General features: G+C 45.0%; 1 gene segment (V, D, J or C); it reads right to left on the bottom strand.

Moving 5' to 3' along the window:
- Window positions 1-5,856: 5,856 nt before the first annotated feature.
- Window positions 5,857-30,963, bottom strand: LOC136322479 (probable non-functional immunoglobulin lambda variable 5-48). The segment is given in 2 exon segments: window positions 5,857-6,203; window positions 30,892-30,963. Coding segments are annotated over 2 exon segments (393 nt in total).
- Window positions 30,964-64,827: the final 33,864 nt, after the last annotated feature.

The raw sequence follows: 64,827 nt of genomic DNA, 5'->3' as shown, positions 1-64,827 counted from the left end.
CAGGAGATGCAGAGAGGGAGGACGGCTGAGTCAGCACAAGCTGGACAGGGAACCTGTAAATACACACACTGTCAGCATTGAATCAGAGTCCAGGGTGAATTTTTACATTAGTTTGAGCATACAGAGAACAAAGCTGGGAAATGAGGCCTGATCCCCAAGAGCTGCCCCCACCTGCGCAGTGGGAGAGAAGCACGAGGAGGAGAGGGGTCCAGGCCATGGTGCTCACAGCCCTGAGCCCAGAGTGGGGCTGGGCTGCCCCAAGCCTCCTTTTCTTCTCCCCCCTCTGCCAGAGGAGGGGCTGCCCATGCAAATGTGTGTCCCTCAGTTACTGCCCAGCCCCTCCCTGAGCCCTGGGGCTGAGCTCAGCTCACACCCCACACTGAGGAGGATGAATGTTGGCTTTATTGCTTTGGGAAGTCTTGGGAGGAAGCACCTACCCAGGGAAAAAGAAAAAAAAAGGTCCCTGTGCACACTACTTCACCAGGACAGAGCTCACAGGGCTGCTGAGTCTCCATCAGTGATCACAGGGCCAGACTTGAGGTCCATGGTTATTTATTACTATTATTATTGTATTTCTTAACTTCTTTTGTGAATGTTCCTCACTGAGCAGTTGTGTCAAGACCACAGGGCAACCCAGCAGTGTCCCCTCTTGGTCAAACATGTAAGAATGGAAAATTTATAAGAATTAAGAGATAACCTCTATTAAAATAGATAAAATGCATGCTTCCCTTGAAACATGCTATTGGGCAAACCAATGTGTTACAAGTGTGTTAGGTTTGCTCGCTTGCACTTTGCCTAAATATTGCCTGAGCACGGGGCAGCGCCATGTGTGTACAGTCTATGTGAGACTGGTGCTTGCCCTCAGGGCGGCAGATTGCAGGTTGTGGATTGCCTGCCTGCTTGGGAGGGGCCATTGTTTGCTACTGTTTGCCAGAGAAGGGGTTTGTTCCCTCAGCCTGTTTTGCTGAAGAGTCTGGAGAGAGAGAGAGAGAGAGAGAGAGAGAGAGAGAGAGAGAGAGAAACAGTTCTTTCCTGCTGCTTATTTGTCCACCTTTGTGAGACTTTAATAAACCGAATGGCCCACCATACTCTGGCTCTACTGTTCCTTTACCGTCTGTCCAAATCCAATGTGAACCTTCATGACCAGCGTCACTGGCCTTACACATACAAAATTGGCTCCAGTAAAAATATAGTAATTAACAAAACAATTTCTGTGGAAAAATTAAAAATGTAATGAAACTACTTCACTGATTGCCATAAGATACACACATTTTCACAGGAAACCTCGACCAAACCTTCAAAGATTAGGGGGTTCCAATTATATTCTTCATATTTTCCAGAATACTCAAAAGTATATAGCAGTCATAGTTTTTGGTTATAGCATTGATAAATACACATTACTCATGAATTAAACATAAAGGGAAATTACAGTCCATTAACATGAAATATTGCTACAAATGTTTAAAATAAGAGAGCCCAGTAACATATAAATAATTCTATACACTATTAAGAAGTGTGATTTATTCTAATGATACAAATTTTGTTTAATATTAAGAAATATTTTAATATAAAACAATATATTTATAATCAATAAATATGATCATAGTGTCTTGATTGATGCCAGCAAGGTCCTTTTATCAGATTTAATAGCAACTCCTAAAAAGCTATATAAAAATACAAACATATGCATTTATAATATTCTAATAAACACTCACATACCTGCATAACTTAGCACTAAATGCAGCATCTTAGTTAATGAGATGGGGAAGGGACATTCACAAAAATCAGCAACAGGCAAAGGTGACCTTTATCTCCATCATTATTCACAGCATTCTGCAAGTACTCCTGCCCTCCATGCCGGGGTCCTCACAGACCAGAAGGAGAAGGAGGAGATGAACCCGAGGCAGAGGCACCTGGCTCTTGATCAGCATGGGTCCTGGCGGGACAGCTCACCCACTGAGCACACTGATGGTCAAGCTCCCGGGTGGCCCTGAGGGAGCTGCCAGCTGGTCGGAGCAATCTCAGAATTGTCACACACTGTCCACCGACCCTCAGACCCCACCTCACTTGTCCTCTCTGACACACCAGGCCCTCCAGTAGAGGAGCACTGGTGCACTGAACCCCCTTTTCTGAAGCTGCTTGTGATGTCACATAGGGACTCGGGGCCACTGGGATTGTAGACAAAGGGGGTGTGGGGCTAAGGGTGCCCCTCTCCCTGTTAAGGGGTCTCAGAGAGCTTGTCTTGCAGGTGGATCAGCAAAACACACACAGACATTTATTACTCATCCATTTTACCTCCAAAAAAATGAAGACTATATTCTCCACAGTTTTTCACAGTGCAGATGCCCCAGTTTAAATCACTTCTTTTCCCAACACTCTCACCTCCAGTAACTGGAAACCCAAGTGAGACCTGAGGCTGCTGTGTCTGGTCAAGTGCAGTCTCTAAGTCTTTGTTCCTGACATGGGTGGGAAAGCTGTAAATCAGGCCTGGACAATTGAATCCTTGTGGGAAGGGGGCTGAGATGCTAGGTAAGTGTGTGAGTCAGAGCCAATTGCTCATGCGCCTTTCTTGGTCCCACAGGTGCAAGAAAGTCACACTTCAGTGAGGACACTGCCTACCCAAGTGTGCAAGAATCAGCAGAGTACTTCCTTAGCCTGTCTGACCCAGAACCCTGAGCTCTCAGGCACAGTCCAACCGCGCCCCCTGCTGGTCTCAGAACGCACATCCTGCAGCACATTTCATATCACCCAGCTCTCCTGGAAGGGCTCTGCTTTGTGCAGTTGAATCGTTTTAAGGTCACTACCTAGGGCAGTAGAATGAGTAGGTCCCCCCAGTGGAGTTTGGGATTGAGTCATTATTTCTTTGTACTTTCCTAATGATCTCCAGACAGCAAAATGAAATGCAATGTTGCCAAATATTACAGGATTGTCTGACATTTGAGTTTGCTTCTGTCTGGCCCCTGGGTTCATTACTGGTAAGTGAACACCTTAAAACAAGATCCAGGATTAAGATTCTGCAGAGAAACCTGTTGGTTCCAACTTGGTGATTATTCTACTGGGTCAGCCTTGCTGGTGGACTGATTTGGTTCCTGAGGATGTCAGGGCTCCCGTCAGCTCCCTGTCCTCACTGCACACGTCCTGGCTCTTTATCTGTGTCTTTGCCATGAGAACAGGATGTTGTCAGAGAAGACAGGTCCTTCGTTGTTGATTAATTCAGTGTGTTCTCATTTATGCTTGAACTCATCCTAGAAATACATATACACAGGGATGAGCAAAAATAGATTAATAGCTGCAAAACAAATAAATAATATAATAATTAAAAAATAATAAAGAAAAGAGAAATAATAAATAATAATATAAGTATAAACTCAGTGTTACTTTGGCCCATCCTTAAATATATATATCATAAATTTAAGCTATTTTTTGTCTAGTTTGTAATTCTCCTCAACATTACTATGAAAGAATATTTTATCTCTTTTCTTTTTTTTTCTTTTTTTTTTCCTTTGTATATTTCTAAAGTTGGAAACGAGGAGGCAGTCAGACAGACTCCCGCATGTGCCTGACTGGGATCCACCTGGCATGCCCACCAGGGGGCGATGCTTTGCCCATCTGGGGAGTCGCTCTGTTACAACCAGAGCCATTCTAGCGTCTGAGGTAGAGGCCACAGAGCCATCCTCAGTGCCCAGGCCAACTTTGCTCCAATGAAGCCTTGGCTGCGGGAGGGGAAGAGAGAGACAGAGAGGAAAGAGAGGAGGAGGGGTGGAGAAGCAGATGGGCGCTTCTCCTGTGTGCCCTGGTCGGGAATCGAATCCAGGACTCCTGCACACCAGGTAGACGCTTTACCACTGAACCAACCGGCCAGGGCCTCATCTGTTTTCAAAGATCCTCAGGGCCTATTGTTAATAATTCGCATTAGCCCTGTTTCGTTCCTTTTTAGTGTTTGCTACTCCATGCTCATGAGAAGGTTCGGTAATTTTCATGGGGTAAAATCGATAAATTCTAGGTTGAAAAAATAGATATCTGTTCATTATTACACCAAACAAAGAACCACAGAGGGAAAGGTATGACAGGTCATGTGGTCACAGTGGAGGAAGTGAGCAGGTGACAGGTCTGAGAGCCATGTCCTCACAGGGAGGGTCCCCCAGAACCTGGAGATCAAGGGTACTCAGAGGGTGACCTCCAGGAAGCAGAGAAAGCAGCCTCCCTGAGTGGTGAGAGTGCAGGGGACGGGCATCAAGCTCAGGCCGGGAGCAGGGCCATGCAGGGAGGCGGGAGAGGGCCCCCGAGTCTCCCAGGTCACAGATGCCAGACTTGTGCATTTCTTGTCACCTGCCCAGCAGCTCTGAGGGATATTTTGTATCTCAGTACAAAGTGACTCTGTGTGAGTTGTAAGACTAGTAATAAAAGTAAATATTTTATTGACCGTTAAAGACAGACTGAGACAAGACCATGAGGACACTTGTTTAATCATCCAGGTGACAGCAGAAGCTCTCTTATGACCAGGGGATATTGGTCAGAGGCTGATTTAAAGGCGGGTGCACTGGACCCGTGCCCTGGGCCCCAACTTCTGAAGGGCGCTGCAAAACCCCAACTTTACACTGTTTTCTAATGTGAGGGGTCCAATATTTTCATTTGTGCCCGGGGCCTCAACCAACCTTAATCTGCCTCTGGTGATGGTCACAATCAAGGACAGAGGAAAAATGGGTCTTTGAAGAGAAGAGGGCTATGATTACCTCTCTTTCCCTTGGCACAGGTGTTCTCTGAGCATGGGGTTGTATCTATCTAAGTGACAGTGATAGCCTCCTCATTAGGCTAGAGGTCAAAGGTGGTCAACAAGGCCATGTTGATCACAACCAGGAGCCACAGAAGAGGGCTGGACCCCTGACTGTCAGGCATCTTTGTCCTAGGTCACAGGTAGGGGGGTGTGCTAGCTGGGTACTCACTGTTTTTGCTGCTCCATGCTCAGGAGAAGGTGACCTCAGGCACTGGTCTATAAATGGCTTCACAGGGGTAGTGACAGACTCTAGGGAGTCCCTGCTACTGTGGTTCCAAAGCCCACCATCACCCCAGATTATTGGAAAGCTCTGTGGCGTAAGAGGGTGGGACACAGTCAGAGTCTCGGGGCTCAGGAAGCCCCCTCTTGGGAGTCCCTCAGCACTGATTGCTGTTGGCTGTAAGAGTGTCTCATCCATGGACCCACCTGACCCTCTTCCCTGGAGTGGGTTCTGCATTTCCTCAGCAAAGGTGGAGCATTCTCACCCTACTGAGACCCCTAAAAAAGATTTCTCGGCTACAGTTCACAAATTTCTCTCTTGGTAACCCCCTCTCTCCTGATTGAACAGCAGGTGCAGGTGCCCAGCAAAGGATGCACCAGTTCTGTGCTGGAAGTCCTCCCGGGCCAGAGTCGCCACCCAGGACCTCACATCTTGGTGCCTCGTCAGGGTACTCAGAGCTCTTCTGCCGCCTGTGCACAGGTGCTTGGGAGGAGGGAAGGTCACTGCTCTGACTCCTGAGGGGCAGAGCCCAGGCTGTGGAGAATGTTTTCCTACTGGGATGGTCCCCGGGTTCTGAAAAATAAAAAAAAAAGTCATTTTCTTATTCAGAGAGAAGAGCAGCAGTCCCACAAACTCAGGTTTTATAACACATAGATAACAGGCAAAATTTCAGTGACATAATGAATAATCTATTTTTAGTATTGGTATCATTTCCCTTAGACTTCAGAAATATGGAATAAAAACTTGGTATTAGATATTCTAAACCAGAAATTGCTTTCAAATATACTTTGCACGTAGAAGTTTTTTTTTATGCTAATTTGTTCTTAATCAAGGCTGTGGAGGTTGACCTTTATGTCCCACTTCACCATCGGTGTGTGTCACTGTGAGAAGCACCACTGTGCCTGATCTGACAGTAATAGTCCGCCTCGTCCTCAGGCTGCAGCCCAGAGATGAGCAGGAGCCCCACATTGGACGAGGTGTCTTTGGATCCAGAGAAGCGGCTGGGGACCCCGGAGCCCTGATGCTTATCTGAGTCTGAGTAGAACCACAGGAGATACCGGAGAGGGCTCCCTGGCTTCCACTGGTACCAGTGTATGTAGTAGTCACCAACACTGAAGCCACTGCTCAGGGTGCAGGTGAGTCTGGCTGATCCTCCAGGAGACGCAGAGAGGGAGGGTGGCTGAGTCACCACAGGCTGGGACAGGGAACCTGCAAACACAAATGGCACATGGAACAAAAACTAAAGTAAAGTTTCTCAGAGTCTGAACCAAAGTGGCTGATACAGGTTGGATGGCTGCCCTGTGTCTAGGAGGACTGTCCCTACCTGCACAGTGAGAGAGGAACACGAGGAGGAGAGGGGTCCAGGCCATGGTGCTCACAGCCCTGATCCCACAGTGGGGCTGGGCTACCCCAGGCCTCCTTTTCTTCTCCCCCCTCTGCCAGAGGAGGGGCTGCCCATGCAAATGTGTGTCCCTCAGTGACCCCCCCAGCCCCTCCCTGAGCCCTGGGGCTGAGCTCAGCTCACACCCCACACTGAGGAGCATGGAGGGTGACTTCACTCTCTAGGAAGCCCTGGGAGGAAGCACCTGCTGAGACCACACAAAGGTCCCTGCTCAGGGGACTCTGCCAGGACAGAGAGGACACAGCTGCTGAGTCTCCATCAGTGAGCACAGGGCCTATTCTGTGAGCCCCAGATTTGTTCAAGTAAATGGTCCTCAGTGAGCAGCTGTGTAGGAACCACAGGGCTCCCCAACAGTGCCCCCACCTGGTGAATATCTAAAAATGTGAAATTTATAAAAAAATAAAGAGATAACCTCTTTTAAAAATAGATAAAATGCACACTTTCATTGGAAGACACAAATTTGGCTTTGGAAGAAATAAAGAAACAGAGGAATTTTAGTATAAAAGTTAAAATGGAATGAAACTACTCTACTGAACAGCATGAGATACAGACAATTCACAAGGAAATACGACCAATCCTTCAGAGATCAGACAGGTCCCATTTAATTGCTCTATATTTTCCATCATATTTAAAAGTAAGTAGGATGTCATAGTTTTTGTCAAAATATTGATAGAGTTACTTGACATATAAATTATACAAAAACAGAAATTACAGTCCAATAACATTAAATATTGCTACAAATATTTTAAATAAAATATTAACCTATAGCCCAGTATCAGATAAATTCCATTATACACTATTACAAAGTGTGATTTATTTCAATGATGTAAGTTTTGAATTATATTAAGAAATATTTTTATATAACACAATGTATTCATACAGCAATAAATATGATCATACTGTCTCTATTGATGCAGAAAAAGCATTTGAGAAAATTAACACCAACTCTAAAAAGCCATATAAAGAGGGAAAAGTGCATTTATAATGTGGTAATAAACACTCACACACATGCATAACTTTGTACTAAATGCAGCATCTTAGTTAATCAAATGCAGAAATGGCATTTCCACAGATATCAGGAACAGGCTAAGGTCACCTTTATTTCCATTATTATGCAAGTATTAGAAAATAAAATTAAACAAGAGAAATCTATGTTTAGGTCTTAGCTTTGAGGGTAACAACCAAGTAGATATTCTTGAAGATGCAAATGGAAAGTATGACAGTCTGGTGCTGGTGCAGAAGTGACAGCAGGGATCTTCCTGCGACAAGTATTAGTGACAATGGGTGATGGAGACGTAATGGGTGGAACAAGAGGAACGAGAGTTTACCTCGGCCCTCTTCCCAGGGATGAAGAGCATGTTGAGATACCTGAGGCATAGCCCAATCCGATGTCACAATCTGCCATTCACATGGGCTGCATCACATTCATGGGGCTTTTGTCACAGAGCCAGAGGCTCCCATTGCAGATGGGGGAGCTTCTGCCCAAGGGAACTACATGCTACACAGAAGGATGTGAGGATGCGAGTCTGGTGTCACAGGATCTTCTCTGCATGGACCTGGAAGGTTAGAACCTGTCCGAGCCCCAGTGCTCCTTTCCCTAAGTCTGACGAACATGGGAGACAGCTCGAAGCTCTGTGTCCTGAGTCCCACAGGGGAAATCCGACAAAGAGCTGATTCTTATTTTCTGCACAGACTTTCCTAGCAGCTCACATCCTCCTCAGAAATGCATTCTGGGTCCTCATTGTCTATCAGGACAACATGTATCAGATTTGGCCAAAGATCACACAGAGAACAAGTAGATGACAACAATTCAAAATCATCTGCTGAGAGAGCCAGACCCAGGACCTCATAGGGTGATGAGGACTTCACAGGGCCAGGAAAGTCACCCATCACTGAGCACAGAGTGTATCCAACTGCCCTAGAGCCCCTGAGTGGATCACCCGCAGTCTGGCATTGCTCCCCCTACTGGCCACCGGGCACATCCTCCAGCCACTTGATGTCCCTGAGCACACCAGGCAGAGGGGTATTTTCACAGGAGTCTTTTCTACATCTAAGAGAGTGAGGGGAGAAAGGACTTTTCTAAGTCTCCATGGGCACAGGGATGCTTTAACATTTGGCCTTTTATCTCAATGGAAAAATGTAATTTTGTTTTCAAATTCTCAATCTCTCTCCACTATACCACTGCAGCTCCTAACGTGTCTGCTGTGCCAGGCACCCCACGTATGTGTGGTAAAAGGTAACGGGTGACACATGAACACACTAATGGCAGCAGTGCCTGAGCGCAAGTTGGGGATACAGAGGGAGCTGTCCCCAGTAGCCTGAACAGAGCTGAGGTATGTGAGTTGGGATCAGTGGGAGAGTCAGGTGATTCTCCCGGCAAAGTGGGGAGAGCGCTCACTCATGTCAGGGGTCAGGGCCGGTGCCAAGGCCAGAGAAAGGGGGAGGCCATTTGCTGCTGATGCTGGTAAATGGCCAATTGAGACCTGAGACATAGAGCTTCTGACGACGTGTATCTGCCATCTCCACACTGTCTGTTCCTAAACTTTGTGGCCGGGTCCTCACAGATCAGAAGGAGAAAGAGGAGAAGCAGATGAACCAAGGGTACAGGCACATGGCTCTTGATCAGCATGGGTCCTGGTGGGACAGCTCACCCAGTGAGCACACTGATGGCCAAGCTCCCAGGTGGCCCTGAGGGAGCTGCCAGATGATCGGAGCAATCTCAGGATTGTCACACACTGTCCCACTCTGCTCTCAGGTCCTAGCCCCTCCTGTCCTCTCTGAGACACCTGACCCTCCAGTAGAAGAGCACTGGTGTCCTGATCCTCTCTTCTGAAGCCCCATGTGATGTCACAGAGGGACCCAGGCCTGCTGGGATTGTAGACAAAGGGGGTGTGGGGTTAAGGGTGCCCCTCTCACTCCTAAGGGGCCTCAGAGACCTTGTGTTTCAGATTGATCAGCAAAACACACACAGACATTAAGTACTCATCCATTTCACTTCCAAAAATGAAGACTATTTCTCCTCAGTTTTTCACAGTCCAGATGTCCCAGTTTAAATCACTTCTTTTCTCCACTCGCTCATCTCCAGTTGCAGGAAACCCAGGCGAGACTGAAGCTGCTGTGTCTGGTCATGTACAATCTTTTAGTCTATGTTCCTGACATGGGTGGGATCAGCCTCCTCTGTCCACTGGTGTCTGTCTGGGCACACACTGTGCCCTGTCCAAGGAGCTCTGTCCTGTGTGGTCATGACTGGGCAGTGCAGGTGCCACTAGGAACAGCTAGATGGGGACAGAGAAGGGAACAGTCTTAAATAAACAGACACGTGGAAGGACATCAGATCACCACGTGCTGGTGACAGAGGTGACAACAGTCACAGTACAATCATTGCCAGCTCAGAGGGGGTTTATGGGTCTCGCTTCCTCCTGAGCACAGAGCACTGTGCGCATTGAGTCTCATCATCTGCTGGAATGTTGTCATGACCCCATTCTCAGGCCTCCCCCTCGCTCATTTTCTGAGTAGTCAGTGCAACTATCAGTTATGATTATAAATGAGACTGGCTTCTAATCTTCAATCCTGATACTGTCCCTGTTGGGTTGGGATCCTTTGATTTGTTAGAAGGAGAGAATGAGTTTAGGATGCATTTTAGTAAATACTTTCCAAAACATGTAAACAAAGACTTTGACACTGTGGATGGCAGAACCAGAAGCATTTGACCCAGCTCCCGAAGCTGGTTAGACGGAGGCAGACATCCTGGGTGATGAGCACCAGTGCCACATGATGGCGCTAAGGAGTGCAAACGACACTCCTTCCATTTCATCTCTTTCCTGTAAAGGAGACTCTGTTCAGGGAGAAACAAGGTAAGAGGAAATATCAACCATGCTCATGAACCCCCAGAATTCTGTTTGCTGAGGCTTAATGGTTGGCGTTAAAAAAATCCCTACTTCAAGGTCTGCTGTCCTGTGCACACATAGCACTGTAGGCCCTGTTCTGCAAAAAAATATATATACTTTTGTTATGTTGTTTTCTCTCTATTTTGAGCTGTAAATCAGGCCTGGACAATTGAAATCATGTGGGGAGGGGGCTGAGATATGAGGTAAGTCTGAGTCAGAACCGACAGCTCATGTGCCTATCTTGGGCCCACAGGTGCAGGAAGTCACACCTCAGTGAGGACACTGCCTGCCCAAGTGGGCAAGAGCCAGTAGAGAACATTCCTAGCCTGCCTGGCCCACAACCCTGAGCTCCCAGGCGCAGTCCACCGACGCCCCCTGCTGGTTACAGAACGCACATCCTGCAGCCCATTTCATACCACCCAGTTCTCCTGGAAGAGCTCTGGTTTTGTAGTTGAATCTTTCCAATGTCACTCACTACCCAGGGCAGTAGAATGAGCAGATCCCCTCTGTGATGTTGGGGTTGAGCCATTAATTTTTCAAGGTCATGAATGATGTCTATGCCACTCCATAAAATGCTGTTACCAGAGTTACCTGATAATTTTGTTTACTTCGTGACCCCTTCGCTCGTTACTAGTGCGTGTTTTTTGTTTTTGTTTTTGTTTTTTTTTTTTGCTCATGGACATTTTTTATTATGTATTTTAGAGAGAGAAGAATGATGAGAGTAAGTGACAGAAACATCAATCTGTTCCTGTATGTGCCCTGACCAGGGATTAAGCACACACCCTTGCATATCTGGACAATGTTCTAACTAACCCAGCTATCCAACCATGACCACACTGAGTCAAGGCTTAGTCTGAAAGTTATCCATTAATCTCAATAGTTCACTCCTGGCAATAATTTCACTTGGATGATCCTTACAGGTTGTAATATATAGTTATTATTGCTCTTGTTTGTTGTTGTTGTCGTGATGATTTCCTTTGGTTCCCAGGACCCATGGGTGTGTCCTGATTTTTCTTATGTGTCCTTTGCCATGAGAACATAGCACCATAAGGGAACAAATATCTTGTGTTCTTGATGCTTCTGCAGGTTCTCATTCCCTTTAAATGTCATACTGACAAGACTTCCTTTCTTCTAACTCTTGAGGAATTTAAAATAGTTTGTCCATTTGTGCAATTTTTCAGTAGAAAAATTAGTTTAAATATTATTATGCTAGGAACTGTACCCATTTTAGAGATTCTGTCTCCATTGTGAGATTTATTTATTTTCTGTTTGTTCTCCAATCTTCATTACCAGGCTCAAGTTCATTTGTTAAGAGCTCTATGGATTTAATGGGGATTGGATTAATAAGGTCCAGGTCCATATCAAGTAATATTTATTTTATATCCTCCCAATAGGAGAACCCACAGGGAAAGAAGAATGGACCATAGGGTTAAAGTAGAGGACGTGAGCAGGAGACAGGCCTCAGAGCCACGCCCTTTCTGGAGTGGAGCTCCCAGGGCCTGGAGGTCAGAAGCTCCTCAGAGTGTCATCTCTGAAGAAAATAAACCCCAGCTTCCCTCAGGTGTCAGGGTTCAAAGAATGAGCATCAAATCATAGGCCAGGAGCACGGGCAGGCATGGAGTTGGTAGACTCCACCTGGACAAGAGTGGCTTATTTAAGGAAATACCTAGGTGTGCAATATCTGTACTGTATGTACACATAAGAGTAGGTTTAGCTTTGTAAGAAACTGATAAAGTGTCTCCCACAGTGACGGTGGCATTTGATTTACTGGAGCATAAATGAGAGTTCCTGCTGCCCTGTGTCCTGGGAGCATCTGATGTGGTCAGTGTACTGACTTCAGGAGGGAAGGATGGATGAGGGAAGAAGAGCCTCAGGGGGGCCAGTGATGATGGAAAGAGACTTGACTTTGGATGGTGAACACACAGGATACTGTACAGATGCTGTGTCATAGAAATGGGCACTTGAAATCTGTGTACTTTTGCTCACCAATGTCAACCAATAAATTCACTAAAAATTATTTTTAAAAAAAGAAAAGAAAAGAAACATTCTCAGAGGCCTTTTGTGGGAAACGGAGCATGTATAGCAACTTAGACCCTCCCTATAGATCCCCACTCTCCTCTCCCCGTTATAGAGCTGTTTGTCCAATGCTAACCACGGTCAAGCCATTACTTCCTCCATTTCCAAATGTCACCTGAACTCATATTCATTTAACACCTTTCTTTAAATAAACCCTCTTTATTTAACTATATTTGTGTTAAAAAAAAAAAAAAAAGATGCTCTGTATCACCATGGTAAACAGGAAACCAGAAATAGAACGCAAACTTATAATCTAAACACAATGCAGATAAAGCAGTGCTGGTCCATTCTACCCAACATGGCTGCCTGGAAGAGCCCATGAACTGAGGTTAGGAGCCATTACTGAGGGAGATCAGCAGGTATGAGAGAGGCGTTAGAGACCCACTACCCCAGAAGGGGACTTTCTCCTTCCTGTAACCAGACTTTTGTGAGATCACTGGAAAAGACACTTGTGTCCTCGGCCATGTATGCAAAGGTGTACACAGCCCCTCTCTCTGTTTCCTTTCCCGTCACATGTTACTCAAAAACTAAGTACTAAAATGCTGCAACACTCCAAAAGATATATTTCTGGCTGCTCTGATGAATAAAAAAAGGTATAATTTTGATTCATTCACACTGCACAGCCACTGTTGCATGGACTGTTGTCATTTTGTTTGTTTGACAGTCTGAGGGAAAAGAGGTCAATACTCCTGACTCAATAGTCAGTGCATATTTGAGATGTTCTTGCAGCACACTGTTTGAAAGTCACTGGCTCAGGAAAATAATATTGTTGCCATTATTCATTTAAAGTGTACTTAACGTGACTCTCCCATGTGCCAGACACTGCTTAAGGTACTCAGGACAATGCAGTGAGCAAACTTTTCAAAAACCTCTTAATTTTATGAAACTTACTAACAACATTGGTCGGTTCACATTATTCTGCTGACCCCTGGGTGTCGTGGAAACGGGGGTAGTCACGGATCCAGGCTGGTCCTAACGGGTCAGGTTTCTGTTTCCTGAAGTGAGGGACATACACTTTGACGGTCTTAGAAATTATTTCCCGTGATGCATGTCCATACACTAAATTATAGAATAAGTTGGTATTCTCAGATGACCACAGGAGAAAGTCTCAATAAAGTGCTAGGATGCCTTCAGTACCTATGGGTGAAGCTTGGTGGTTACAACAGGGACTCCAGGCTGCCCTGATCCACATCCAAGCTGGGCACCTCATGTTAGTCAGCTTGGGCTTCCATAACAAGGAAAGACTACTAGAGGCTTAATCAACACAAATGATTTTCTCACAATTACAGGTCTTCCCCACCACACATTTTTGAAATTTTAATTATGTCCTAGAACGTCCTCATGCAATCTTCATCATGTGGCTGTCAGAGTGCGTGTGGGCCGTGAGGACGGTGAAGACGGTGCTGTGTAAGAAGGGGCCGCAGTCAGGCTCCCTCCAGGCTGTGCTTCCCAGTGGAGGGGCCTCAGCTGAGACCTCAGAAGATGCACAGTGGTCGGGGGTTCTCCTGGAGCGGTGACGAAGGGACAGACACAGCCAGAAGGCAGACTTTACAACAGTCCCTGAGAAGAAGTGTGAGGTGTGACTTTGCAAGCCCATCCCAGCTCGTGTCCAGAGGACATCTCTGTCTCTGGTCCTCCCATGGGAAGGTGGCCTCATGTTACTCATTCCATTGTCTCTGAGAGTAATTATATTTCTAAACAAAAATGTTCTGCTGTGTAGAGGTGAGCACTGGCTGAGTGTGTGATCTTAGCAATTATTCAGTTTATACATTTGTAAACTCAGTTATCCATGGGTTCCCACAGAGCCTGTTTTTTTTTATCACAGTAGGAGAACGATATGGCACATGACAGGCTAACATCCCTGATCACGAGGGACAATGCAAGCCACCCGCAGTGAGATATCATTCCACCCAGACAAAAGGAGTTGTGATCAAAATGAAAAGTAATATCTATTGTTCATGCAGGCATGGTGGAAATGGAATCTTTATACATTGTTGGTAGAAATTTATTCCGTGCGGTCATATTGAAAAATACCTTATAGTTCCTCAAAAAATATAATATGCATTTACCATAATGACACATAAATCCCAATCCTATATTTTGATCCAACAATTGAAAACCTCAATTTGCAAAATTAAATACAAAACATAAAACTTGCACACAAATGTCCCAAGAAAATGCATGCATGTTTCAAGCAGCACTATGCACACTGACAAAAGATGACAATGGACCCAATGTCGTGTGACGTGGTGTGGCATAGTGAATGAAACATCGGCCTAGGAGTCTGAGGACTCACGGTCGAAACTCAAAGGTTGCTGGCCTGAGCGCAGGATCATAAACATAACCCCATGGTCATTGTCTTGAGCCCAAAGGTCCCTGGACTGAATCCCAAGGTTGCTATCTTGAGCACAGATCACTGGCTTGACAAAGGGGTCACTGACTCAGCTAGAACCCCCTGTTCAAGGCAAGTATGAGAAGCAATCAATGAACAACTAAAGTGCTGCAACTATGTGTTGAAACTTCTCATCTCGTTCCCTTCCTGTCTGTCTGTCTGTCTGTCTAACCCAAACCCAAACCAAAACAAACAAACAAACAGAAAACAACCCAATGTCAGTGAGTGGATGGGCAAATGGATGGATGGGCAAACTGAACTGTGTTCATACAATGCAGTGTTACATGGCCATAGAAATGAATGACTCACCATATCACGACATTGATGGATCTCAAAAACAAGATACAAACCAATTAAGTAAAATAGAATAGTCATAAAATCGCCCCAACCTTTTGCATCTAACCTAATGAAATGTCCTCATGGGAAAATCTATACAGAGGAGAAGAGGATCAGCAGTCACAAAGGACTGAGCTGAGTGAATCAGGAATGATTTGCAAATGGGTGGAAATTTTTTTGAGGGACGATGAAATGTTCTAAAATTATACTTTGGCGATAGTGCAAAATGCAGTAACTATATTCATAACAATTATATATGCTCTAACAAATAACTTTAATATATGCATCTTGTAGTTTCACAAACCTGTTAAAAAGAGCAAGTGAGCGTCACTGCCCCTTTAAAGTTCATCTGTACTTGTAAAGTGGGCCTCTGACACTCTCCACCTGCTACAGTCACCCTCTCTGTTGTTTGTCTCAGTCTCAGGAGAGATCATGAGGAACAGGGGCAGGTTTTGGTCTGAGATTCATATGTGTCTGAATCACTGTGGTACCACCAGTGGTAGCATCGTATGCTGAGCAGTAATAGTCGGCCTCGTCCTCAGGCTGGAGGCTGGTGATGGTCAGGAAGGCCGTGTTGCCAGATTTGGAGCCAGAGAACCGATCTGGGATCCCCGAAGGTCTAGAGCTTCCGATCATCACAGTTTTGGGGGCAGCACCAGGGAGCTGTTGGTACCAGGCTGCACCATATCTTCCGACATTGTTGCTGCTCCCATCACAGGAGAGAGTGACCTTCTGTCCCACAGACCCTGACACTGAGGCTTCCTGCCTCAGCCCAGACTGCGCCCAGGACCCTGCAACAGAGTTGTAGAGACACAGAGATGTGAGACAGGTTATTTCTCACAGCTTGTTCTCATTAAATAAGAAAAAAAATGTGTCCCCCATCATCACTCCCACCCCACCCTCAGTCTGTCACCTGAGCAGTGAGCGAGGAGGGCGAGGAGGAGAGGGGTCCAGGCCATGGTGTAGATGCCCACACTCTGCTTCTGAGCCCCACATGTGAGAGAACTGCACACAGTCTCTCTTATCTTGTCCCCTCAGGGGAGGGCAGGGAGGAACCCTCATGCAAATTGTTACCTCTCTTGGGTGTTTCCAGGCTATAATTTGCTGAAAGCTGAGGGTGGGGGAGCATCTTCTGGGCACTGGGAGGTCACAGCTGCTGGTCCCAGTGAGCACAGAGCAGAGAACAAAGGTTAGGGCCCCAGGGCTTGTTCTCCAACGGAACCCCCTCAGCCCTCCCTCTGGGACAAGCCCACAGCGCCCCCTGCTGTCTGAGAGTGCAGACTCACTTGTACCTGGGAAGGAGAGACAGGAGCTGCTCAGAGAGAGACTGAGACTCTGGTCTTCAGCGCCTCCTTACACATCACCCACCCCCAGGCTAGGGACTTCTCATTCCTCAGGGGCTCCTTACTGTGCTGCAGGTGAGCCCACACCTCACTCCTTACTTCAAATACATTCACTCAGCATAAAGTCATCCTGTGCTCCCCTAGTGTTTAGATCATTATCCTTAGAGGGGCCATTAGGTAACTAATAACCCAGAAGCAATGTGACCTGCACCCAGTGAGAGAAGGGAGAAGATATTGACACCCCTATACACCCTCTCTGTGCAGGGGGATGGAGAATGAGAGACCAGACCCTACTGGTCACATTTCAATTCCCTCCTAGAAGACAGGTGTCCATAACCCTCTTCATTTGTTGTCTTTATCTTTAAACTTAAGTAAGCAGGATCTATTAATACAAATGCCCAGTAAATTCTCCCAGAACAGATCTGTATTATTTAGAGAGAACTGCTTCTCTGTGGCCCCTCTGCCCTGAGGAAGCTGATCAAGGATACCCGCCCAGATGCAACTGGAACCCACAGCCTTAGAGTGGACACCAGGGGAACGGGTCTCCACACAGGTCAGGGTGGGCTGCACGGTGCTGCTGTGTCTAGGAGTGTGGACAGGCGGGAGTGGCAAGGACAGCGACAAGGGAAATGACACAGAGTTCCAGAATTCCTGCCTCAGCCCACTAACTACTCACAGTCAACTACTTTTACTATTCCACACATCCTCCTGTGGGATCTGCTATGGTGGATATCATTCTAATTGCTTTATGAATATTAATACTTACTTTTCCTAGAGACCTAATTCACACATGTAGTCTCAATGGCGTTCATGAACTATAATCAATTATGCACACCTTTCTAGCCAAACTCTTGCATTTCAACTGCAGACTTCTATACTCATTGTTGTTAGAACTTCATGTGTTCATCTGAATGATTTACAAATGAAATCAAATCAGTGTCTATAGCACTGAATCTGACTAAAACCCACTGGATGTCATGACATTTACAATCAGGTTTCCTGGCTCTGGAACCCAAACCGTGGAGAGTGCTGACACTTAGTAGTCAGAAAAAAGTATTTTTGAATGAAAATATGAATAACTCATTAAATATATTTTTTAAATGACCATTCAAGCCTGACCTGTGGTGACGAAGTAGGATAAAGCGTCGACCTGGAACACTGAGGTCACCGGTTTGAACCCTGGGCTTGCCTGGACAAGGCGCATATGGGAGTTGATGCTTTCTGATCCTCCCCCTTTCTTTTCTCTCTGTCTCTCTCCTTCTTTCCCCTCTCTCTCTTCTTGAAACTTGAATAAATAAAGTCTTAAAAAATTGTGGTAAAATATAAAATGCCCATTCACCCTCTCTAACACACGAGAGATGTGGGATGAAGACACGGTTACAGGGTTGCTGTCATTGGTGCTGTAACCACACTCCTTGATCCCAGTCATAGACATGGACTCATGCTAAAGACATCCACCTTCCTCACCTAAATATCCAACAACCCCTCATTCTGCTTATTCTACAACAAAAATAAATCTTGACTTTTCTGTGTTCTCCTCATCGTCACTCTATCCTGAGCTTGGACACTGCCTTCTTGCCCTGGAATATGACACCAGTCCTACACCCTCCTTCCCTGTCAATGTTCTTCATTCCATTTTAATTATAATGCATATCCCAGAATTAGCTGCAAAGTATTCATCAAAACAACAGTGTCGCCTGACCAGGTGGTGCCTAGTGGAAAGAGGGTTGGACTGGGATGCGGAGGACCTGGGTTTGAGACCCCGAGGATGCCACCTTGAGCGTAGGCTCATCTGGTTTCAGCAGAGCTTGCCAGCTTGGGCCCAAGGTCTCAGGCTTGAGCAGGGGGTTACTCGGTCTGCTGGAGGCCTGAGCTCAATGCACTTATGAGAAGGCAATCAATGAACAACTAAGATGCTGCAAGAAAAAACTGATGACTGATACTTCTCATCTCTCTCCATTTCTGTCTGTCCCTATCTTCCTATCTCTCTCTCTCTCTCTGACTCTCTCTCTGTCTCTGTAAAAAAAAAACAAACCCAACAGTGTCTTCTGTAACTCTTTCCCAACCTTATTATCAGATGAATAGGACAACGACAAATTTTATTATTTATTTGAGACCTATATTCCAATGTTAGTGTGTGCTCATATTAGAGGCAATATTTGTCCACAATATGGTGAACTGAAATTTATTGTGTGAAAGCACTAAATGAAGTAAAATATTCACACAGGACTACATTTAGCTTTATTTATTTAAAATGCACAAAATAGCTAAAGATGTAAACATAAAAGGAGAATAATGGCAACTAATTGCTGGGTGGACAGACGATGGTGAATGACTGTTAATTCCTGAGTTGTCTCTCATTCTTCAGAGGGGTCAAATGTAAGATTCCACCCAGTCCCCAGATTCACGAGGGGTGATCATCCTCATCTGGCACCATGTGCAAAAGCCAGCACCCCAATGTCATGTTGTGTCCCCCATCTGGCTTTACTGGGGAAAATTACAGGAAAGGTTTCAGTAAAATCCACGGCTCTTCTACCCTCCCCTGAGCCTCCTGAGAAGCAGACGGGGTGGGACCAGGGGCAGCAGGATGGATGTGGGGTTGTCTTTCCAGACAAGTACCCACACCTGACATTATGTGTCTTTAATAAATAAAGTGGGCTAGAGGACATGGTGAGACCTGGAGAAGGAGACTCAGCGGCGGCTCCGAGGAGATGTGTGGCCATGATGGATCCACGTCCATGGCACTTGGAGACCTGAGGAGTTAGGGTCTGGTGGGGGCACAGATGGCAGTCCAACCCAGCTCAGGCAGGGCACCCTGAGAGAGACTCGGGAGTCACCTGCAGACAGACGGCAGACCCAGTACTAGGGACAGGAAAAGAGGGACAGGGACTCTGTCCTAGATGACCATTTCCAGAATGCCCTCAGCCCTTCACCTGTGCAGAGAGAAAAGTGAGGAGAGAGGACCCTAGAGTGTCTCCAGAGTTGGGACCCTACAACTCCCCACAATTTCATGATCCTCCTTTAAAGATTTGTGGGGTGGATCTCCATCATTTGATGTTCCAAAATTTTAAATGTCCCCAGCTCCCTCGACATCTTGACATAAGTTTCAGATCGAGTTGTGATGGGGAAGAGAGGGAACCCTCACAGAACCTGCATGGGTGTGAGGAAGCTGACACTGGTGTCCCTTGTGCACAAGGAGGTCACACATAGTCACGTCTCATTCGAAAAGACTTTTTTCTCAGCATCCTTTGAGCCACAGACCTACTTTCTTTGAGCCTCAGGAGGAGAATGATGGTCCCCACAGACGGGTCACAATGAGCACATGTACAAGAGAGGTGACATAACCTTTGGAGCTGGACCCTGGGAGATGGACGAGGGGAAAGCTCGACATAGTGACTGACCAGAATCACTCAGACCACCCACAGTGGTGAGTCAGACTTTCACCCTGCTTTGGGCATCGGTAACATAAGACACCTCCTTCCTCACCCATCAGCCCCAAGGGGAGAATCACAGCCCTAAGACCTGGTGATGTCTGTGTGCACATGATCAGGGTAAGAAAATGTTAGAAATAAATGAACATTCTGAAAAAAAGAAGATCTTTTCACACTATGGTGCAAACAGGTTGACTGCACAGGTGACAATAGATTTCACCCTGCATTATCCTTGGTCCCAGGCAGAACAAAGTTAACAACCACAAGCAGGGAGAGCATTGAGTGCTTTTAGTCTCACTTCCTTGTGACTCTGGAGCACTGTGTAACTCTTACTACCATTGTCTCATATAACACAGTAATAGTCCGTCTCATCCTCAGGCTGGAGCCCAGAGATGAGCAGGAGCCCTCACTGGTCAAGGCATCTTTGGATCCAGAGAAGCGGCTGGGCATCCCATAGTCCTGGTGCTTATCTGAGTCTGAGTTGATCATCAGGAGATACTGAGGAGAGCTCCCTGGCTTCTGCTGGTGCCAGTATATCCTGTACCCACCAACATCAAAGCCACTGCTCAGGGTGCAGGTGAGTCTGGCTGATGCTCCAGGAGATGCAGAGAGGGAGGGCGGCTGAGTCAGCACAGGCTGGGACAGGGAACCTGCAAACACAAATGGCACATCGGACAAGGACCAAGGTAATGTACCTTAGGGTCTGAAGGAAAGTGGCTGATCCAAGTTGGACAGCTGCCCTGTGTCTGTGAGGCCTGTTCCCACCTGCGCAGGGAGAGAGGAGCACGAGGAGGAGAGGGGTCCAGGCCATGGTGCTCACAGCCCTGAGCCCACAGTGGTGCTGGGCTGCCCCAGGCCTCCTTTTCTTCTCCCCCCTCTGCCAGAGGAGGGGCTGTCCATGCAAATGTGTGTCCCTCAGTGACCGCCCAGCCCCTCCCTGAGCCCTGGAGCTGAGCTCAGCTCACACCTCAGACTGAGGAGGATGGAGGTTGACCTCACCCCTTGGGAGAGCCCTGGGAGGAAGCACCTGCTGAGACCACACAAAGATCCCTGCTCAGGGGACTCTGCCAGGACAGAGAGGACACAGCTGTTGAGTCTCCATCAGTGAGCACAGGGCCTGTTCTGTGAGGCCCAGATTTTTTCAAGTGAATGGTCCTCGGTGAACAGCTGTGTAGGGGTCACAGGTCTGCCCCACAGTGCCCCCACCTGGCAAAATCTAAAAATGTAAAATTTATAAAAATTAAGAGATAATCTCTATTAAAGATAGATAAAATGGCCTGGCCAGGCAGTGGCGCAGTGGATGGAGCATTGGACTGGGATGCAGAAGGACCCAGGTTCGAGACCCCGAGGTTGCCAGCTTGAGCGCAGGCTCATCTGGTTTGGGCAAAGCTCAGCAGCTTGGACCCAAGGTCGATGGCTCTAGCAGGGAGTTACTCTGTCTGCTGAAGGCCCCCTGTCAGGGCACATATGGGAGGGCAGTCAATGAGCAACTAAGGTGTTGCAACGAAAAACTGATGATTGATGCTTCTCATCTCTCTTCGTTCCTGTCTGTCTGTCCCTATCTATCCCTCTCTCTGACTCTCTCTCTGTCCCTGTAAAAAAAAAAAAAAAAAAAAAAAAAAAAAAAGATAGAAAAAATGTATCTTTTATTGGAAGATAGAAATTTTGCTTTGGATGAAATAAAGTAAAAAAATAAATTTTAGTAGAAAAATTTTAAATGTAATGAAACTACTCTCCTGAACAGCGTAAGATACAATTTGCTGAGAAATTTGACCAACTTTTCAGAGATCAGAGGAGTCCAGATTAATCGTTTCATATTTGCCATCATATTGAAAAGTAGGTAGGATGTCATAGTTTTTGTTACAATATTAATTGAGTCACTTTACTTATAAATTACACAGAAAGAAATTAAGAGTCCAATAACATTGAATATTTCTATGAAATATTTTTAAAAAATATTAACCGTTATCCCAGTATCAGTTAAATAATGTGATACACTATTATGAAGCATCATTTATTACAATAATGCAAGTTTTGAGCCATATTAAGAAATATTTTTATATAACACATCATATTAATGCAGCAATAAATATGATCATAATGTTTCTATTGATGCAGAAAAAGCCTTTGAGCAAATTAACACCGACTCCAAAAAGCCATATGAAGAGGCAAACATATGCATTTATAAAGTGGTAATAAACACTCTCTCACACACAAGCATAACTTTGTGCTAAATGCAGCATCTTAGTTAATCAAATGGGGAAGTGGCACTTCCACAAATATCAGGAGCAGGCTAAGGTGAACTTTATCTCCATTATTATGTAAGTATTAGACAATGAAGTTAAACAAGATAAATCTATATTTAGATCTCAGCTTTGAGGATAACAGCCAGGTGTACATTCTTGAAGATCAAATAGAAGGTATGGTCTTAGCCAGTGTGGTGTTTGTTGGTGCGAAAACGACAGCAGGAACCTCCCTGTGACAAGTATTGGTAAGACTGGGTGACAGAGGTGTAATGAGTGGAACAAGAGGAGCAAGCAGTGACTTCGGCCCTCTTCCCAGGGAGGAAGAGCATGTTGAGAAACCTGAGGCATCGCCCAGGTCCGATGTCACAATCTGCCATTCATACAGGCTACATCACATTCATGGGGCTTCTGTCCCCAAACCAGAATCCCCGCACTGCAGAGGCTCCTGGTGCAGACAGTGGGAAGCTTCTGCCCCAGGGAACAACATGCTGACACAGAAGGATGTGAGTCTGGTGTCACAGGACCTGCTCTGCATGGACCTGGGAGGTCAGACCCTATCCGAGCCCTGGTGCTCCTTTCCCTAAGTCTGATGAGCATGAGGAGACAGCTCGAAGCTCTGTGTTCTGAGTCTCACAGGGGAAATCCGACAAAGAGCTGATTTTTATTTTCTACACAGACTTTCCTAATAGCCCACGTCCTCAGAAATGCATTCTGGGTCCTCATTGTCTATCAGGACAACATGTATCAGATTTGGCCAAAGATCACACAGAGAACAAGTAGATGACAACAATTCAAAATCATCTGCTGAGAGAGCCACACCCCAGACCTCATAGGGTGCTGAGGATTTCACAAGGCCAGGAAAGTCACCCATCAATGAGCACAGAGTGTATCCAACTGCCCTAGAGCCCCTGAGTGGATCACCTGCAGTCTGGCATTGCTCCCCCTACTGGCCACCGGGCACATCCTCCAGCCACTTGATGTCCCTGAGCACACCAGGCAGAGGGGTATTTTCACAGGAGTCTTTTCTACATCTAAGAGTGAGGGGAGAAAGGACCTTTCTAAGTCTCCATGGAAACAGTGATACTTTAACACTTGGACTTTTATCTCAATGGAAAAATAAAATTGTGTTTTCAAATTGTCAATCCCTGTCCATTGTCACACTGTAGCTCCTAACGTGTCTGCTGTGCCAGGCACCTCACATATGTGTGGTAACAGGTAATAGGTGACACATGAACACACATATGCCAACACTGCCTGAGTGCATCTTAGGGGTACAGAGGGAGCTGACCCCAGTAGCCTGAACAGAGCTGAGGTGGGTGAGTTGGGATCAGTGGGAGAGGCAGGTGATTCTCCCGGCAAAGGGGGGAGAGTGCTCACTCATGTCAGCGGTCAGGGCTGGTGCCAAGGCCAGAGAAAGGGGGAGGCCGATTACTGCTGATGCTGATAAATGGCCAATTGAAACCTGAAGGTAGAGCCTCTGATCATGTATCTGCCATCTCCACACTGTCTGTTCCTGCCCTCCATGCCCCGGATCCTCACAGACCAGACAGAGAAGGAGGAGGAGATGAGCCCGGGGAAGATACACCTGGCTATTGATCAGCATGAGTCCTGGCGGGACAGCTCACCCAGTGAGCACACTGATGGCCAAGCTCCTGGATGACCCTGAAGAAGCTGCCAGCTGGTCGGAGCAAGCTCAGGATTGTCACACACTGTCCCACTCTGCCCTCACACTTCAACCCCTCCTGTCCTCTCTGACACACCGGGCCCTCCAGGAGAACAGCACTGGTGTCCTGATCCTCCTTTCTGAAGCCCCTTGTGACATCACAGAGGGACCCAGGGCCACTGGGATTGTAGACAAAGGGGTTGTGGGGCTAAAGGGTGTTTTTCTCTCACTCCTAGGGAGGCTCAAAGACCTTGTGTTTCAGGTTGATCAGCAAAGTACACACAGACATTTATTACATCCTCTATTTCACCTCCAAAAATAAAGACTTTCTTCTCAGTATTTGATAGTCCCAATGCCCCAGTTGAAAACACTTCTTTTCCTTACACTTTTCTCTCCAGTTGCTGGAAACACAGGTGAGATCTGAGGCTGATGAGTCCGGTCAAGTGCGGTCTTTAAGTCTTTGTTCCTGCACGGCCAGGTGCAGGAACCGAGGATAAAACATTTGCTGTAGTGTAGACACTCTGTGCCGGAGGTCTGTAGGCCAAAACAACAGAACTCCAGCACAGGGCGTCTAGTTCTGGGAGTTCCGGTTAGGCCTTTTTTCTCAAAGTGACACACCACCCAAGTTATGCTTGGTTTTATGGCGAATTTTGACACACCAAGCTCAAAAGATTGCCCATCACTGTAATAGACAGTTCACCCTTTTCCCCAGTGAGGACCAGACTAGAGGGTTAATGTCACTGTCACTGCTGGGGTCTATGTGACTCTGGAGATTAATGGATGACAAAATCTTCACATTCCAATACACAAAGCTGTAGTTTCTTCATAATTTTGCCTCCCTGTCCCCATCTCTGAGGCTGAGTTCTGGTGTCAGATTTATATTTTCCAGAATGGTGTTGGCCCGCTCAGCCCTGCTGTGTCAGGGGAGACTGGAGAGGGCTCCCTGACTTCTGCTGACACCAGCATATCCTGTGTCCCTGACACTGACGTCACTGCTCAGGGTGCAAGGGGTGTCCCATTGGGTCAGGGATACAGAGAGGGAGGCCACTGATTTGGCACTGGCTAGCAATAAAAACTGCAAACACAGGCATGGGTATATAATTAATATATACAGTGGTACCTTGAGATACAAATTTAATTCATTCTGTAACCAAGCTCGTAAGTCAGTCAACTCATATATCAAACTGCCAATACTGGCCCCATGCACCAACGCACCAACTAGTGGCAGCTTCCAGAATCATGACTCGTATCTCAGAATTTAGCTCATATCTCGAACAAAAATGCAGACCGAGTCACAGCTCGTATCTTAAAAATTCATATGTTGGTCTGTTTGTATTTCAAGGTACCACCATACATATATAATGTAGAAAATTATATATAGTTAGATGTATTGCTCACAAAAATTAGGGGATATTTCAAAATAAATATAAAGCTATAAAATATCCCCTAATTTTTGTGAGCAGTGTAGATAGATAGGTAGATAGATAGATAGATAGATAGATAGATAGATAGAGGTTACCAGGCAAACAAAAATGCTTGCCTCAAAAAAGCCATCCTTTGGGAGCTCAAAAGAAGCTTCTCAAGAACCACAGTAAATGCCCTGGCCGGTTGGCTCAGCGGTAGAGCGTCGACCTGGCGTGCGGGGGACTCGGGTTTAATTCCGGCCAGGGCACATAGGAGAAGCGCCCATTTGCTTCTCCACCCCCCCTCCTTCCTCTCTGTCTCTCTCTTCCCCTCCCGCAACCAAGGCTCCATTGGAGCAAAGATGGCCCGGGTGCTGGGGATGGCTCCTTGGCCTCTGCCCCAGACGCTAGAGTGGCTCTGGTCGCGGCAGAGCAACGCCCCAGAGGGGCAGAGCATCGCCTCCTGGTGGGCAGAGCATCGCCCCTGGTGGGCGTGCCGGGTGGATCCCGGTCGGGCGTATGCAGGTGTCTGTCTGACTGTCTCTCCCCGTTTCCAGCTTCAGAAAAAACAAACAAACAAACAAAAACCCACAGCAAAGGCCAGAATGTCCCCTCCTATGAACTTCAAACCATCTCGATGACGGCTGCACCATGCAGAGACAGAGCTCCCAGGACAGCGACGTGGGGCAGGGGTGGGCACCCCTACAGCTCTGCTCCATGTGTCCAGCATTTCAGGACAGAGAACACATTCATTCAGTCACTCAAAAAGTAGAGGAATCTATTTGAATTTTCAACTTCCAATTAGACCCAACATATTTTGTCAAAGGACCCTCATATCACAAGGAGGAGACAGGGGCAGACTATGTGCCGGAGGTAAGAAGCCTGTGGCCCAGGTTGGGACAGAAGACATTTTATTAGCTGAGCTGCCGACAAGGCCTGGAGACTCACTCTTGGAACCTGAGTGTCACACCCATCCCGGTAGAGCAGGTGCTCAGGGCATTTCCTGAGGGCTCTTATAAAAAGTCCCCAGGCACACTTGTTATAAAGTAACTTACTTTAATCTAAGGTTTACATAGAGACACTGAGTCAGGATACAGAAGAAATTTTAGGAGGAGATTTATTAATAAGCCACTTACACAGGGTATAGCTAACCTAAATCATGCAGCCTTGATTATAGTCCTCAGGTTGGTTATTTAGACATGATCACATACTGGTTGGGGGGAAAAGGAGGGGAGCATGATACAAAAGTGATTTACTGATAAGCTTACAACATTTATCTATAGGATCTATTAAAAGAAAAAACATTTCTACATATTAAGTCTACAAGATAACTTAATAGTGATAAATGTTTTACATATGGGACACACTAGTAGTAAATATTATTTTACATTTGAACACAGTAGTGATAAATGTCATTTTACATATCAAAGACATTCCCAAATCTTTCAGGGTTTATACTTATCTTTGTTGCCACTACAGTGGGAAATGAAATGTTTTAGCTTAGGATAAAGAAAGAAGCTAAATGAAGTTACCTTTGCTAAAAGTGTTGGGGCTAGCTTATTAGGAAACCTAGTTTACAACTTTTATACATATAAAGAATTTCAAAAGAGATGATTATTAGAAAGCATGTAAAATGTTACAGAATTCAGGTTTTTCAAGCACGGGGAGTGGGTTTTTGATCCTTTGTCTAGAGCAGTGGTTCTCAGAGTGTGCGCCAGGGCACACTGGTGCACCCTAGAAGATTTCCACGTGCACCCTATGGTATTCCAGAGAAATATGTGCCTGTTGGGGACCAAAAAATCAACAGGGTTTTTGGAGTTTAGATTTTTGGGGGACAGAGGTGTGGGGAATTGGCTGTAAACTGACAGTCTGCCCAACCCCCCACCTTACTTGCATGATTAGGTTGCAAAAGGCTGTTAAGCTGTGGTGCTGGGTTGTTTACACTACCCCCCATGTTCCCTAGAAGGACTGGAGGCAAGTTTGTTCTATCCTTTGTTTGGTGTAAAGTTAAAATGATATGTATGGTGGGGGTTTTGGATTGATGATTAAACATAAGGAATTGTCTCTAGAAGCCTTTTGGATTTCTATAAAAGAAGAATATGTGGAAATATTTTTAAAAGCTTTGAACATTTTACTACAATTTTCAACATACTATTTGTGTGAATTAGGGTTTTCTACCCTCAACAAAATTAAGAGTAAAAAGAGAGAAATTCTCCAATGAATTGATGAGGAAATGAGAGTTTGCATATCAAATATACACCCAAACATTGAAGAAATCACTAGAACACATCAGACTCATGTTTCTCATAAACACAAGAATAAAAAAAATTAACACATTAGCGCCGAGACCTGCTGAGTTTACTAAATCTTACTAAGAGTGTATCTATATATAAAAAAGACAACTTTTTTGTAATTTTTTTTTATTTTTAATGCCTCTTTTTTACAAATTCTAAAAAGCATAACTCAAAAAATGTAACATAAAAATGTTTTTTAATGTTAGAATAAATTTAATTTTGTCATATTTATTTTATTTACCAGAAAAGAATGCTTGGACTTTATATTTTTCCTTAATATTTGACTTAATTATTGTAATGTATTTCTCAGAAATTTATATATAGTGCGTCTACGATTATTTGTAGGATTTTAAATGCGCCCGACTTCAGAAGGTCTGAGAACCACTGGTCTAGAGGTATGCGTCACTCTCATGGCTCCAGGAGGGGAGGAAGAGTCATAGGAGTTTTTAATTAAGATATGTAAACATTGTCTCCTAAGGCTCTTAGGGAAGGGGAAGATAATTCTCCCTTCTTTGCTCTGTCTAGCAAGTAGTGGCCTCAGTCCTTCCAGTTAAATTATGATTAACTACTAACTAACTTTTTGCCCCTTTAATCTCTTTCTCTTGGGTTTTTTTTCTCCTCAGAAGGGAGGGGGAAGGGGAGGCCTGGCTCTTCTTTTTGAAATATCAGTATCAACAGTTTTGCAGTTCCTTGACACCCTATCAAACACTCCTCCTGTCTCCAGGGTTCCCGCTGAGGGACAGTCTGCCTCCTGATGATTCTGACCCTGAGGATGTTGGGTTAGCACAGAGTGATTCCTGAGTTCTGGGGGACAGGAGCCTGAGAACTGCAGAGCCCAGGGGGGTGTGCACTCAGAGAGAGGAGGGCGTGTGTGTGTGTGTGTGCGCGCGCGCGCATGTGCACGAGGATGTGTATGTGTGTGAATGAGCAATGGATCTGTGGATCTGACACTATCTTCTGGGAAACAGTCCTGAATTGTGCCCCAGAGTGTGAGAGAGAGACAGGTGTGTATGTCCAATGCACTTCATGGAGCCATTTCCTCAGAGAGCAAGCATGAGGACAAATGGCCTCTTGTCCCTCATTGCCTTTCAGTCCCATGAGGGTAGTTCTTCATGCAAACCCATTCCTGGGGCTCATTCTCTGTAAGACCTTCCAGGTCCTGGAGGCTGCAGCTAAGAAGGCCAGTGTGTTAGAAGCCACTTCTCCTGGACCAGGATGAAATTTAGGCAAGGAGGAGAAATTTGGTGCAGATTAGCTCTGACAACACTCCCACTTAATCAGCAGTCCAGGAACTGCAGAGTCAGGGAAATCTGTCCATGTTCCTCCTTCAAGCCCAGGACGCTCAGCTGTGGGGTCTCAGGACTCAGGAAGCACAGGGCGGGAATGAGCACACAGCCCCCTTCTTCCTGCCCACACACCACAGCAGTGCCAGATAGCCAGTCCTTCCTTTGTTTATGACATCAAATTTGTAATTCTGAAGGATGAATAACAAATACATCAACATTTTCTATGAATAAATACTCAAAGGTTGGATGGACACATCATTTTAAGAAAAAAGCAGGCCCTGGCCATTTGGCTCAGTGGATAGAACATTGACCCTGCATATGGATATCCCAGGGTTGATCCCGATCAGGGCACACAGGAGACACAATTATCTGCTTCTCTTCCCCTCCCTCCCCTGCTTGTCTCTCTTCTCCTCTTGCTCATTTGTTCTAAACATCAGCCTCAGGTTCTGAGTATAGATCCTTAGATTTGAGCATCAGTCCCAGTGAGAGTTTTGAGTGGATTCCATTCAGGGTGAATGTGGAAGTCTATCTCCCCTCCTCTAGAAAAGAAAGAAAGAAAAAGAAAGAAAGAAAGAAGAAAGAAGAAAGAAAGAAAGAAAGAAAGAAAGAAAGAAAGAAAGAAAGAAAGAAAGAAAGAAAGAAAGGAGGGAGGGAGGGAGGGAGGGAGGGAGGGAGGGAGGGAGGGAGGAAGGAAAAGAAAGAAATAAAGAGACTCTGACAGCCTAACCAGGCAGTGACGCAGTGGATAGAGCATCGGACTGGGATGCAGAGGACTCGGGTTCAAGACCCCGAGATTGCCAGCTTGAGTGAGGGCTCATCTGGTTTGAGGAAAAGCCCACCAGCTTGAACCCAGGGTCGCTGGCTCCAGCAAGGGGTTACTTGGTCTGCTGAAAGCCCATGGTCAAGGCACATATGAGAAAGCAATCAATGAACAACTAAGGTGTTGCAACACGCAATGATAAACTAATGATTGATGCTTCTCATCTCTCTCCATTCCTGTCTGTCTGTCCCTGTCTATCCCTCTCTCTGACTCACTCTCTGTCTCTGTAAAAAATAAATAAATAAATAAAAATTAAAAAAAAATTAAAGAGACTCTGACAATCATCCTTCCTGTAGCCAGAGCCGGGGAATGAAGACTCCAGCAAGACCTTGCCAGTTTCTCTGACACTAAGTGGGGATGGAGTGAAGACATGAAGGGCCAGAGGGAGAGACCAGGAGGAGGAGGGTCATGAACAGAAGAGAGACAAAAAGAGACGGAGGGGCTGTCAGTGATGGTCTGTGGATCTGGGTCCAGTTAGACTTAAAGACTGATCCAGAGAGAGGAAACTGTCTGTGACCAGGGTGAGTATTAACACAGCACTATGGACATGTCATTACCAACACAATATTAACGCTTTGTGGCATAAGTTTTGAGGGTGAACATGACTGACGTGGTCGTCATGTGTAGTAGACACAGACACAGTGTTAATTTGTTTACTTACTACTACCCTGTGGGCAATTGGGCTCTATTACCTCACCTGCAATGCCCTGCACTACATAACGAAGTTACTCATTTATGTCCATGAACCAGTGTAACTGTGCAGTCGACCCTCAGTGAGGCATCTCCACAGAAGTTTTATAATAAAAGAGGCTCAGAAACAAGGACTGTGTGCCCAGGGGTTTTTGTCTCACTTCCTCATCATCTGAGACACTGTGGGTAACGCTGCTCCCACTATTATGATATGTAACACAGTAATAGTCTGCCTCGTCCTCAGGCTGGAGCCCAGAGATGAGCAGGAGCCCCACATTGGCCGAGGTGTCTTTGGATCCAGAGAAATGGCTAGGGACCCCTGAGCCCTGGCCCTTCTCTGAGTCTGACTTGTATTGCAGGAGATACCGGAGAGGGCTCCCTGGTTTCTGTTGGTGCCAGGATATCCAGTATCCATCAACATTGAAGCCACTGCTCAGGGTGCAGGTGAGTCTGGCTGATGCTCCCAATGACGCAGAAAGGGAGGTTGGCTGAGTCAGCAAAGGCTGGGACAGGGAACCTGCAAACAAAAATGGCACATAGAGCAAAGACCAAAGTAATTCTAAGGGGCTGAGGCAAAGTGGCTGACACAGATTAAATGGCTGCCTTGTGTCTGGAAGGTTGTCCCTACCTGTACAGTGAGAGAGGAGCACGAGGAGGAGAGGGGTCCAGGCCATGGTGCTCACAGCCCTGAGCCCACAGTGAGGCTGGCCTACCCCAGGCTTCCTTTTCTTCTTCCCCCTCTGCCAGAGGTGGGGCTGTTCATGCAAATGTGTGTCCCTCAGTGACCACGCAGCCCTTCCCTGAGCCTGGTGCTGAGCTCAGCTCACACCCCACACTGAGGAGGAGGGAGTTTGGCGTCACCTCTTGGGAGAGCCTTGGGAAGAAACACCTGCTGAGACCACGCAGAGTTGGGCTCAGGGGACACTACAAGTTTGTAGTGAGAACAGCTTCTTAGTCCCCATCAGGGAGCACAGAGCCCAGCCCTCAGGCCCTAGCTTTATTGAGTAAATAGTTCTTACCAGCTGTGGTGGGAATTCAGGAAAGTCACACAGCGCCTCCTGCTGGTCACGCAACACACATCTTCTCATGGCCAAAGGGCCTGGGTTCCCTGCTTGTTACTGCAGCTCACCAGGTCACTGTATCTATTCACACACCCATGGTTTGATTCCTAAAAAATACACTACCGTATGATTCGGCTATTTCAAATCTGGGTGTTTATCTGCTCCTAAAAAATACTAGCTCAAAAAGATGCATGCACCCCAATGCTCATGGCAGCATTACTTACAAAAGCCAAGATATTGAAACAACCTAATGTTCATCAATAAATGAATACATATATGAATATATATGAATATTCTTCATTTCTAAAAATAGATAGAATTTTTGGACAATAAACTAATTGAAATATGTCTGACAGAGAATGACAAAAACCATATGATCTCACTGATAAGTGGAATAAGCCATCACTCCGGGGTTACATCTTCTGTTCCTTAATTTGTGCAAATGTTTTAAATATTCATTATTAGAAAATGTTATTTCTAAATTATATAACTAGCAAGTTACAAAAACTGAAATAACTGAGTTATCAAAAATCATTTAATAAGCGCATTCTTGACTTTCAAAAATTAAAAATGTACTGTAGTAACAATAGCAATAACAATAATAATAACATATGCACGGTTGAATTAGCATTCGTTATAGAGGCTGAGTCTTTGCATTTCTGCACTGTCACAGTTTCTCTCCCATGACAGATATGAGTTGTGTATGTGTGTGTGTATGTCTGTATGTAGTATTTGTATATGACTGTGTGTTTATGTATGTATTTAAGTTCGTTTGTGAATCCATTTTAAACATAAGTCAACACTGTTACATATTTATGTATAGTGTTTACTTCACAAAACTTAGGTACTGATTATAATTTTGTATTATATATACACACAACTATACATGTATAAACATACATGTATATAAAATTATCTATGTACATCTAAACACTGAGAATGGCCCCAACAGCCCAGCACCTTCTGGCCCAGGACCCTGGAAGCAGGTTGAGCACCCTCACAGCTAATGGAACAGCCCCGCTGTGTGCAGCTGGTGGGAGGAGAAAGCGATGCCCCTCCCCCATACCGGTTCACTTTCCACCACAGGAAACTCCCTGTGCAGGGAGTGAGGAGGGGAGGGGAGGAACCCGGGCCATGACAGAGAGCCCAGAGCTCTGCTTGCTGAGGTCTAATGTTGCCACTGGGAAAATCCCTCCTTAGATGTCTCCTCCTTTGCCCACGGAGCACTGTGGACCGTGTTTCTTCAAGAAGATTTAATTTTGTTGTGTCCTTTTTTATCTATCTTTCCTGCAAATCAGACCAAAGAAATGACTTCATAAAAGGAGAAGATAAAATATGAGGAAAATATTTGAGTCAGAGTTGAGTGTTCATGCGACCCCTGATGCACCAGATGCAAACAAGTCACACTTTATTGAGGACACTGCCTGCTCAAGTGTGCAAGAACCAGCAGAGAGCTTTCCTAGCCTGCCTGGCCCACAACCCTGAGCTCTCAGGTGCAGTCCACCAGCGCCCCCTGCTGGTCTCAGAATGCACATCCTGCAGCCCATTTCACACCACCCAGCTATCCTGGAAGGGAGCTGGTTTTGCAGTTGAATCTTTCCAATGTCACTACCCAGGGCAGGAGAATGAGTAGATCAGCTCTGTGATTTTGGGGTTGAGCCATTAATTTTTTGTTGTCACTGATGACATCCAGACAGCTCCATAAAATGCTATGGTCCAAGATGTTAAAGGATTGCATGATAGTTGAGTTTACTTCTGCATGACCCCTGCACCCATTACTGGAGCATGACCACATTATTTTTCTAGCTCATGGACTTCATTATTTATTTTAGAGAGAGAAGAGAGAAGAATGAAGAAGGAGACAGAGATAGAAACATTGATCTGTTCCTGTTTGTCACCTGACCAGGCTCAAACCCACACCCTTTACATATCGGACAATGCGCTAACTAACCGAGCTATCCAGCCAGGGCCATGACCACACTGAGTCCGGGCTAAGGCTGAAAGTTCCCCATTAATCCCAGTAGTTCATACCTGGTGATAATTCTACTTGCATTACCCTTACACATTGAAAACATGGTTGTTGTTGTTCTTGTTTGTTGTTGTTGTCATGAGGGTTTCCTGTTGGGTCCTCAGCCCCCGTGGACATGCTGTGTCTTTTTTTTATGTCTCTTCATTATGAAAACAGCCACGTCAGAAAATAAACGTCTTGTGTTCTTCATACTTCTGCAGGTTCTCATTCACCCTTGAATGTCATACTGAAAATACTTCCTTTCTTCTGACTCTTGAGGTATTTAAGATAGTTTTTTGTCTATTTATGCAATTTTTTTCCATACAAATATTGATTTAAAATTTTATGAATGGTGGCCTGACCTGTGGTGGCGCAGAGGATAAAGTGTCGACCTGGAATGCTGAGGTCGCCTGTTCAAAACCCCGGGTTTGCCTGGTCAAGGCACATATGGGAGTTGATGCTTCCTACTCCTTCCCCCTTCTCTCTCTCCTCTCTCTCTAAAAATGAATAAATAAAAAAATTTTTAAATTTTATGAATGGAAATCTACCCATCTTAAAGGTTCTGCCTCTATTATGAGATTTATTTATTTTCTATTGTTCAGTGTTCATTATCCTTGATCAAGTTCATTTGTTAAGAGCTCCATGGATTTAATGGGGATTGGACTAATAAGGTCTAGGTCCAAATCAACAAATATTTATTCTCTATTATCTCAACAAGAGAACCCACAGGGAAAGTAGGAAAGGCCATGGGGTTAAACTAGAGGACATGAGCAGGAGACAGGCCTCAGAGCCACGCCCTTTCTGGAGAGGAGCTCCCAGGGCCTGGAGGTCAGGAGTTCCCCAGAGCGTCATCTCAAAATCAAAATAAAATTTCTGTTTCCTAAGGAGTCAGGATGAGCATGAAATCATAGGCCAAGTACAAGGACAGGCATGGGGTTGGTAGAAGGCACCTGGGTCTCCCAGGTCACATATCTTGGATTTCTGTTGTCCTTGTCACACCACTCAGAAACTCTGAGGGATATAGTACAACTGGGTACAAAGTGTTTCTGTTTGAATTGAAAACCAAATAAGAAATGATGATGTTGTCATTGACCCTTAGATACAGGCCAAAGTAACGTCATGGGAGACCCTGGTTTCAAATCCAAAGTGTCAGCAGAGGTCAAAACCTGAGCAAGGTTGGTCACAGTCAGGAACAGAGCAGTGATGGGTCCCAGGGGAAGGAGGGTAGATTTTCACCTCACTTCTGTATGGCGGGAAGTTCTCTGTGGCATCGGGTTGTACTGAGTCTGTGGCAGTGATGGTCAGCCTCCTCATTAGCTGGAGCCTGGGGGTCAGGGAGGCCGTACGCACACACACCAGCCAGAGAAGAGGCAGTACCTGTGAAGGTCAGTCTCCCCTGTCTGTGTCACAAGGTAAGAGATCTGCCTCAGTACCCTTGGAACCATTGCCATGGTAACCATCTATGTATGATCACACCCTGAGTAGGAGAAGGCTACCTCAGGTCTGGGCTCATCAAGACCTTCACAGGGAGAGTGACACAGGTGCACACTGGGGAGTTCCTGCTCCTGATGTCCCATGGCCCAGCTCACACCCTGGACTATTAGAAAACTCCCATGGGCTGTCAGAGGAGAGAGGGCACAGTCAGTACTTGTGGGTTCAGGTCACTCACTCAGGAGAGTCTCCACGACCCTGAGTGCTGTTATCTCATCCATGGACCCACCTCACTTCCTTTTGTGAAGCAAACTCTGCATTGTCCCAGCAATGGTGGAGCATCACCCATCCTCTCAGGTCCCATAGAGAGCTATACTAGACTCAGAATACAAAACCCATCTCCTCTTGACTAACTACCGTCTGCAAGACATCACACCTGAAGGCACAGGTACCTGTGAGAGTGCAAGTTAGCTTTGTGCCTGAATTCTTCCCGAGCCTGCATCCTCACACAGCATCTCGTGTCATGGTGCCTCATGCCTACATGGCAGTTGGCAGTGAATTTCAGACCATGCTACACAGCGTCAGTTAAGCCTCACGGTGCTGACACTGAGGGTGGGAGGTATATGCGGGCCCCTCCCTCACAAACTACACTGGATACAAGAATGCCAGAGAACTCGCTGCTTCCCTCAGGGGGCTGCAAAGGGGTGAATGTGGGTGGGGTCATGCAGGAGCAGGAATCAGACAAACGTGAGAGCTGAGGGGACATGGGCATGACGTGAGGATCCTGTGGGTCTGGGTGAAGATGTAGAGAGATCCACAGGTGATATAAACCAGGAAGACAGAGATAGATCACATGGCCCAGGAGAAGTGGATAGCCAGGAAAAATGTGATTAGAATTCTAAAATGCAGACTCGCAGAAGCAAGAGCTTCACGACCCCAGAAGATGCACTTTGGTTCGTCAGGTCACTGAGCTTTGTGGCTGGTTGAGGCTTTTTGAAAAGAAAAGAGGTAGCAGCCATGTGTTGGGGGGTGAGACGTGAAGAGAGGGTGAAAAGGTGGACAGAGGGACAACAGAGTCCCTTTAGCACAGATCGGATGTCAACTCTAATAGAACATTCAAAATCAAGATGTTTTTCTTTGGAAGTTCTCTATAAGAGAAATCAATAATTTGCTGATATTGGTCAAAAGACAAGATAAATCCAAGGCTTATCATTTTATTACCTTTTGCAACATTAATTACCTTATTTCCAACATACACAATTTGCATCATTGGCCATATCTTAGCATAATAAAAATAGTACGATTTAAAAATATTCCCTAAAAGTATTTAGCATCTTAGTGGTGTCCAAGGTAAAATATGAGTTGAACAAACTTTTTGAAACATGTTCCTGCCCTGTTTGTGTGAGTTATGTATGTTGCTTTTTAAAAATTATTTTGTGACATGTTGACGTTACTTAGTGAGATAGCTAAGTGATTATTATTCATAATCTGTTTATACTGTTGTGACTGTGGAACAAGTAAGACCTCAGTAAATTACTTTTTCGGGTTCCTTGAATATTTACCAAGAGCTACTAAATTTTTCTTTGCTGACCTTGTGTTTCAGAACCTTACAGCCACAGACACATTTTTTTGTGACAACGGGCCAGATGATTCTTTTTGTTCATTAGCTAATTAGTGGAGGAAAATGAGAATATAAGAGGCTAGAACTCGGAAAAATCATTGACCCTAGGCCGGAACACATGACATGACGTGACATGATTGATACACACAGATAATTCCAGAAGGACAGTGACAAGGACAACCAAGCTGGGGAAATCAGGAGAGTTTACCTGTGGCTCTCAGGCTTGGCTAATGTCCTGGAGGGGCACAGTCACAATGGAATCAGAGTCAGGCTGATTCTGATGTCATCTGTGACCAGGCCCCTGTGAGGCGGACATTTTCAGCAATGGCACAAAGGTTACAGAGGGGGAAGTTGCTTTATTTGGGGCTCAGAAGGAGCCCCAATATGGAGTGTGTGAACAGAAGATCGTTTTGGGTGCTTCACTCTGCCTGGGCCTCACCTGACAGTGACAGGTGAAAGAGAGGTGCCCAGGTGTAGTGTGGAGGTAACCACCACTGCAGGTTCTTAAACTTCCTTTAACTTCTTACCACCTCTGTTAAGATGAAGCAATCTCTCTATCTCTCATGAGAATACCTAAATTTCAGTTCAGTGTGTCACAGATCAGAGTGCTGGCCCAGACTGATCAGTGCAGGGATATCTGAATGGCCAGGGAGCTGAGCTGCAGTTCATGAGATGGAAACAGCCTGGCTCATGTCCCCTGTCTGATCCCAGTGTCCACCGTACATGTCCCAAAGTGAACTAAGGATTGAATTGAAAGGCAGAGTGTTGAGCATAGGGGGGACATATTCTCTGAAATTTCTACATTTTCTTTTTTTATATGGACCACAGATCTCACTGAAACATGGCTGGTTGTGACTAACCCCAGTTCTAAATGGACAGACTCTACGTTACCTAAACCAATGTGACAAGTCCTTTCCTTATCTCAAGGTTGTTGACAGGGAGATGGTGTGTGTTGCTGGGTCTGGTTACCTTGAAAACAGGATTCCTGGTCATTGGTCAGGGAGCAACCACCTCTCCTTCCCTGGGGTTCATCGTGGATATGGGATGCCTGTGACTGCAGAGACATTTTGTGTCCATGAAGGAAACCAGCCTGTAGAAAGAATATTTCTGCTTGTTTGTTCCCGCTCATCCTCAGACAACATCATCCCCAACAGTGGGGTAAACTTTCCTGCCATGTCCACTTAGCACCCTGAGTCCCTAGACCAGGGGTTGGAAAACTTTTTGGCTGAGAGAGCCATAAATGTCACATATTTTAAAATGTAATTCCATGAGAGCCGTACAACAACCGTGTACGTTAGGCATTATCCAGTAAAAATTTGATGTTGTCCCGGAGGACAGCTGTGATTGGCTCCAGACACCCGCAACCATGAACATGAGCGGTAGGAATTGAATGAATTGTAATACACGAGAATGTTTTATATTTTTAACATTATTATTTTTTTAATAAATATTTTTTTCTGTGAGCCAGATGCAGCCATCAAAAGAGCCACAGCTGGCTTGTGAGCCATAGGTTCCCGACTCCTGCCCAAGACCTATGTCCAGCATGTGGTAGATGTTGAGTAAATGGGGTGGATGCACATCATCTGCAAAGTGAACTGCCCTGTACTCTGAGCCCCTGGTCTGTCCTCACCCCTTGATGTAAATGTAACTGTGTCCCCTCAATATCATGTGGTAAAGCCCGGCCACAACGTGACTGTCTTTGGAGAGAACACATTGAAGGAGGTAATTAAGGTAAACAAGGCCATATGGAGGGAGTGTCCAAATCAAGTAGGGCTCATTTAATATAAGAAGAGGCAGAGAAATATGCGGTGAGCACACACAGAGAAAGGCCATGTGGGAACTCAGCTATAGTGCAGCCCTCAGCCAAGGAGAGACACCTCAGGAGAAACAAAACCTGCCAACACCTTGATCTTAGACTTCCAGCTTTCAGACCTGTGAGAAAATTTGTTTCCATTGAATAAGCTGCCCAGTCTGTTTCTTATGTTACAGTGGCCCTGCGCTAACATGTCCTCATGGACCCAGGTCATCTCCCCCGGCAACCAGGGATTTCTGCTCAGTTTGAAAATGCCAGACTCTGCATTGCCACCAAGGACAGGCTTGAGGGCAGAATCTGAAACTATAAGGGCACATTCTCGAGACAACATCCCCTTGGTGGCTCTCAAACAACAATTTTTGTCCAAAGCAAAAGGGAAGAAGCTGTCTTGGCAGAATATGGGTCTCTCAGGGAGGCGCCAACGCAGGGAGAAAACAGGATTGTGTCTCACTTCCCCATTAACCTGGAGCACGGTGGGAGCTCTGAGGCTGTTGTCACAGGGCTGTTGTGACAATAAGTCTTGTCCTCAGGCTGAAGCCCAGTGATGGTCAGGGAGCCTGAACTGCCAGACTGGGAGCCAGAGAATCAGCTGAGGACTCCTGAGGGCAAACTGCTATCTTAAAAGAAGGAAGCAGCTGCTGTCAGAGGAGCAGGGACTGCCCAGAGGGACCCGTTGTGGGAGACAGCAGGTTTTTGTCTCACTTCCCCACAGGCCTGCAGCACTGTGGGAGCATCGAGATTATTGTCATAGGACTGGCAGTAATAATTGGCCTCGTCCTCAGCCTGGAGCCCAGCGATGGTCAGCGTGGCTGAGCTGCCAGACTTGGAGCCAGAGAATCTCTCAGGGACCCCTGAGTCATGATTGCTATCACCATAGATGAGGCATTTGGGGGCTGTTCCTGGGAGCTGTTGGAACCACTGCACAGGGTAATGACCCCCGATGTTGGAGCTGCTCCCAGTGCAGGAGATGGTGACTCTCGGTCCCCAGGGACCCAGACACTGAGGGCAGCTGAGTCAGCACAGCCTGGACCCAGAATCCTGGAAGAGCGAGAGACACAGAGATGGTGATTCTGGGTCAGGAGACAAGAGGAAAAAGCAGACTCTATGTGTCTTCCCAAGGTCCCTTCCCGTGTCCCCTTCCTTATCCAGTCACCTGTGAAGTGAGCAATGAGGGTGAGGAGGAGAGGGGACCTGGACATGGTGGGGCTCATCCCTGAGTCCTGTCTCTGTGGCCCCACAGCTGAAGCAGAGCTTCCCCCACATCTCTCCCTGCCCCTCTTCATGCTCTGCCAAGTGGGAGGGGCCACTCATGCAAATTAGACCACACCAAATTTTTTATCCCTCAATAGACTTGGGTCACGTTCCTGTGCCAGAGGATGTTATAGGATGGGTAGGGTGGCGCTCTGTATTGCCCAAGGGGTGACAAGGTCACAGCTATGAGTCCTGAACAGAGAGCCTCAGGCAATGCCAAGTAACAGGTCCCAGTACTGATTCCCCCCAGGGTTTCAGGAACAGTCCTTGTGCGCCCCCTGGTGCCCAGGCCTAGATACAGCATGGTATAAGATGGTGACTAAGGCTGGTCAGAGACAGCACCTGCCTCCCACAACTATGCTGCTGTAGTTGTCTACTTACCTGAAATTGGGCAGAGGTGACATGCCAAGAAATCCCAAAGTCTAACCTAATGTGTTAGAGCAGCTATAAGTTCCCTTGAACAGGATCATTTCCTGAAAGTAAACTTCTCATGATGGGTGTCTCTTGACCTGGTGAGGCTGCTGTGCAGTGATGAGAAGAGTGGCCACTGCTGCACCTTGTCCCCCAGGGATTCAGACAGTGTCCCCGTTCAGGACAGAGCACAGCACAGCAGTGATGAGTCACATTATTCAATATGGACACAGTTCCCTGACCATCAGGGCATCATGTCAGGGTTGGAACCTCTGCTACACTTGCAACTGTTGTGAACTTGATGCCCTCAGCCCTGTCACTGGCTGTGCTGTCCCGCCGTCCTATGTCCTGGGGCTGCTGCAACAAAGTACCACAGGCTGAGTGACTTAGAGCACGGGACATGGATTCTCTCTCAGTTGTGGAGTTGAAGTCTGAGATTAGAGTCCAATAACATTAAATATTGCTATAAACGTTTAAAAGAAAATAAGAGAGCTCAGTAACATAAATAATTCTATACATTATTATGAAGTGTGATTTATTCTAATGTAGAAATTGTTTAGTAGTAAGAAATATTTTAATATAAAACAAGAAACCTCGACCAAACCTTCAGAGATTTGATGGTTCAAAATTGACATCACACAGGGACCCGGGGCCGCTAGGATTCTTCATATTTTTCCTCAATACCCAAAACTATGTAGACTGTAATTTTTTGGTTACAGCATTGATAAACACACTTATTCATAAGTTACTCAAAAAGGAAAATCACAGTCCAATAACATTAAATATTGCTATAAATGTTTAAAATAAAATAAGAAAGCTTAGTATCATATAAATAATTCTATACACTATTATAAAGTGTGTATTATTCTAATGAAACTAATTTTGTTTACTATTAGGAAATATTTTAATATAAAACAATAAATACATTAATACATCAATAAATATGACCATTCAGTCTTGATTGATGCTGGCAAAGCCCTTTCAGGTTTATCACCAACTTCTGAAAAGCCATATAAAAATAGCAACATATGCATTTATAATGTGGTAATAAACACTCACACACGTGCATAACTTAGTATTAAATGCAGCATCTTAGTTACTGAAATGGGGAAGGGACATTTCCACAAAAATCAGCAACAGGGAAAGGTGACCTCTATCTACATTACTATTGACAGCATTCTGCACATATTCCTATCCTCTGTGCGGGGGTCCTCACAGACCAGAAGGAGAGGAAGGAGGAGATGAGCCCGGGCCAGAGGCACCTGGCTCTAGATCACCATGGGTCCTGGCGGGACAGCTCACCCAGTGAGCACACTGATACTTGAAGCTCCCAGGAGACACTAAGTGATGTGCCAGCTAGTTGAAGCAATCTCAGGATTGTCATACACTGTCCCACTCTGCCCTCAGACCCCAACCCCTCCTGTCCTCTCTGACACACCGGACCCTCCAGTAGAGGAGCACTGCTGTCCTGATCCTCTCTTCTGAAGCTGCTTGTGACATCACAGAGGGACCCGGGGCTGCTGGGATTGTAGACAAAGAGGGCATTGGGCTAAGGTTGTAACTCTTGCTACTAAGGGGTATCAGACCTTATCATTCACATTGGCCAGCAATACACACACACTGATGTTTACTACATCATCCATTTCACCTCCAAAAATATAGACTATTTTCCCTTTCTTTTTTTATAGACCAAATGCCCAAATTTATTCTTTTTCTTTAAATTTCTACTTTTATGTAGAGGCAAGAAGGCAGACAGACAAACTCCCAGAGGTGCCCAGACCAGGATCCATCTGGCAAGCCCCCTACTGGTGGCTGATCTGTTGCTCATCAACCAAGCTATTTCAATGCCTGAGGCGAGGCCATGGAGCCATCCTCAGAGCCCAGGGCCAAATTGCTGGAACTGAGCCATGGCTATTGGAGAGAGAGAGAGAGAGAGAGAGAGAGAGAGAGAGAGAGAGGAGGATAGAGAGATAAGGGAGGTTTGGAGGAGCAGATGGTTGCTTCTCCTGTGTGTCCTGACAGGGAATCAAACTGGGTAATTCAACAAGCTGGTTATGCTCTACCACCAGCCAGGGTCCAAATACTCCAATATAAAACACCTGTTTTCCCAATTATGTGCCTGGAAACCCAGGTAAGATCTGAGGCTGCTGTGTCTAGACAACTGTAGTTTTGAAATCTTTCTTCTTGACACTGCATGGTATCACTTCCTCTGTCCACTGGGGTCTGTCTGGGCACACACGGTGCCCTGTCCAACAAGCTCCATCCTGTGTGGACATGACCAGGCAGTGCAAGTGCCATTAGGAATGGCTAGATGGGGACAGAGAAGGAAACAGTCTTGAATAAACGAACTGTGGAAGGACATCAGATCCTTAGATGCAATGACAGAGAAAACAAAAGTCACAGGACAATCAGTGTCAGCTCAGGAGTCTCAGAGGGGGTTTATGTGTCCCACTTCCTCCTGAGCACAGAGCACTGTGCACAATGAGTCTCATCATCTGTGGGAATGTTGTCATGACCCCATCCTCAGGCCTCCCTCTCACTCATATTCTGAGTAGTTTGTGCAACTCTCAGTTATGATTATAAATGAGACTAATTTTCAATCCTGATAATGTCCCTGTTGGGTAAGGATGCTTTGATTTGCCAGAAGGAGAAAATGAGTTTACGATGCATGAGCTCATTTTAGTAAATACATTTCAACACAAGTAAACAAAGACTTCGACACTGTGGATGGCAGAGCCAGCAGCATCTGACCCGGCCTGCGGAAGCGGGTTAGATGGAGGCAGACATCCTGGGTGATGAGCACCGGTGCCAGATGATGGCGCTAAGGAGTGCAAACGCCCGCTCCTTCCATTCCGTCTCTTTCCTGTGAAGGAGACTCTGTTCAGGGAGAAACAAGGTAAGAGGAAATATCAGCCATGCTCATGAATCCCCAGAATTCTGTTTGCTGAGGACTAATGGTTGGCATATAAAATCCCTGCTTCAGGGTCTCCTATCCTGTGCCCGTGGAGCAGTGCAGGTCAAGTTCTTCAAGAAAATATAGTTTTGTTTTGTTGTTTCCTATCTCTTTTAAGCTATCAACCAGGCCTGGACAATTGAATCCATGAGGGGAGGGGGCTGAGATATGAGGTAAGTGTGGGAGTCAGAGCCGACTGCTCATGTGCCTTTCTGGGTCCTCATGTGCAAACAAGTTACACTTCACTGAGGACACTGCCTGCCCAAGTGTGCAAGAGCCAGTGGAGTATTTTCCCACTGGGCCTGGCCCTGAACCCAGAGCTTTTAGTCACAGTTCACAGTGCCCCCTGCTGGTCAAAGAACTCATGTCCTGCAGCCCCTTCCAAACCACCCAGCTCTCAGGAACGACTCTGGTTTGGGCAATTGGATCTTTCTGATGCCACTACCCAGGGCAGTAGAATCAATAGTTCTCATTGTAGTTTAGGGTTGGCACATTTATTTTTCTATGTCACTAAAGATCTGCATAAAACAATAAAATGCAATGTTACCAGATATTACAGGATTGTATGAGATCTGAATTTGCTTCTATCTTGTCCCTGGGTTCATTACTGGTATGCGACCACCCTGTACAAGGTCCAGGATTAAGGTTCTGTGGGAACCCTGTTAGTTCCTCTTTTATCGACCAGCAGGCATCTTGTCACACTATTAAGTAACCAAATTAAGGAGTCTTTATATTAAAGCCAGCAACCACATGGAGACCAATGTCCTTAAATCAAGCAGCTCCAAGCACAGTTTGGCACTAGCTTTTAAAGACAAAATTATATACTGATTGGGGAATGGGGAGGAGGAGAAGCAAGCAGTAAAACAAATCAGTGAAACATGGTCTCTTACACTGTTTATCTGTAAGATGAATTCAGGGAGAAACATCCGGACACATCTGCAACCTTGCGGAACTATCCAAGGCCACAGCCTGGGAAACCAACCTCAAGGCCAGGGGTAGGAAGTTTTTTTAGAAAAAGTACGTTCTGCTGAAAGTCTCTTTGTTTCAGAGAAAGTGAGTTCTGCCAAAAATTACTCATGCTAAGTGTCTTTCTTTTCTATATTTCATTCTCTACTGGTTTTAATTAAATTTTAATCAAATCATTGATTCATTTTTGTTGCTATCTTCTTATATAGGTATATATTGACTTCTGATTACTATTAATTTGATAGAGTTTATTCTTTCTTGAACAAACTTTGTTATAAAATTGATTAAACATGGTCCTAATGTCAGAGAGGATAAAATTAAAGTAAGAGGACCGATTGTAGCAGACAACAGGGTAGTTAGCCATGGTGACATTCTCTGGAATCAATTCTCCAATTTTTCAAATTCTTTTCTTCTTTTTTCTATATCTGTCCTAACTAAATATAGACTTTTTAAATTATACCAGAATTATTAAAATTGAAACAACAAGTTTCTCCTAATGCTGCACATAAGTCACCTTGTTGAAGGAAAAGTAGGTCTAAACCTTTTCTATTTTGTAAAACTCTTTCAGCTAAGGAATTTACTTGTGTTTCTAACTTGGAGATAAATTACTTTAAATTTTCTAAATCATAGTTGATTAGACTATTTAACTTCCATATTTGTATTTCTTCTGCTATTAAGGCCATAGTCCCTATTACAGCTCTTTCTTGCTAATTCTAATCCTACTAGTAAGGGGACAAGAACTGGGACTTGTTTCCAACAGGACAACGTGCTAGATGGTTGCATTAATAGTCTTTCTTTATTTCCTTTATACAAATAAACTTGAAGCACAACATATATTAGAATACAGAATAGAGGCTTTTTCTGTGCCGGGGTCCAGCCCCGGCGGTGATCCAGGGGTCCCACAGGAGGAGACAGCGTCGGCGAAAATGGAGTGAGAGAGCCGAATTCTTTTCTTTCTCTTAATTCTCCAGTTAGCATTTACTGCCAGGCATCTCTACCAAATGCTAGTATAGCTCCCTTTTTATACACGCACACCGAGTTACAATCACATGGTGTTAATTATTACTTTTGTTTCACTATGTTTTCATGTTTCCGGATAACAGTTAATTTACATCTATGAGTCACAAATCAGGTAGCAAATCATTCAAAATACAAAATAACTTGAATAGCGATAACAACATTAGTAAAAACTTTTAGAGTATTAGTTCTAAAAGGCTTGCCTCTAAAGAAATTAACATAACATCAAGAATAGCTTTCACCCAAAGATATGCAGAGTGCACTTGCAAGATAGCCCAGCAGCAACACAAGACATTCCATGGATTTCCCTACATTTTTGAATCTCAAGAGAACATCTCATTGAGAAAGCCTAGCAATTGCCTTTAGTCAAAAGACAATTCTCTTAGTAAAACATTCTTTTCTTGCTGACTACGCTCTCATTCTAGGCCACACAATGGGCCATTCTACTATACCTTACTTAAGATACTAATGTCTAGTCAAATATTACTTATTTATTATATTTAAACACTAGTTAAGTTCTGACTCTATTCTTCTCAGAATATACCATATTTGCAAATCAAAGAAGAAAGGAATGTTTCTCTACTTATCACATGAAAAGGCTAGGGAGGAAAATGTTAAGTGAAGGCCTAAGGGTGCTCTGTGCACAGCCACTGCCTCCTAACCATTCACAAGTCACAATTTATTCTTTTTATCATGATTAAGAAGGAATTCTCCTACAAACTTAACCCTTTATGAGGGATATCATAGCCAGCCTCTTATGTCTATGAGCCCAGTTCAAGGGGCTTGCAGGCTTTTCTGTGGAACTCACACCCTCTGTCTCATTTCCAAAGAAATCACTATGAATCTACAGGGAAAGCACGGTACTATTATCCCTGTGCTACAAATAATAGCACACACCCAGAAAAGGGGGGATATAAGGCCAGATTAATTCAAAAAGTCAGAGGGGGTGTTGACCGAGGGCGCACCACGAAGACTCTAGACCCAAGTGTGTGGGTAAAACAGAAGAAAAAGTTTATTACACTCGCGAGCGGGCTCAAGGCAAGGAGGTGGCTAAGAGCCCCGAACAATCTTCAGCAAGCAAGTTTTAAACATTATCTCAGGTCAGGAATTCAGGAGTAATGAGATAGGGAAGTTGCAAGGGCTCTCAGTGTGATTGCCCCAGGTACTTGCAGAAGAGCAATCACCTATAATTACATCGGGGCGTGGCGGGCCAGTTCTTGTTCGGCAAGCCAAAATTAGCCAAGCAAAGGACAGAAGGAATTTTCTATTTTTACTGTTACACTAGCTCTAAGCAAATTTTTCAGTAGTTTATGGTAGGGAGCGGTCAATTCCTGCTTTCTTTAATTTTAGACATAAGGTCAAGCAGAATTTTTCCACTCACGGTTACAGGGGGAGTATCGTTGTGCCTATCCTTTGTGGTGACTTTGTCACCCCACAGCCATTGGTCTTCACTGCAGTGACTTTGTCACTCCGCAGCCATTGGTCTTCTCTGCTGTGACTTTGTCAATCAGCAGTTTTTGGTCTTCTTCTGCTGTGACCTTGTCAGCCAGCAGTTGTGGGTCTTCTCCTGCTGTGACCTTGTCAGCCAGCAGTTGTGGGTCTTCTCCTGCTGTGACCTTGTCAGCCAGCATTTGTGGGTCGGCTCCCGACATTTCTGTTCTCTAAACATGTTTTTTTTCTTTTTTACAGACCTCCTACAACCTGTACAAACCTTCTGTAATTTACATAAACCCTCTTTACTATTCAGAAATAACTAGCTTTCATAACAACTTACTTTTTCCCTTTTTTCTTTCAAAAGAATTTCTTCTATACCTTATATCTCTCATTATTAAAACTATACAATTCTGTTCTAATTAATCAGAACTCTTCATTTCTAAAAACCTCAAACTTCAGTGACAACCAAGCTAGCAACAAGCAATTCTTTTTCAAAATATACTTCCTTTTGGAGGTGCCCTCCCCTCAAGTAGCCCCTCAGAGACATGACTAATATTTACAGGTCACTTTACAGAGGTAGCTATGAGCACATATATACTTTGCATTTACCTTGAAGCTCCTCTCCCAGTGAAGGGACCTATAACCCCCTTCTGCAAGACCCACAGCAGCATACACATCAAACCTTAAGAAGACTTGCTCTGGCCATCACCTGACCCTAGTCTCCCCCCCTTTCTAAAGTTTAATTATAAGGAGTCCCATGGTGAGGTTTCTCAGAATTCTGTGGCACAGAGACCAGCCAGTTTCCAGTTTGTGGCTGGAGCAGGGCATGTTGTCCTTTTCAGGGTCAATTTACAGGGGTCAGTAGAATCCATTTGCCTGGTCTCTGAGGGGGTGTCTAAGGGAGCTTAGGGAGAAGGGGTGTTTCCCTGCTTAATACAATCTTATACAGGGTGAATCCTGCCTGGTGGGGGGTGCATTGTGTTTTCAAAATAGCAAAGGTCAGAAGATTGACCTAGTTTTCACCCGTCTCTAAAATGAATTTAGTCAGGACTTCTTTCAGAGTTCGGTTCGTTTTTTTGACCTGTCCCAATCTCTGAGGCCTGTGAGTACAATGTAATTTCTACTTAATACTGAGTGCCTTTTCTACTAGCTGTGAGATTTTGGACCCAAATGCAGGCCCATTATTAGACCCAATATCAATAGGCAAGCCAAATCTGGGAATAATTTTATACAGCAATTTCTTAACAACTGTTACTGCGGTCTCAGTTCCAGTAGGGAAAGCTACTACCCATCCTGAAAAGGTGTCAATAAAAACTAATAGGTACCTATATTCCTGTGCTGGTAGCTTTATTTCACTAAAAGCTCTCTCCTAATGTTCTTCTGAGAAAACTCCTATTTCCCTATTTCTTTTTACAACTTGTCTACTCTGCTTAGCATTTACTTATGTACAGACTAAACACTTGGACACTACACTTTCTATAATAGATTCTAAGCCTGGCAAATAGTAACTTTTCTTAAATAATTTTATTAGCTTAGTTTGGCCAATATGAGTAGCTTGATGTAGCTGCCGATAATCTCTCTGTCTAGGGCTTCAGGTAAGAAGGGCCTTTTGTTTGGCAACTCTAACCACCCTTCCTTATTTCTAGACGTTCCTCTACTTTGAGCAAAATCCTGCTCTAGTTGGTTATAAAAAGGTGTCTCTGGTAACAAGGGTTCCAGTAAAGTCACTAAAATTTCTAAAAACCCTATGGGTTTTAGGGCTACTTCTTTGTCTGCTTGATCAGCTACCCAGTTTCCTTTGCCTCTATTGAGTCCCCTTTCTGGAGTGCTGGGCAATGAGTAAGGGCTACAGTCTCTGGTAACCAAATGGCTTCAGCAAGGCTAAAATTTCTTCTTTGTTTTTAATGTCCTTACCAGCAGATGTTAAAAATCCTCTCTCCTTATAGATTGCTGCATGAACATGGGCAAAAGCATACTACTGTCAGTGTAAATATTGACCTTATTTTTCTTTGGCCCAACTTAACGCCTGGGTGAGAGTAATATCTTCTGCCCGCTAAGCCAAAGTCCCATGGGTCAAGACTTGGGCCTATATGGTAATATTAGGAGTCACTACAGCTGCTCCAGCATGTTGAACCCCATCTAGGACAAAATTGCTTTTATCTGTGAATAGCTGATCTTCCACATTAGGAAGGGGAACATCAGTAAGGCCTGGTCCTGCAGTTGAACAAGTCCAGCAGCTCAGAGCACTCACACTAGGGGATGCTTGAATCGTCATCAGGCATCAGGCTTGCTGGGTTGATAGTCTGCATCTGGAGGAACTTAATGCGAGGCTGGTCTATGAGCAGAGCCTGATACTGTGTGATCCTCCTATTACACATTCACCTTTCTGGAGTTCCTCTAAGTAAATTCTCTACTGCATGTGGGTCCATCAGGAACAGTTCTTTCCCCATAGTCTATTTCACAGGTGGCCAGTTCACTGTCCCTCAAGACTGTTGGAGTGCCAGACTATAAAAAAAAACACAAAAACAAACTATGAACAAATCCCTATGCACATTGCATATATCTTATTTTAAAGTAAAAAAACAAAACGGAACAAATACAATATTTAAAATAAAGAACAAGTAAATTTAAATCAACAAACTGACTAGTATTTCAATGGAAACTATGGGCCTGCTTTTGGCTAATGAGATGGTCAATGTCCGGTTCCATATTTGTCACTGCTAGCCGTAACAAGTGATATGATGCGCTTCCGGAGCCGGGAGGCGTGCATCCCGCGTCACCGGAAGTAGTACTGTACGTGAGCGACGCTGCTACATACAGTACTCCAGGAGCACAAGATATGGATGCTGACCACCAATGAAAGAGGTGCTCTTTCCAGAAGTGTGACGGGGGCCGGATAAATGACCACAGGGGGCCGCATGTGGCCCGCAGGCCGTAGTTTGGGGACCCCTGGTCTATTTATTTGCCTCTCTCACTAGTATGGCAGTGGTGGCTATGGCTCTGAGACAGTTCTAAAGCTTCTTGTTCTTTATCTGTCCAAATTAACTCTTGGGTTCCTGCTGTACAGAAGTATAAAGGCTTGGCTATCTCTGCAAATCTAGGGATTCACAACCTGTAGTAGCCAACTGCACTTAGTAATTCTCAAACATGCCTCCTGTTAGAGAGGGTTGGGATCCGAAGGATTGCCTCTATACTACTGGAGGAGAGAGTACACTTCCCACCTCAATGTGGTCGCCTAGATAGGTCACCTTGGAGGTGCAGAGTTGTGCCTTTTTAGCTGACACTCGGTACTCAGAGTCTGCAGTGTTTGTAAAAGACCCTCAGTGGCTGTCCAGCAGCTTACCTCTGTTTCCACAGCTAGGAGCAGTTCATCTACATCCTGTAGCAGCGTGCATTCAGGATGTTCCTGGCAGAAGGCGAGCAGGTCCTGATGTAGTGCCTCATCAAAGAATTCTTGAATTCTTGAAGCCCTGTGGTAATCTGGTCCATGTTAGTCTGGTCCTGAAATGCCTGCCTCTGGGTCATTCTTCTTGAAGGCAAAGATGGGCTGACTTATTGGGGCTAAGGGGGAAAATTGAAAAAATCATCTTTTAAATCTAAGACTGTGTAAAATTTCCAGTCCGGTTCCAACAGGCTTAAGAGTGTGTAGGGGTTAGGCACAGTTGGGTGTATTGTCTCAATCTGCTTATTTACTTCCAGTAAGTCCTGGACTGGATGATAGTCTTTGGTGCCTGGCTTCTGAACAGGTAATAATGGGGTATCCCCTTGGGATTGACAGGAACAAGAATACTAGCTTCTCACAGTCTCTCTTTTTTTTAAAAGATTTTATTTATTCATTTTAGAAGGAAGACAGAGAGAGAGAGAGAAGGGGGGAGGAGCAGGAAGCATCAACTCCCATATGTGCCTTGACCAGGCAAGCCCAGGGTTTTGAACCGGCAACCTCAGTGTTCCAGGTTGGTGCTTTATCCACTGCGCCACCACAGGTCAGGCATAACAGTCTCTTAATATAGGTACTTACTCCCTGAGAGTAGTCCAAGGAAGGTAGTGTGAACCGATTGGGAAGCTCTGGTGTCAGTAAGGAAGTCTACTGGGTAGCCCCCTACTTGTAAAGTTACCTTGGGCTCCTGGGGGCTAACGAGTATGGAGCCCTGGCCCCATTAGTCCTCCAGTAAATTAAGGACTCTTGGGGTCTGCTGTGACTTTCCTTTCATTTTAGGACAGTCTTTCCTCTGATGTCCTTTTTCTTTACAATTAAGCACATTGATTTTTTTCTTAACTAAGGCTTTCCTCCCTTTTTGTTCTCTTTTTTTTTTTATTCTGGTGTTCTAAAACAGCTACAACTACCCTAGTCATCCTTTTAGTCTGTTACTTCTCAAGGGTGCCTCTATTATTATAAATTTTCTGGGCTATTTCTAACAGTTGGGAAATTACCATCGATGCCTGGGAAACCTTCTAATTTTTGTAGCTTCCTCCTAATATCTGGAGCTGACTGGGTACACAGAAGCTAAGTTAACTGCCCTAGCATTTTCTGGTGCCTCGGGGTCTACAGATGTATAGACCCTGTAAGCTTCCTGCAGTTTTTCTCAGAAAGCTGCGGAAGTCTCCTGAGGACCCTGAACAACTTCTGACACCTTAGACAAGTTCATGGGTTTCTTAGCAGCTCCCTGATCCCAGCTAACAGAGATTGGTGAAAAGTGTTCAAAGCTTCCTGTCCTGCTGTGGCATTGTGGTCCTACTTGGGCTGGACAGTAGGGAACACATTCTCAAGGTTTTCCCGATTATGAGAGCTATTTCTCCCTAGCATGACAGCTTCTCTTGCCTCCCATTTGATTCTTTCTTCTCAGTAGTGAACAAGGTGACTAAAATCTGCAGACAATCGTCCCAGGTGAGGTGATGTTTACAGCACTGATTCTAATCATTTTGTTAGGGCCTGAGGCTTCTATTTTGAGTTTTCTAATTCTATAGGTCCCTTGAGGAAAAGGGGACATAAACCATGAAGAGTTGCCTCCCCTGTGGCAACCCATCAGCAGGTGGGGCTTCCCTCAGGGGGAAAATGGGTTTAAAGGCACAGTATTCCCTAAGTGTTCCCCTTGGGTTTGGCTCTAGGTATAAGGCAGTGAGAAAGTGACCTCCTGATTATTCCCTGGAATCAAAGCAGAGGAGATAGAGGGGCTGTAGCAAGGTGGTAGCAGTTGAAATTCCTCTGAGTGGTTTACAACACAAGCAGTTGTTTGGAAATGCAAATGTCCCTGGCTGGCCATGCCACTAAAACCTTTTGTCCCAATCACCTGATGCAGCCCTTGAGCTTAGAAAGAGGGTTTTTTTTATGAGAGCAAACCACTGGTCAATATAGGGGAATTGGTCAGGGACCTGGGAGTCCCAGTACCTGAGGGGCTGGGGGAGCTGCCACGTCAAGCAGCACCACTGAGCCCAAGTGAGCGCTGTGCAGGCTCCACCACCCCAAACACCATGGAGGTGGCATTGCCCTGTCTTCCATTTATACTTTCTCTGCTTCAGCTATAGCCGCCTGGCCGCCTGCTGCAGCTCTTGCTCAGCCTGGTCTCCCCCAATGGGTAGGTGTGCGCGGCCCACAGGGACAATGGCCCATGATAGTATTCTAGACTGCCCGTGCTTTCTCCGGGTCTAGCAATTCTTTACTTGGCCAGTCTGTTCTAAAAGTTGGCCATTTTAATTCACAGAGAGTTTTCAATGTACCTTTAGACAATTTTTACATTATAGTTATCAGAAAATCTAATTTGTAATTCTTAAGCATACACTCAAGAGGAGTTTAACTCTTACTTTGCACTCCCCCTATTGCTACAAACAATATTAGCACAAATGAGCTTCCTAAGATCACGAAAGGAATAAAAAACTGAGGTTTGTGCCATTTTTCTAATATGTCCTCCATTGGGTCATACCCTGGAGAACTGAAGGACAAAGAGCTTTCAGACAAAGGTTGACATACAAGGGAAGGGGATGCCCCGCAAGGAGCCCCAAACTGGAAACTCAGGTGCAGGCACCTAAACTCCTTATTCACACACCCTTCACTCAGGAGTTTTTGGTGTGGAGATAAAATAACAAAACAAAAGCAAAGAATGACATCTCAGCAGGAGCAAAATTAGAGAGCAACCTTTGAAAATAAAGGTCCTCTGGGATATCATGTAAAAATACACGAAAGCAACAAAGCAAGCAGAGGGTAAACATATAAGAGAAAAATTCACACGTGTCCTGGGACCCTTCTACAAAAACAGACTTCAGATTACTCTCTGCTGACGTGTTGGCCCTGGAGAGCCTATTGCATGAGTGTGATCACTTCTGATCCTTGATCACAGTAGTTTTAAACCGGCTAGCCACAGACAAATTACAGGTTGAGCAAATTGCAAATTTGTTCTACTCACCTCCGGAGGCTTTCCTGATGACTCCAAATGGGTGGACAGGCATGCTGATTGTCCAAGGCTGACTGTCGGCCAGACAGAAAAGCCCAGCAGGGCCCTGGAAAGTCTCAGGTGGCGTGTCTCCAGCTGGGTTTCTGTTCCCATAAATCAGGCCGAGGAGGCCAGTGGCCCTGCTTGTGTGTGGCAAAGACAAATGTGTCCAGAGGACAAGATCTCGCTGAGGCCTCCAAAATGTTATATCACAACAGTGAGAAACAGATTTCTTCCCATACAGTTAAGTAACCAAATTAAGGAGTCTTTATTTTTAAGCCAGTGATCTCACAAAGACCTAAATCTTCAAATGTAGTGGCTCCAAACACATTTTGGCACTAGCTTTTAAAGACAAAATTACATACTGATTGGGAATGGGGAGGAGAAGAAGCAAGCAGTAAAACAAAGCAGTGAAAAATGCTCTCTTATAATGTTTATTAATAAGATTAATTCAGGGAGAAACATTCCAGACACATCTGCAACCTTTCAGAACTACCCAAGGCCACAGCCTGGGAGACCAACCTCAAGGCCAGGGGTAGGGAGTTTTTTTTTAGAAAAAGTGAGTTCTGCTAAAAGTCTCTTTGTTTTAGAGAAAATAAGTTCTGCCAAAAATTACTCATGCTAAGGGCCTTTCTTTTTTATGTTTCAGTTCCTACCTGCTGATTACTCTACTTGGTGAGCCTTGCCAGTGGATTGATGTGGGAGCTGGGGTTGTTGTCAGGGCTCCCGTCAGCTCCCCGTCCTCACTGCACACGTCCTGGCTCTTTATCTGTGTCTTTGCCATGAGAACATGACGTTGTCAGAGAAGAAACGTCTTTTGTTGTTGATTAATTCAGTGTGTTCTCATTTACACTTGAACTCACCCTGGGATTAAATATATATACCCTGTGATGGGCAAAGGTAGGTTTACGGTTGTAATAGAGCTAAATAATACAGTAATTAATAAATAATAACACAAGGTAAAATGTTGTGGTTCATGTACTCATAAATGTAAACATACTTTTGCTCACCATTGAATATAGAGATATAATATATAGCTATCTGATAAATAAATAAATTTAACATACTTTTTGTCTAGTTTTATAATTTTCCTCAATATTGACATAAAAGCATATCTCATCTCTTTTTAGAGCTTACTTCTTCATTTCTGACCTAAACTGCTCCTGCCCTGTTGTGTTCTAATTTACATTAGCCCTGATAAAGTTCACTTCTCTCAAGTTCAGAAATTCTAATAGGGTTATATTTATAAATTCTAAGTTCAAAAAAACCATATTTATTCATTCTCACACCAAACAAAGAACCACAGAGGGAAAGGTATGACAGGTCATGTGGTTACAGTGGAGGAAGTGAGCAGGTGACAGGTCTGAGAGCCATGTCCTCACAGGGAGGGTCCCCCAGAAGCTGGAGATCAGGGCTTCTCAGAGAGTGATCTCCAGGAAACAGAGAAAGCAGCTTCCCTGAGTGGTGAGGGTGCAGGGGACGGGCATCATGCCCAGGCCGGGAGCAGGGCCATGCAGGGAGGTGAGACAGGGCCCCTGAGTCTCCCAGGTCATAGATGCCAGACTTGTGCATTGCTTGTCACCTGCCCAGCAGCTCTGAGGGATATTTTGTATCTCAGTACAAAGTGACTCTGTTTGAGTTGGAAGGCCAGCAATAAAAGTAAGTATTTTATTGACCACTGAAGACAAACTGAGACAGGAACATGAGACTGCATGCTTTAATAGCCCAAGTGACAGCAAAAGATGTCCTGTGACCAGCAGGTGTTGGTCACAATCCAGGACAGAAAAAAATGGGTCATGGGAGAGAGGAGGGCACAAAATTACCTCTCTTTCCCTTGGCACAAGTGTCCTTTGTGCATGGGGTGGTATTTATCTAAGTGACAGTGATAGTCAGCCTCCTCATCAGGCTGGAGGTCAAAGGAGGTCAGTGAGGCCATGTGCACAGCCAGGAGCCAGACAAGAGGTCTGGACCACTGACACTCAGGCACTTTTGTCCCAAGTCACAGGTGCAGAAGGGTTTGTTTGCTTGGAGCTAACTGTGTTTGCTGCTTCATGCTCAGGAGACCATGACCTCAGACCCTGTCTCATCAAGGGCTTCACAGGAGGATTGACAGATACTGGGAAGTCCCTGCTCCTAATGTCCCTCAGCCCAGCTCACACCCGGAATTGTTGTAAAGCTCCAGTAGGGTGAGAGTCAGGGCACAGTCATGGCCTCAGGGCTCAGGAAGCCCCCTTTCTCTTTCAGGAGTCCACATGGTCCTGAGTGCTGTCGGCTTTAAAAGCGTCTCATCCATAGGTCAACTCACTTCCTTCCCTGGAGCAGGCTCTGCATTTCTCCAGCAAGAGTGAAGCATTCTCACCCTATCAAGAACCCCCAAATATTTCTTGACCTCAGCCACAATTTGCCTCCTGATAACCCCTCTCTCCTAATTGAACAGTAGGTGCAGGTACCCAGCAGAGGTTGTACCAGCTCTGTGCTGGAAGTCCGCATGCACCGGAGTTGCCACCCGGGACCTCACATCTTGGGGCCCCATCCACGGTACTCAGAGCTCTTCCATCACCTGTGCACAGGTGCTTGGGAGGAAGGGGAAGGTCACTGCTCTGACCTCCTGAATGGCAGAGCCCAGGCTGTAGAGGACGGTCCACCTGCTGGGATGGTTCCTGAGCTATGAAAAATAAAAAAAAATAGTCATTTGCTTATTTTAAGAAAAGAACAGTGGTCCCACTAACTTGTTTAGCACACATGACTAACTGGCAAAATGTCAGTGATATAATGAGGAATTTATTTTTGATATTGGTTTTATTTTCCTTAGATTTCAGAAACATGGAATAAAAAATGGGTAGTAGAGATTCTAAACCAGAAGTTACTTCCAAATATAGTTTACATGTAAAATTTTTTTTAATGCTCATTTGTTGTTGCCACGGTCCAGCCACGACAAGTTTATTGTGGGGTCTTCAAACGGGAAAAGGTATGGAATTAAATAAATGATAGAGAATTAAAGATATATACATAAAGATGGGTTGGGAGGGTCTCATGGCAAACAATCTCTACTGCTCCTAAGCTGATGCAATGGCGGCCCCCAGAAGAACATTCGTCTTTATTCAGGGAAAAAGTATGGTCTATTAGCAATTCAATTGTTTCCAAGACAACTCAAAGACAACCCCCACCATACCATTTAGATCTAACTTTACACCAATAAGAAACTAGCTTCCAGCCTCTTCTGGAGAACATGGGTGGGATAAGCAATAATCAGGTATAGCTCTTTGTTAACTGGGCAGGTGAGATGGGTGGTTAGGCCCAGCACCTGTCCCCTGGATATAAAAACACCCTGTTTATATTTCAGTCCCCAACAGATCCCCCTTTTGTATTTATTAAAACTTCAAATTTGTGTATTGTGATCCATACTTATTTGAATTTCCATGTTCGGATTTGGAGGCAGACTGGAAAAATATAAAATAAACAACAATATTAAAATAGCCAATGCTAACAGATACTATAACAAGTGTCTAAATACAATGAAGTGATTAAAGCCTATTAGATTATCAAGCAAAGTCTTAATACAATAGGATTTAAAATAAAATTCTTAGTCTTAAATGTCTTTAACATGTTAATGTAATTTCACTAAGTCTATGTTGACTCCATCATTGCTTTATATTATTTGTAAATGTAACCCAACCCCACTTCAGTCTGCAAAGTGTCTCAAGGAGCAGGAGTCACACACATTCAGGGAAAGTCAACAAGGCACTGGAGTTGTGATCACATTTTCATGCTTTGCAGCTACAGTCTAAGTCCCAATGACTACTGCTTCTAGCTGGTAACAATTCAAGTAGACTGGAAAAGCCGTCTGCAGCATGTATGGAGACAGAGCTTCTGTTTTCTTTAAACTGGAGAGGTGAACCCAGGGTGTCTTTCCCTGGAGCTTTGCAACCATGGCATGGTGAAGAGAACCTGGGGATACACTATGCTGGGTAGCAGAGGTAAATGCATCTAAATTAGGAGCATGTCCCAGCCTAAAATAGGCATGGGGCATTGAGGCAAGAGAAATAAAGGAAATATTATATATTAAACAAAGTAGCAGAATCTAAGACTATCAACACCCACAACAGAGATTTTTAAGGGATGAATAAAAACCTGAATATTCAGGCAAGGCATAGTAAGTGGCCCTTGTGTCTATAAGAAATGAGATTAGTTTACCTGCTACTTGGAAGAAATACCCTAGGCTTGTCCATAGCGATGTGAGATGGGATCAATGGCCCTGGACACCTTTAGTCTTCAGTGGCAAGCCCCAGTAGGCTGGCAAGGTCAGGTCACAGGTAGCCAGAGCAGGGCTGGAAGAGACTAAACCCTCCCTTGGAGGAGTGAGGGGGCAGCGTACCTTTCAGTGTCCCATTTTCCCATAGCAAAGGCATGTCCCTGGTAGGGGCCGAGAAGCCTGGCAGGCTTTAGCTTAATGACCTTCCTTTCCACTCTTGAAGCAGGGCCCTGATGGAGTCTTATGAAGCCCCTTCGGGACATTGGAGCCTTTATGGGCATATGCCAAGAGCTGGTATTTTGCCTGATTTCTTTTTGGGCTCTGTCTGCCTTTTCTGTTTCTCTCTTGGTCATTATAGACCTTAAAAGCCATGCTTAGAAGATCTCGCTGAGAGGTTTGAGGGTCCCCATCTGCCTATATAAACTTTTTTCGTATATCTAGAGCTGATTGGAAAAAGACAAAACAGCATTATTAGCTGGATTAAATAAAAGAGGGTAGAAGTTTGCAGGAGAAAGAAAAGAAGTTTAGCATCTTCTGCAGGATTTTAGAGTCTCTCAGCTGCTGAATAAACCTGTATAACAGCATTCAAAAGAAATTTTTTTTTAAGTAAAAAGCATGATAAAATAGATTTGCAGGAGTTCCAGGATATGACTCCATCCCCCCTTTTTAAGATTATTTATACTTGACCTTTAAGCATTTGTTGAGCACATTTTATAATACCTTTATTTCAAAATTGTAAGAAATACTTGTCTTTATGTTAACTTCTAACAAAACATAGTAAATGCATTTTCAAGTAACATTCCCATTTTTATTAAAACATTTTTACCCCATTAATTAACAGGCAAATTAAAGAGTATATTAAAGCTGGAAAATTCTAGTGTGGCTTTTATTATTTTTCTATATTATTAACAAAAATTTACATTTTTGTTAGGTAAATTTACTCTGCTTCAAGCTTTGTAGCTGCAGCAGCAGCCTGAAGTTTGAAGCAGTTTAGCCAAAATTAGCAAGTCTTTAGGATTCATATTCCATTCTATTTAAATTTAAATGAGCGCATTATACTTGTTGCAATTAAAATGAAAAATTTGTAGAGATGATATCATTTTATTTTTTCAATATTAAAGCCGGCATTTCCAATTTTTGCATGCAAGAATTTGAAACATCATATTTAGACAACATTAAACAAAGACCAAACACAAACAAGGATTAGACAAGGTAGACAAATTAGAGAGAAACCCGGGATTTTAGAGATTAGAACGTGGCCTGCTTGATTTTTATGCAGGGCTATTATGATAGGAACAAAAGGATAGAAACTAAACAGAACTCTCTTGAAAAGGTTCAAGAACGGCCGTTTATGAGATTCTGCTTAGTCACATCCAAATAGGAGTTACCTTCGCTCTCATTTCAGGCATAGAACAGTAAAGAAATAAAATGAGTTTAGAGAAAGAGAATAACTGGAAAAATCTGTAATTTTCCCAAACTTTTAAGTATTTCTATTTATTAAAGAAAATCAGATAATAACAACTTTAAAAAGCTTTTCAGTCTTCTAATCATTCATAAATTCTAATAGCTGCTACAACCAGCAGCCGAAATTCTTCCGTTTAAACCCCTGCTGAAAGGCAGGTTTAGCTTATCTGGAAGGGGAATATTTTTCCGCTCCTCTCCTGGGGCTGGGGCTCCCAGGCAGAGCCCAACCTGCCTCGAACAAAGGTCAGCCTGCCGTAGAGCTGTCACCCTCGCCACTGCCACCACCCCCGCAGCCACAGGGATTTGGGGCCCCGGGCCTTGGAGGCGCTTCCTTTGCTGATGCACCTCGAGCTTGTAGGAGCTGCACATTCCAGCAAAGGAGGCTGCGCTGTGTACCTGGCCTGCGCCACCCATGAGACACAACCCGTCTGCTGCCCGCGCGCATTAGCGGGACACGCTTTCTTAGCCGCCCACGCGAGTGGCCGCCTGCGCGTCCATAAGGCGACCATGGCCCGGCCGTCCAGGCAGCCGCTGGGACTCAAGGCGGTGGCTGCCACGGCTTCTCACGCTTGCGCTACTGGAAACTTGGTGGCTTCCGGAGCCTTCCTTGTATTTGGGGCACGCCTTCATGGCCGCACACCTTTTGTATGCGGATTCCGAGTATTGGCCAGAGCTCTCACCTGCCCATTTGTGTCTTTTTTGCCCCACTGACCTGGGAAGCCATCGCTTCTGCCTCCGCTGTTGCCTGCTCGCTTCACCTCGGAGGTACTGGGCAGGGTGAACCAGGACGCCAGCGCAAACCTTAGTCCACAAGCGGCCTTGTCCCTGCCGCTTTACCGGCTCTCGGCTCATCGCCCCTGCCTGGGGAGGCCAGCCTTCTGCTCTTTGGAGCCGAGATTTCCAAGGGCCTGAGACAAAGACTTTGGGAGCAGAGGGCTGCAGAGCCGCAAAGTTTAAAATGGCCATAACTGTGATATTCCCATTTTCCAAGTTAATCTTAGACTCCAAGCTTTTATATTTACATTCCTCTGTTTCTACCTCATTCTGATCAAACAACTTATTCTCAAATAAAAACATTTGTACAAAAAGAAAAAGGTTCCTCACTTTTGAACCTAGTACTCCCATAGTTATTTACTCCCAAATTATTACTATACTCTCTCTCCCCCCACACACTGTACTTAAAAGCTTTATTCTCTAAAAGCTTTAATTTACTTCGTGTGTTTACTTTTGGGGAAGTTTCATTACCTTTCCACTTTCCCTTTTTCGATGGCCCCATGTTGGGACCCAATTGTCACGGTCCAGCCATGACAAGTCTATTACAGGGTCCTTGAACTGGAAAAGATATGGGAGGGGAGCAGAAAGCAAACAACAAACAAAAACAATGAGTCCCCATGGTGGGAGCTCAGCGGAGAAGCCTTGCTCTGGATGCTGAGTGTGAACAGAAACTTATTCAGGGAAAGGGATCCTCACAGAAGAGGACATAGAAGGTGAGGAATGTTCACCCTTCCGGGGCAGAGAGGAGAGGAGACTGCACACCCATGAGGGTTCTGCAGAGCAGGGGACTGAGCGTGGCCTGGACATCCAGAGGGACCACTGCGGCCATCCTGAGACTTTGTCTTGTGTGCAGGGACATTATTAATCTGGCTGTGCCTGTCGCCAGTGCTTCAAATTAAAGACTTAGGTCTGTAGATAGTTCTAGGACTTTGCAAGGGGACATCCTGGGGCAGCTGGAGGAAAATGACAGCAGAGAAAACTGGGAAGGGCTGGAATGGCTCATGCCACGAGTTAGGACACAGGTAGGTGACTGATTGAACTGCAAGCTGGGGAAGTGGGAGAAATGGTCCACAGTATCAGGTAGATGAATAGTATCCCTGAGAGAGGCGGGGATGCCCCACCGACACCGGTGCTGTTGGGTGGAAGGGCAGGTGCGAGGGCTGTGTGTCGGGTTTGTGGTCCATTTGTCACATTGAGGCCAGGCTCTGAAAGTGGAGATGTGTTAGGAAGATTCAGAGACAATCAGTGCTGCAGAGACTGGTGTCCTCCTCTATGGGAAGACTAACGGTATAAGAAGTCACCAATTGCCAGGGCTCTTTGAATGTGTCATTCATGCATTTATTCATTCATAAAGTCATCCTTTAAACCAGTGGTAGTCAACCTGGTCCCTACCGCCAACTAGTGGGCGTTCCAGCTTTCATGGTGGGCGATAGCAGAGCAACCAAAGTATAAATAAAAAGATATATTTAAATATAGTAAGTTGTTTTATCAAGATTTATTCTGCCAAACTTAGCAAAATTCCAACATAAAGTACTTGGTAAGTAATTATTATTATATGCTTTAACTTGCTGCAACTCTGCTTTATAAATTTTATAAAGTAAAGTTACTTCCTTACTTTATAAATCACCATTACTGTGGAACCAGTGGGCAGTTAGAAAATTTTACTACTAACAGAGATACAAAAGTGGGTGGTAGGTATAAAAAGATTGACTACCCCTGCTTTAAACAGATAAGTAAAGAATGTCTCATGTGAGTCAGGCTTCCGACATGGGAAGGGTCAGGCCAGAGCCTGGATCACTAGAGCAGGAGGATCCAGACAAAGGCAGGGGTGCAGATGGCTCCAGATGGTCCCCCAGGCTGACAGATTCCTGGCATCTTCCAGATAGTCAACAGGTAGAACAGTGGGTGTCTTACAGATCCTTCCAATCTAAGTCTGCAGCTAGTGCAAGGAGGACAGTGTCTTTATAGATGTAGGGACAAATTAGAGGAGAAGGCAAAAAGGAGGAGGACCCTGCCCCTGTCCTGGGGTGGAATGAAGCAACACAGGCCATCTAAGCAGCCCTGGAACTGCACCACCCAGTCTGACTTCCAGGAGACTCTGAATGGGGAGCAGAGGTGCCCTGTAGTCTCACAGCCTTGAGGCTGCTCCAGGCATGATTGGCACAGCAGGTGCCTAAAGCCCAGCCTTTCCTGCTATAGGCAGTGTCTTCATGGGCACCCCACACACAGGAGACTTTCAGTCTCCCCTGTCCACCTGAGACTTCCCCAGACCTGCGCTATGCTCTGAGGCTCTTCCTACCCATCCTTCTCTCCCCCTTCCCGGGAGCAGCTGTTCTATGAAGGCTTCCCTCCCTCTCCAGCTCCTTCCTGTTTGTCCGCAACCAGCATTCCCTCCTCCAAAATATGACCCTTCTTTGTCATCTACATCGCATAGAACTTCCAGATTAGAGAGACAGACAATCCCAAAGAAAAACATGTGGCTTGTTTTGTTAATAATTACAGTAAATCAATTTTAAAAGTATATCATTGATTTACTATGTTAATGTCTATGTAGTGTGTATCTATACACATATATTATGGAGAAGTTAAAAGAGTCCCAGGAGGGGTGACCTCAGGACTATGCACTGCTTTAAATTCTGTGTTTTGTGTCCTCTGAAGTTTTAAGAAGTGCATTTGCTCCAGAGAAACACCATCTCATGAAATCTGTGGAAACATCTCTGGGTATGTTCATATCAGACGTCATATTACAGCTGTGGTTTGATTTAAACTTACTGAAGATCCCTGTATGATGAATGAGGCTATGACGTTTCTTCACAATGTGTAGCCTAGGGAACACTTCCAAAGAGGAGGGATTTGCATTATGTTTCTCGGTGCCTAAGTGTATCTTTGACCTTCACAGAAATGGGAGAAGAGGGTAAATTTAAACAGCAGCCTGTTCTTTTCAGACCCATAGAAAAATACAGACACCAAGAGTACAAGAACTATCACGAGTTTATTCATCCTGTGTCTCATGCTTGAAAACTTCTCCAGCCCTGACTGGATAGCTCAGGGGCTTAGAGTGTCGTCCCATTACACAAAGTTTGTGTGTTTGATCCCGGGTCAGGACACACACAGGAAAAAATAAATGTTTCTGTTACTCTGTCTTTCTTCCATCTTCTCTCTAAAATTGATAAATACATTTTAAAAACACCCTTAAAAAGATAAATACACCAAAAGATAATATATGAAGATAGATATGCTAGAATTTCATGTGCATTGTTTAAAATTTCAATATATTAACGGCACCCATAGTCTGGCCAAAAATTGTACTCTGTTCTCTGGTTAACAGGAGATTCCATGTGACTGGGCCACAGGCTCTCTGACCTCATGTGAGTGTGTGTAACTGTCCTGTCTAACAGACAGGAACACGGAAAGACAGAGAGATGACACATCTAGTCTCCGTCCAGCTGAATGGCCTAAACAGGACTGAAAGTCAAACGTGTCCCAATAGCTGAGAGCATGTCCTTTTAACCCAGTGGTTCTCATACTGGGATGATTAGGCTTCCTCAGGGGACATTTGGAAATGTCTGAAGGTGTTTTTGAGGGTCATTACTTAGAGAACAGGGAACTACTAGCAATGTAGTCATGGAGCCTAAAGGATGTTTCTATGTCTCACGTGTACAGAAGACCCCTCTCCACAGGCGATGACCCGATCTCCAATGTCAGACATGCAGAGGCTCAGAAACCCTGTTTTGAACTAAATCACCTCCATGAAGTGATTACAATGGAAATAGACAATAATCAAGACATGGGGGAAATCTGGAAAAAAAAAACTAGGACACAGAAACCGATAATCTCAACACAAACTTTCCAGCAGGAGACAGAAAGGAACTCCTCTCTGTGGTGCAGACGGTGAGGGCAGACCCAGGACGGGGAGGCTCTGGGGAGTTTTGGTCTCACTTCCCCCTGAGTCTGGAGCACTGTGTGATTATAGCCGCTGCCGCTACTATCATAAGACTGACAGTAGTAGTCGGCCTCGTCCTCGGGCTGCAGCCCAGAGATGGTCAGGGAGGCGGCGTTGGAGGAGCTGTCGATGGACCCAGAGAACCGATCTGGAACCCCAGAGGGTCTCTTGTTAAATTCATAGATGACAGTGGTGGGGGCACTGCCTGGGTGCTGCTGGTACCAGGACACATAGCTGCTCCCAATGTTGCCGCTGCTGCGGGTGCAGGAGATGGTGACCTTCTGTCCGGGAGACCCCGACACAGAGCGGGGCTGAGTCAGCACAAACTGGGCCCAGGACCCTGCAAGGAGGGAGCAACACAGAGATCAGGGAGGACAGAACAGACCCCTTTCCCAGGGAGGGGGGAGAGGTCATCCTCCCAGGTGACAAACAGGTGCCCTCCCAGAATTCCCTCAGGCTCCACCTGTACAGTGAGCCAGGAGGGCGAGGAGGAGTGGAGCCCAATCCATGGTGCAGACGCCCCAGACTCTGCTTCCTGACCCACAGCCAGGCCTGAGCCTTTACACTTCTTATATGTCCCCCTGACACAGAGGGGGGAAGTCTATGCAAATCTTCCTCTTTCTGGAGGCTGTGCAATCTTCCTTTTTCTTAGGCTCCTTTTACAGAGCAGGGATCCAGCTGATAACAGGAAACTAGAGGAGTGGGAGGGCTTCAGCCCAAGGATGACACAGGGAACCTGCAGAGGCAGGGAGGGGAATCACAGCTCAGGTACTGAGGGGCACATGCTCCTTTGGGAGAATGTAGGAGAGATGGCAGCCTCAGGCGACAGCTGGGTCTCAGGGCTCCTGGTCTTCATTGGGCCCCCTCATGTTTCCAGTCTTCTCAGATTGGCTCATTTCACTTAATAATATGTGTGTGTTATGTTCCTTCATGTTTTTCTGTGTCCTGATAACTATTATTTATATTTCCAATCATATTCCATTGTATAAATGGACAAGAATTTGATAACTCATTCACTTATTGAGGGACATAGCAGTTACTTTTTTAAGTTATAAGAAACGTGAATAAAGAAGCTACAAGTTTTTGTGCATCTGTTTGTTTGGACACAAATAACTGATAAGTAAACACCCAGCAATGTGATGTCTAATTGTATCATATAAAAGTGTGTTTAGTTTTATAAGAAACTGACATAGGGTCTACAAATGCAGTCACGTTATTTTGCACTCCCAGCAGCATGAGTTAGAGTTCCTGCTGCCCACATCCTGGGTAGCATTTGCTGTCATCCGTGTATTGAGGGTTATCCATTCTAATGAGACTAGTAGTATCTCTTGTTTAAAGTTGTAATGCCCAATGACACTGTGTTGAGCACATTCTCAGGTGCTGACTCCCAGGTGTACATAGTCCTCAGTGATGAGACTGCTCAGATCTGCTCAGTGGGCAGGCTTTCCCTACTATCGGGGACTGGAGCTGTGTTATAAAGATTATTTATATTTATTAAAATATAATATACCATCCCTCGATAATTGGTAAAAATACACAGATTGCAAAAAAACTTCATATTAAATTAATAAGTACAATACAGACTCCTTTAAGTGGTAGTAATTTAATAATGTAAGAATGTAATATTCATATTAAATTTTATATTGTACACACTTGAGTTCTTTGGATGTCTAAACAAACTTTTCAAAACATGTTTTACTCTTTAGTATCAATATATATTTTATTCCATTTTCAGTATAA

Source organism: Saccopteryx bilineata, chromosome 2 (assembly GCF_036850765.1).
Source record: "Saccopteryx bilineata isolate mSacBil1 chromosome 2, mSacBil1_pri_phased_curated, whole genome shotgun sequence".
NCBI lineage: Eukaryota > Metazoa > Chordata > Mammalia > Chiroptera > Emballonuridae > Saccopteryx > Saccopteryx bilineata.
Note: the sequence above shows the minus strand (reverse complement) of the source record. Positions and strands in the feature narration are given on the sequence as shown.